Genomic DNA, 72,089 nt, shown 5'->3' with positions numbered 1-72,089 from the left:
TCACTCACTCACAAAACATCACATGGCGTCACCCTTCGTGCTTTATCACTCTCCCTCACCAAGACAATAAACAATAATCACAATGAGATAGAAATATCAAGAATCAGTCTTACTTCAATATTTAATTCCACAATACTAGCCTCAACTCTGAGTTAATACTCAATCAGTACCAAAATTTGTAAAACATGATAAGAGTTGTTCAACACATGGAATGACAAGTTTAAACATGAAATATATGATCACAAAGTACAACAGTTACAAGAATAAGACTAACTCGCATGCTATTACTCGACGACAATGCATAGGTACTCATAACATTACCTATACGTTGTATTCAATATCAAACACATAGCAAATTGACTCAACAATACCTAATCCCTCAAGCTAAGGTTAGCCATAACATTTACCTCGATTCCACGGTCGAACTCAAGCCTCAAACACCGCCTTTTCCTTCTCACAATCCCCAGGACAAATAGAATCTAACAAATTACCAACAAACAATCCAATTTAAGCCTTAGGAACTACCCACGATTGCAAGAAATTCAATTTAAGCCATTTTGGAAAAAGTCAACACCCGGGCGCGCTTGGTCCAAACCCGAAACTCGGACCAAAACCCGATTATCCATTCACCCCCGAGCCCGGATATACAATTGGTTTTGGAATCCGACCTCAATTTGAGGTCTAAATTCCTAAATTTCGAAATCCTTAATTTCTACACAAAAATCCCCAATTCCACCATGAAATTCCTAGAATCTAGGTTGAAATCTTGTGAAATGAAGTGAAAGATTGAAAGCAATGAGTTAAGAATCATTTACCTATGATTTGGGGAATAAAAAGCCTTTGAAAAATAACCTCTTGAGGTTTAGGCTTTGTAACGACCCGACCGGTCATTTTGAGTTTTTGCCCTTTTGATCGCTAGTTCTCGGGAATGAATTGCCCCGTGAGATGTATTACGACTTATGTTAATTATTTTTCTGATTTTCAGGGTAATCGGAATGAGATTGGAAGAACAGTTCCCAGTTTAAAGCTTAAAATTTGAAAGGTTTGATCAAGATTTGACTTGTTTGTATATGATCTTGGATCGGGATTTTTATAATTTGGTTAGCTCCATTAGGTGATTTGGGACTTAGGAGAGTGATCGGAATGCATTTTGGAAGTCCGTGGAAGGTTTAGGCTTGAATTGGCGAAATTGAGATTTCGGCGTTTTCCGGTTGATAGGTGAGATTTTGATATAGAGGTCGGAATGAAATTTTGAGAGTTATAGCAGCTTCGTGGTGTCATTTGAGATGTGTGTGTAAAATTTCAGGTCATTCGGACGTGGTTTGGTTGGGTTTTTTATCGAAAGCGTATTTCGGATAATTTTAGAAACTTGGGCTTGAATTCGATGTGATTTGGTAGATTTGATGTTGTTTGAAGTATTTTGATGATTAGAAAAAGTTTGAATAAAATATTGGGTCATGTTGGTGCTTTTGGTTGAGGTCCCGAGGGCCTCGGGGTGATTTCGGATGGTTAGCGGGGAAATTGGAATTTGTGTGCAGCTTCAAATTTGTTGCTTTTGGTATTTCCGCATCTGCAGTTTGTGGACCGCAGATGCGGGTGTTTCTTCGTAGAAGCAAAAAGGGGTCAGGTGAGCTGGACCGCAGAAGCGGCTAAAAGGATCGCATCTGCGGAAGTGCAGATGTAAAAGAGGTTCGCAGATGCTGCTTAGGCCGATTTAATGAGCTCCGCAGAAGCGGATGTGTTGACCGCATATGCGGTACTGTAAAAGCAGATTTTGGATAGCAGATGCGGTTATGTCTGGGTAGAATGTATATATATCTTCCTTCGCGATTTTTGGAGGGTTTAACCATTTTTGCACTCGGAATTGGGAGCTTTGGGCGATTTTGAAGAGAGGAATCAAAGAGACTTCGTGGAGGTAAGGATTTTGGACTTAAAACACATTCCTATGGTAGAATTTCATGAATTAAAGTTGTAATTAATGGGTTTAAAGGGCTAAAAATTGAGGATTAGGCCTTGAGTTTAAGAGGCATTTAATGGAGGATTTGAGGGGCCATTTGAACTCCGATTTTGATGTTGTTGAAATGTATGAACTTGTGGGGAGACGAGGAATCTAATGGTGTAAAAATTTCAGAGTTTCGAGAAGTGGGACCGGGGCTCGGGTTTTGCTAATTTCGGAATTTTTGATATTTTTCGATTGTTTTCGCTTGGGTTTTGTTACCTTAGCATATTATGATGTATTCATTCTGTTTTTGGATAGATTCGACACGTGTGGAGGCCGATTCGAGGGGCAAAGGCATCGCGAGCTAGAGTTGTAGCCGGTTCGAGGTGAGTAATGATTGTAAATGATACTCTAAGGGTTTGAAACCCCGGATTGCACATCGTAGTGCTATATTGAGGTGAGACACGCGCTGATAATGAGCGTGGGGTTGTTTGCTATTGGGGATTGTGACTTGGTCCGTCCCGATTGACGATTTTACTGCGTATTTGACTGAAACCTATTTGTTAGCATCATGATTTGGGTTGATTGCCATATTTGGGCTTTGTGCTAACTATTTGAACCCTCCGGGGATTTTTATCACTATTTTCTCATCGCTTTGACTTATTACTTGAACTCAGTCCGGTTGATATTTACTGTTTTACAAACTCAGCCATTGTTACCCATATTTGAAACTTAAATGATATTTCTAAATGATGTTTTGGGCTGATAACTATTGTTTTACTAATGCCCACGAGGTGGCTTGAGTGATGTAAGGCCGAGTGCCGAGTGATGTAAGGCCGAGTGCCGAGAGATGATACCACGAGGTGGCTTGATATAGCACTTGGGCCGTAAGGGGCCTCTCCGGAGTCTGCACACCCACAGTGAGCGCGGGTACCCATCATGATCTGAGAGTGAGCCCGAGGGGCTGATATTGTTCTGAGAGTAAGCCCGAGGGGCTGATATTATTCTGAGAGTGAGCCCGAGGGGCTGGTACTGTTCTGAGAGATTGCCCGAGGGGCAAACCTTTATGTGTTCATCTTTCATATTTACTTGTCATTTTACCTGTTATATTGTGGTATTTGTGCTAGAGGGGCGGATTTTCTGTGCTTATCGGCACTAACTGTTTTGCATTCATTTGCGTAACTGTTGAAAAAGTCATTTTTCAAAAAAGGTTTAAACTGAGCTAAGATGTTTCTAAAGATTTCACAGCTTCATTGCTTTTTCTCAGAAGGTTTTACACTGCTTCTATATAGCATGTTGATTTGCTTTACGTAATTTCTTATTGCTCAGTTGTTATTTACTTTTATTACTCACTGAGTTGGAGTACTCACTTTACTCCCTGCACCTTGTATGCAGATGCAGGTATTTATACACCCGGTAGTGGGTTTTGACTGATCGAAGGCAGGGTTATCGAAGTTTAGCGAGGTGGTTGTCAGCGTTCGCAGCACCGCTTTTCTCCCTTTTCGTTCATCAGTCATGTTTTATATATTTCAAACCTTGTAGTTGTACTTATACTCTAATAGATGCTCGTGACTTGTGACACCCCGGTATCGGGCTGTGTTTTGGGCTGTTTTCCGCACATTATAAAAAAATCTTTTACTTAGTTTGTGGTTATCTATTCATACTTAAACTGTTTATTAATAATTAACTATTTGAAAAGGCAAAATGGGTTAGTTGGCTGGCCTTGTCTTCACGAGAGGCGCCATCAAGACCGGATCGGGGTTTGGGTCGTGACAAGTTGGTATCAGAGCCTAGTTTATATAGGTCTCACGAGTCATGAGCAGGTTTAGTAGAGTCTCGCAGATCGGTACAAAGACGTCTGTATTTATCCTCGAAAGGCTGCATTACCTTTAGGAAAAACTTCACATTCTTGAATTCTTATCGTGCGTCCTTGATTCAGCTTGAAATGTAACTCTTTGAATTCCTTTTACGCGTTCGTGTGCACGCATGAGCGCTCAGTATCTGATGTGCATTGATGGATTTGATTCCCTAATCGAGGGGCGAGATGTGATCTCTGTGAGTTGATATTGGGCCAGTCTGGAGGGCTTGAGGCCGAATTTTTGCCTATAGCTTGTGCACCGAGGTGTTGATTATGTGAGCAAGTGTTTTTGAACTTATATGTTTGGTATTGTCCCTATTAGTGGAAGTGATGGCTGGATGGCTATGTGATGAGTATGTAGTACTGCGAGAAGTATCCATATGATTAGAAGCGACGAGAAGGGTCCGCTGGTGGATAGAAGAACTATTGGATGTTTGAGTTCCATCTTGGTTCGAGGTATAGCCCGAGTTGTGGGCGTGTGAAGAATCTTTTCATGTTTCCTAGTTGGGAGTGAAGTAAATTTCATGTTGCGGTATGAGTTCAGACTCAGGAAGACTAAGTGACTGCGTAAAGTTTACGACGGTGGAAGGTATGCGGGAATGTTAGTTTGAGGCAAATCAGGTGGGTTTTCTCCTGTGAAGTGTTCGGAAGTTTTGCGATCTTTATGTTGTCCGTTAGAAGATCTCATTTGCAAGTGAAAGATATGTGTTGTAATTTAAATGGGTCGCTTAAGAGAGGGGGCCTAACTATTGTGAGAGTGAATGCAAGATTTGCAGAAGAGTTAAAGTACTAGATGATCTATGTTTTCGCAAGCTTACAAAGGATTTGAGTTTAATCTCACTATGGTATTATGGCATCAATAGAGTATATGTGTTACGAGATATTGAGTATGTTTTGATCTATGGCTTCGAGCCAAGTGGGGGAGTCTGCTATTGATTTGTTGATTGCACAGTTATGTGCTATGTTGGTTCCAGTTTGAGGCGCACTGGTGAAACAGTTATGGCTTATGGAGACTAAGACCGATAATGGCTCGAGTAGAGGAAAATTCTTAACAAAGGTTATAGTATGCTTCATAGGTGTGCGAGAATCTTGGCATGTCTTGAGTCGTTGTTGGTAAAGGATGCTCGGTGCATAGAGCAGGAAGTTATCTGGTTGTAATAGAATGATGTCACATTCTGTGGTGTCAGAGTGCCAATAAGGCACGGGTTGTTCGGTTCGTTCGATCATGCTAATTGCAGTTTGAGTAGAGTGAATAAATCGTGGGAATGGTTCTAATGTGTTCAAGATTTTACGTGTAACAATGAGGTATTTTAGAGTTGTATATGTGGTTGGAAACTGAGATTTCATTGGAAGAGGTCAAGACTTGTGGTATTTCTATGTTACTTATGGGATTCTATGTATCAGTATCAGGAAAATAAAGGTAACGGAGTTAGATTCGCAGGAAGCTCTTCAGAGTAAAGTATTCTGGGATGTGGTGTTTCTGGGAGTATTTAAGAGAGTATTCAGTGGCTTATGGGTCTTAGACAGTGTGGTTTTATGCTTGGGTCTCGTGTGGTAAGCCTGGGTTGAGGCATTGTGGTGCTACAGCAAGAGGGAATATCCAGTTGAAGATGAATCAGAAGGAAATTTCGATAGATGGAGTAGCTTGATAGTAGACCGGACCGGTAGGGTAAGGATATGATTAATTCCTTGTGTGTGTTCGAGGTAATGGGTTCTTGCGGGTATTTTGCAGCAATGCTCTTAAGTTTTGATGGCTTGCTTAGCTTGGTTGAGTTAGAATGATTCAGTCCTGGTAGATCTGATTTGTGCAAAGGGGACTCGGAGAGTTCTTGATGGTTTTTACCGCGATTTGAGGATGTATATTTTCTATGGGCATGCGGAGCAGGGGATATATAGTGATTTTTCTTCTAGATGGGATCGATGGAAAGTTCTTGACTAGTTGAGTGCGTAGATGTCTGTAGCTCGGAAGGGAGATGAAGTTCTCATGTTATCCTAGGATGGTATGGGTTATGTGGTATGTTGTGGAGGATTGAGATTTGCGTGTATAAGGTTACGGTTCAGTTTTGAATGGAAAGTCGTAAAATTCTTAGGCAGCACGGGCAGTTTCAGATGATAAGAGAAATGAGCCCCAGATGAATAGGAGGATGATCTGCAGGTGACTAAGGAAATGGTATGGCTAATTGGAGTAATTTGACGAGGGTGTATGTTTCAGGAAAGGCAATGTGATTAAGTTGATGGTACTTCGGTAGTATTGTGGCGCTTTCTTGATAGATCGACTGCTGATATTCGAGTTCGCTTGGTGGCACAGAAGAATTTTAGGGTATCTCTTGTGGAAGGATTGGATATTAGAGGTGTGGTATGCATTCAGATGCGGAATTGGGATCAGGTATGTTAATTCGTGTGCCATATGGATTTGGAGACAGGGAAGTTCTCACATTCAGGCTATGTTGTAGTTGTGAATTGGTCTATCGGCACTGTTTAGTGACTATCAAGGTTTGGAGACCCGAGCGGATCTTTCGTGCTTGGTATGTTAGATTTTGGATGTGATATTGGGTTCAAACTAGTTGTCTCCGTGTTTTGTCATTCTGGACTATTGCACTAAGGCGGCGCTGTTGACTATGCCAGAAATGCCACGGATTAAGTGCGAGGTTCGACGTATTATGTCCTAGTGGGGTAGTGTTATATTTCGAAGACCCAGCGAATGACTTGGAAGGATTGTCTTTCTTATTTGGGCTTTCGTGATGGATGTCAGTGTAGAGACTCCTACCAATGATTCAGTTCCAGTGGTGAGGGACTTTTCAGATGTGTTTCTTGTGGTCGGGCATGTCGCCGAGCAAGGTTGTTGATTTCGGTATTAATTTGATGCCAGGCACTGTATTGTATGGCACCGACAGAGTTAAAGGAGTTGGAAGAGCAGTTTCAGGATTTCCTGGATAAGGAGTTCATTGGCAGGCCAATGTGGATGCATGTTCTAACTTGAGTCGGCTTGGTTGGCTCCGAAATGTATTGTTGAGGGATGTGTTGATTCGATTGTTATTGAGCTTATTAGTAATCTGGGAAGATCTATGAGTTACCTTTCTGTGTTGCGAGGTGTTATGATTTGTTGGTTATAAGCACATATGGTGCGGTTCTATTGGGGTTTCATAGTGGAAGTCGAGCGGGAAGAGTATTTGGGTATTGCTCGATGAATGGCGTATCGGTTATGCCCTTTCGGGTTTGTGTGGTGTATGTTATTTGCTTCGCCATAGGTATGATGGTTTGCTTTGGTTTCAGACATCAAATTGTGCATGGTTGTCGATTTCGAGCATAGTGACCTGAGGTGTTTCCTGTGGAGCAGTGTTTGGATGGGATCGCGCATCGCAACGAAGTTATGTGAGGGTATGACCTTGCGGGTTAGATTCGTGTGTTCTGTCCTTATGATGTAAGACGGGTTCTCAGCCTTGTGTAGTGATGGTACTGGTGAGCTTGAGGTACAGCTCTTTCATTTGAGTCAGTTTCATGATATGAGTATGTTCGGATTGTTGCTTATTGGTGCGCGGACTGCGCAAGTTGTGGCTTTAGTCTGTGTTGATGGGTCATGTCACCAGAGTCACTGTGTTGGATTATATGCGATCGTTGAGGTTTTTAATGAATACAATTCAATTTCAGCATGTTTGAAGGATAATATCAAGGTTCGGCTCAGAAATTTGCTATGGCCCTTGCCAATGGGGAAGTGGCCCTATGAATGGTTGATCTGAGAAATGGTTATGGTTTATTGCGTGTTTCATTTATCATTGGCAGTATATGGAAGTGTTAGAATGAGACTTTAGTTGATAAGAGGTTTTCTATCGGTATTCGGTTGTTATGTACAGCTGCTGTGATTAGAAGTTATCGCTGCTAGTGTTTGAGTTATATGGTATATCATGTAATTGCACCTGAGATAGCAGATATGGTTTGTTACGGCTTGTTTGGACTTATTCACAGTATAAATGTGAGATTTTGATAGTATTGATTGTTTTAGAAGTGGAAATGTGGTTCTATGGTTTATGGGCTAGGATGGATTGTGAAATTTCAGTTATATTGTGTTATCGAACCTATGTGAGATAGGGTGACGTGGGATCACTCTCGGGTATATGTTTGGTAAGGTTATTCAGCGATTGGTTGGCTTTTAGAACAACTCTAGGCACGTTCGAGGACGAACGTATGTTTAAGTGGGGGAGGATGTAACGACCTGACCGGTCGTTTTGAGATTTTGCCCTTTTGATCGCTAGTTCTCGAGCATGACTTGCCCCGTGTGATGTATTACGACTTATGTTAATTGTTGGTTTTGGTTTTCAGGGTAATCGGAATGAGATTGGAATAACAGTTCCCAGTTTAAAGCTTAAAATTTGAAAGGTTTGATCAAGATTTAACTTGTTTGTATATGATCTCGGATCGGCATTTTTATGATTTGGTTATCTCCGTTAGGTGATTTGGGACTTAGGAGCGTGATCAGAATGCATTTTGGAAGTCCGTGGAAGGTTTAGGCTTGAATTGGCGAAATTGAGATTTCGACGTTTTCCGGTTGATAGGTGAGATTTTGATATAGAGGTCGGAATGAAATTTTGAGAGTTGCAGCAGCTTCGTGGTGTCATTTGGGATGTGTGTGTAAAATTTCAGGTCATTCGGACGTAGTTTGGTTGGGTTTTTGATCGAAAGCGTATTACGGAAGATTTTAGAAACTTGGGTTTGAATTCGATGTGATTTGGTAGATTTGATGTTGTTTGAGGTGTTTTGAATTGGAACAAGTTTGAATAAGATATTGGGTCATGTTGGTGCTTTTGGTTGAGGTCCCGAGGGCCTCGGGGTGATTTCGGATGGTTAGCGGGGAAATTGGAATTTGTGTGCAGCTTCAAATTTGTTGCTTTTGGTATTTCCGCATCTGCAGTTTGTGGACCGCAGATGCGGGTGTTTCTTCGCAGAAGCGAAAATGGGTCAGGTGAGCTGGACCGCAGAAGCGGCTAAAGGGATCGCATCTGCGGAAGCGCAGATGTAAAAGAGGTTCGCAGATGCGGCTTTGGCCGATTTAATGAGCTCCGCAGAAGCGGATGTGTTGACCGCATATGCGGTACCGTAAAAGCAGATTTTGGATAGCAGATGCGGTTATGTCTGGGTAGAATGTATATATATCTTCCTTCGCAATTTTTGGAGGGTTTAACCATTTTTGCACTCGGAATTGGGAGCTTTGGGCGATTTTGAAGAGAGGAATCAAAGAGACTTCGTGGAGGTAAGGATTTTGGACTTAAAACACATTCCTATGGTAGAATTTCATGAATTAAAGTTGTAATTAATGGGTTTAAAGGGCTAAAAATGGAGGATTAGGCCTTGAGTTTAAGAGGCATTTAATGGAGGATTTGAGGGGTCATTTGAACTCCGATTTTGATGTTGTTGATATGTATGAACTTGTGGGGAGAAGAGGAATCTAATGATGTAAAAATTTCAGAGTTTCAAGAAGTGGGCCCGGGGCTCGGGTTTTGCTAATTTCAGGATTTTTGATATTTTTCGATTGTTTTCGCTTAGGTTTTGTTACCTTAGCATATTGTGATGTATTCATTCTGTTTTTGGATAGATTCGACGTGTGTGGAGGCCGATTCGAGGGGCAAAGGCGTCGTGAGCTAGAGTTGTAGCTGGTTCGAGGTGACTAATGATTGTAAATAATACTCTGAGGGTTTGAAACCCCGGATTGCACATCATAGTGCTATATTGAGGTGAGACACGCGCTGATAATGAGCATGAGGTTGTTTACTATTGGGGATTGTGACTTGGTCCGTCCTGATTGATGATTTTACTGTGTATTTGACCGAAACCTGTTTGTTAGCATCATGATTTGGGCTGATTGCCATATTTGGGCTTCGTGCCAACTATTTGAACCCTCCGGGGATTTTTATCACTATTTCCTCACTGCTTTGACTTATTACTTGAACTTAATCCTGTTGATATTTACTGTTTTAAAAACTCAGCCACTGTTAACCATATTTGAAACTTAAATGATATTTCTAAATGATGTTTTGGGCTGAGAACTATTGTTTTACTAATGCCAAGGGGTTTGTGATGATTTTCGGACTGAGTGAGGCCGAGGGCCATATGTGAGGATATGCTGAGTGATATAAGGCTGAGGGCCTAAGATACTTTTATACGCCACGAGATGGCTTGAGTGATGTAAGGCCGAGTGCCGAGTGATGTGAGGCCGAGTGCCGAGAGATGATGCCACGAGGTGACTTGATATAGCGCTTGGGCCGTAAGGGGGCCCTCCGGAGTCTGCACACCCACAGTGAGCGCGGGTACCTATCATGATCTGAGAGTGAGCCCGAGGGGAAAATATTATTCTAAGAGTGAGCCCGAGGGGCTGGTACTGTTCTGAGAGATTGCCCGAGTGGCAAACCTTTATGTGTTCATCTTTCATATTTACTTGTCATTTTACCTATTATATTGTGGTATTTGTGCCCTAGGGGCGGATTTTCTGTGCTTATCGGCACTAACTGTTTTGCATTCATTTGCGTAACTGTTGAAAAAGTCATTTTTTAGAAAAGGTTTAAACTAAGCTAAGATATTTCTAAAGATTTCACAGCTTCATTGCTTTTTCTCAAAAGGTTTTACACTGCTTCTATATAGCATGTTGATTTGCTTTACGTGATTTCTTACTGCTCAGTTGTTATTTACTTTTATTACTCACTGAGTTGGAGCACTCACTTTACTCCCTGCACCTTGTGTGCAGATGCAGGTATTTATACACCCGGTAGCGGGTTTTGGCTGATCGAAGGCAGGGTTATCGAAGTTTAGCGAGGTGGTTGTCAGCGTTCGCAGCACCGCTTTTCTCCCTTTTCGTTCATCAGTCCTGTTTTAAATATTTCAAACCTTGTAGTTGTACTTATACTCTAATAGATGCTCGTGACTTATGACACCCCGGTATCGGGCTACGTTTTGGGCTATTTTCCGCACGTTATAAAAAAATCTTTTACTTAGTTTGTGGTTATCTATTCATACTTAAACTGTTTATTAATATTTAACTATTTTGAAAAGGAGAAATGGGTTAGTTGGCTGGCCTTGTCTTCACGAGAGGCGCCATCACGACCGGATCGGGGTTTGGGTCATGACAGGTTTAGAAAATTTGGGAAATGAATCAAAAATTCCGTCTAAGTCCCTTTTACACAGTTGTAGATGTCGCATTTGCGACCTGAGCTTCGCAAATGCGAAGTTCTCCACACCTCTGCTACCTTCACAATTGCGAAGGTATGTTCGCAATTGCGAACAAGAACCTCCGCAAATGCGACAAAATGATCGCATTTGCGATCACAGTCCTACCTAGTTTTACTTCGCAAATGCGAAGAAGTCTTCGCAATTGCGAAGACTGTATGGCCCAGCTTATGATCGCAATTGCGATGAAAGCCTCGCAAATGCGCAACCTGTAGGGTTCGCAATTGTGATGCCTGATCTCGCAATTGCGAGATCAGAGGCCTGCAACATGTTCAGTCATACCAGCAATTTTTCCTAAGTTCCAAAACACTCTGTAGCCTATCCAAAACTCACCCGAGCCCCCGGGATTACAAACCAATCATGCACACAAGTCTTAAAACATCATACGAACTTGCTCGTGTGATCAAATCGCAAAAATAACATCTAAAACTACGGATTTAACACCAATACACATGAAATTCTTAAGAACATTTAAAATTCCTATTTTCTCAACCGGATGCCCGAATCACGCCAAATAAACTCCGTTTTTCATCAAATTTCACTAACATGACTTAAATATTATATTAAACATGTACCAGGCTCAGAACTAAAATACGAGCCCGATACCAATGAGATCAACATTAATCAATTTCTCTACATCCTTAGATTTTCAGTTTAACAATTTTTAGCAAAAATTCATTACTCGGGATAGGGACCCCCGAATTCTATTCCGAGCATACGGGCAGGTCGTATATTTTACTATGGACCCACCGGAATCGTCAAAATACGGTTCCGGGTTCGTTTATCTAAAACATTGACCAAAGTCAACTAAAATCAACTTTTTAGGCTAAAAATTATTATTTTTCTCAAAGTTCCACATAAAGGTTTTCCGGAATCATGTTCGGACTGTGCACGCAATCGAAGAGGAATAAAGTGAGGTTTTTAAGGCTTCAAAATACGGAATCGAGTTCTAAAACAGAAGATGACCTTATGGGTCATCACACATGTAGTTTTGGACATATAGTTCGAACAGTCGAAAGTATAAAGCCAATGGTGTGTGCAATTACTTTCATGTATCTTATAAGTCTGGCATTGCATAAAAACTTGATGTAAATCTAAAGTCTATTTATATGGCTTATTTGACTATACTTATATGGCAATCCATGAATGATTTAAAATGCTTTTAGCATATACAATTATTGGAGAATTTTGTTGTCCTGAACTACCATATCCTAAGTGCAATTTGTGCACATATGTATCTTGCTATAACAATAAGCATGATAATGCGATAGCGAGAATTTTTACCTCCATGGAGATATTGAAAATGTCATTCCACGGCATTTTATGAAGACATTACATATCTATCAAGAATGATGATTTCAACGTGCAACAAAATTATTCAAGTTAATATTGTTGATTTGTTTATCAAATCTCTACCAATAATTTTTTGAAGATGATGCACAAGATTGGAACACGAAGGCTCAAAGATGTGAATTGATTGTCTCATTAGGGGGGTTAATACACATTGTACTTTTTTTCCTTACAAGATTTTGTCCTACTGGATTTTTCTTGCAAGGTTTTTAATGAGGCAACCAAAATACATACTGTTAGATATGTGTACTCTTCACTAAAAAAAAATTCCGCTGAATTTTATTTTAGTTAAGGTTTTAACGAGGCACATTACCTATTGAATAGATATTCAAGGGGAGTGTTATAAATAGTATTTTATTTATGATGAATGTCTATATTTCAGATATATTTTAGGATTTATTGCTTGGTGTATAAGTCACTTTTTCCCTACAAATAGAGGGGTTCTATTCAAATGTACTTATATAGTCAGTGAATAACTTTTTTGTTCTATATTTTTCTTTATTATATTAGCCAATGTTTAGTATTATTACATTGTTAATAAAAAAAATTATTAGTATATTACTTTGTTCACTATTTTTGTCTGCTCGCTTTCTTTTTGTAATATATGAGAAAATATATAATTTATTACTGTTGAAATATTTTTTTATTACTGTTGAAATATTTTTTTTTATTTTAAATTTTATTCTTTCTTAATAATATTATCTAAATTTTAATGAATAAAATCTCTACTAAGCTAAAGGGCCTTATACAAGCAGCGCATCGAATAACTTTTTTATTATGTATTTTTCTTTAATATATCATCCAATATTTAGTATTATTATATTGTTAATAGAAATTTGTATTAGCATATTACTTTATTTAATATTTTTTTATGCTACTTTGTATTTGTAATATAATAGAAGATATATATTTTATTACTCTTAAAATAATTTTTATTTTAAATTTTATTCTATTATTCTCAAAAATATTGTCTGAATTTTAATGAACAATTTTTTGATTAAATTAAAGGGATTTATGTAGTCATCGAATAACTTTTTGTTATGTATTTATCTTTATTATATCACCAATGTTTGAATAGTTAATTTTAAGTAGTTAATTTCGTTGTGTCTTTTTTTATCATTTTTTTTTGTAAATTTTTTTGAATCTCCAAATTTTTTGGAGCTTTGTCCTAAAATTTGTCACTTTGTTAATTTTTTGGTGTTACATTTGAAACTATCACAATGATTTGCTTCTCCTATTCTATATAAATAGAATAGATATTGTCAGAATTTTAATGAATAAAATTTCCATTAAATTAATTAAATGGACTTATATAGTCATTAAATAACTTTTTTGTTAGGTATTTTTGTTTATTATATTATCCAATGTTTAGTATAATTATATTGTTAGTAAAAACTATTAGCATATTACTTGTTTAATATTTTTGTCTGTTAATTTTTTTTGTAATATGATAGAAGATATATATTTTATTACTCTTGAAAATATTTTTTTATTTTAAATTTTATTATATTTTTCTCAATAATATTGTTTGAATTTTAATGTATAAATACACTTTTTATTTCAAAAAAAGAAAAACGAAAATGATTTTAAAAACGAAATAAAGAAATTAACTAACCTAAATCAACCTTCACCCATGTTTGAGTAGTTAATTTAGGTAGTTAATTTCTTTGTTAATTTTTAATAAATAATTTCTTTGTTATTACCTATTTATGCCTTGTGTTTTTTTTCTAGGCTACCACTTGGATTAATGTGGTGCCTTTTTCTTTGGCTTTTAATAATATATAGATAGATTATTAACATATTACTTGTTTAATATTTTTGTCTGCTTATTTTTTTTGTAATATAATAGAAGATATATATTTTATTAATCTTAAAAATATTTTTTTATTTTAAATTTTATTATATTTTTCTTAATAATATTGTTTGAATTTTAATGAATAAATACACTTTTTATTTTAAAAAAATGAAAATGATTTTAAAAATAATATAAAGAAATTAACTAACCTAAACAAACCCTCACCCATGTTTGAGTAGTTAATTTAGGTAGTTCATTTAATTTTTAGTTTTCAATAGGTAATTTCCTTGTTATTAACCAATTATGCATGTGGCTTTTTTCTAGGCTATCACTTGGATTAAAGTTGTGCTTTTTTCTTTAGCGTATAATAATATATAGATATAAATATGGATCTGAATTAGTAATTTTTTATTTTTTTTTATTTTGATTTTTATTATAAAATAATTTTAAAGTTCCAACTTTGTTGGAGCTTTGTCCTTAGAAGTTAGAATCTACACTTGTTGTCGTATGGTTATACCACTTGGCATCATATAATTATTTACTTATCTTTATATATATATATAGACACACACACACAATAATATTAGAAAGAAACAAATCCACAATTTGAATCAAAAGTTTTTTTATTTCTTTATTTTCATTTTTTATTTTAAAATAATTTTAAAACTTCAACATGAAACTACTCCCAATTTGAATTGGTAATTTTTTATTTCTTTTATTTCTTTTTTATTTTAAAATTATTTTAAAACTCTAACTTGAAACTACTCTCCGATTTGAATGGGTAGTTTTTCTTCTATTTTTTTCGTTTTTCTATTATAGCTAATATTATTTTTATTTTTTGCTTTTTTAAAAATAAAAATTTAAAACTCCAACTTGAAACTACTCCCATCCAATTTGAAAAAGTAGTTATTTTTTTATATATTTATATTTTCATTTTTTAATTATAGTTAATTATAAGATATCTATATTTATTAATTCAAATAAAGTAACCAATTAACCATATATATATGGTAGTTTTTATTTTTTTAATATTTTTATTTAACTAAATAACTAATTAGTAACTAATTATGCCATGTGGCTTTTTTTTAGGCTACCACTTGGCTTAAGGACAGGGCTTTGTCCTCTCCTTTTAATAATATATAGATTTTTTTATTTTAAAATAATTTTAAAACTCCAACTTGAAACTACTCCCAATTTGAATTGGTAATTTTTTTATTTTTTTTTTATTTTAAAACTCCAACTTGAAACTACTCCCCAATTTGAATGGGTAGTTTTCCTTCTCTTTATTTCGTTTTTTTATTATAGCTAATTTTATTTTTATTTTTTTATTTGCTTTTTAAAAAAAAAATTAAAACTCCAACTTGAAACTACTCCCACCCAATTTGAAAGGGTAGTTATTTTTTTATATATTTATATTTTTATATTTTTAATTATAGTTAATTATAAGATATATATATATATTTATTAATTCAAATAAAGTAACCAATTAACCATATATATATATGCTAGTTTTTTATTTTTTTATTATTTTTATTTAACTAAATAACTAATTAGTAACTAATTATGCCATGTGACTTTTTTTTAGTCTGTCATTTGGCTTAAGGAGAGGGCTTTGTCCTCTCCTCTTTTAATAATATATAGATGATCTTAAAAGAATTATATGCACTAGAGATTTTGTTTTTCAAGTTAGGTTCCCAAAAATTTATAGATTTTAACCACAAATTTTCTTAATAATTTTTTTACTTCATCAATTAGCAAAGTTTAATTTCTAACTCTTGATCTTATTTATAAGACTCAGAAAACCAAGAATGACTTATAGAATGTTCTTTGGGTGTTTTTTTTTTGTCATTTTGCGTCTTTACTAGTGACATGTCTCTGAAAAATAAATCAAGTATCATACTTGTAACACAAAAAGCATAAGTTGCACATGAGTTTTGTTTCTCAAACTCATAGGAACAAGAACAAATCAAATTTGGTATATGCTTTCGCAATTATCTGAGCATCCGAATTCTTTTTTCTCTCTCAATTCCCTCAGTTTTTTTCCTAACATGGACCCTTCCATGATTAGGACTGTAATGACCCAACCGGTCGTTTTGCCTTTTAGAACCCTGTTCCCTTAAATAAAACTTCTCGCGCTTGCTTTAACTAATTTATGATTTGTGGGGATAATTGGTTCGGGATTTGGAAGAGTTTGAAGTGAAATATGCTCATTTGATTCCTAAGGATTTTCTTAAAAGGCTAAGTTTGACTTTGATCAACATTTTGAGCAAACAGACCCGGATTCGTGATTTGACGGTCCCGGAGAGTCCGTAGGAAAATATGGGACCTGGGTGTATGCCCGGAATCAAATTCCGAGGTCCCTAACCCGAGTAATGAATTTTTATTAGAAATTGTTAAACTGAAATTCTAAGGATTTAAAGAAACTAACTAATGATTGATCACATGGATATCGGGCCCGTATGTTGGTTCTGGAGCCTGGTACAAGTCTGAAATAACATTTAAGACTTGCCTGCAAAATTTGGTGCCAATCCAAGTAGTTTAAGGGCATTTCGGCTCGTTAGAGGAAAGTTAAGAACTTGAAGTTCATAAGTTTGATTCAATTGGTTATAGGGGGTGATTCTTAGATATAGCATTGTTTCAGGCATTCCGAAGATTTGAGTAGGTTCGTTTCATGATTTCAGACTTGTCGGTATGTCGGGCGGGGCGCGGGAGCCCCGAGCGCCAATCAGACGAGGCTCGAGTGAAGTTGGAATTTTTGAGAATGCTGAAGCATCTGCTTCTGTCATAACCGCACCTGCGGTTGGTCGACCGCAGGTGCGAGACCGCAGAAGCGGTCCATCTATTGCAGATACGGCCCAGGGTAGGCCAGGCCAAAACCACAGAAGTGGCTCCCCAGCCGCAGAAGCGGTCGCAGCCTGCTTGGCCGGTTCCGCAGGTGTGTCCGATTTCTCGCAGATGCGGTCCCCCGGCCGCAGATGCGGAAATCGCTGAAGTAGTGAGCTTCATTTAATACTGGTTCTAAGTCATTTTTGCCACTTTTTACTCTTCCATTGGCGATTTTGGGAGCTTTTGAGAGAAGACTTACACTTAGAATCTTGAGGTAAGTTTATCCCACCTATTCTTAGTTTAATACTTGTGTATTAGATAGATTAAACACTAGAATTTAGGTAAAATCAAGGGGTTAGAGCAAAACCTAGGATTTTGACAAAAGATAGATTTAACCACAAAATTTATTATGAAATGAATTAGAAATCATATATTATTGATCCTTAGGTTATAGAGAACAACTTCCTTCGAAAAATTTCGGAATCCGGATACGTGGGCACGGGGTCGGATTTTAGGAAACTTGTGTTGAGGGTTGGAAAATTGCGTAACTAGCTAGAATACGATCTTGTGAGCTTATATTGACTAGTTCCTACCTCATTTAACTAGTTTCGGATCGTTCGGCTCCAAATTGAGAGTTTGGGCTCGTTCTTAGCATTTGGAAGTATACTTGGAGCGAGGTAAGTCTCCTTTCTAACCTTGTAAGAGGGAATTGTCCTCATAGGTGTAATAATTGAATAAATTGCTACTATATGTGGGGGTACGTACGCACTAGGTGACGAGAGTCCATGTGTGGCTACTATTATGCTAAGTCCGGGTATTCTAGGACCCATAAGCATGCTCTATGTGATATTGTTGTAACTTGATGTTTAATTCGGATTCGTATAAATCATGTTGATTAAGGTAAATGAGACTAGTAAGAGGAATCTTATTTTCCTTGACCTTTTAAAGAGAAATTGAATATTTCTGTGAATAACTGCTCCTCAGATATACACTATTGTCTACTTGTTGTTGAGTTTATTTATATTTGACTGTGCCGCATGTGTGATTTGCGAGTGGGATAATAGATACATCTATAGTTCGTGTCGTTCGACCCTCGGCAGTGCACAATTTACTTTATGTTGGATCGGGCCGTACGACCCTCAGTGTTACCTGCACATGCTTTACTTAGTATTTTCCTATGGATTGAACTTCGTATATGCCTTGAAATGTAAAGGGATACCCATGATATTACCTGGAAAAAGAACTGTTATTCCTTGCCATAAAATGCTAATTAATTGTGCTATCCATGCTTAGAATAAATTCTTTCTCATATTATTTGACCCTAGTAAGTATCAAGTCGACCTCTCATCTCTACTTCTTCGAGATTAGGCGGGATACTTACTGGGTACATACTATTTATGTACTCATACTACACTTCTGTACTTAATTGTACAGGATATGAGGCAGGTGTCTCTGACTATCAGTCTGGTGCGCATCCCTGAGCAGATTTTGAGACTTCTACGGTGAGCTGCTTCCCTTCCCATATCGTTCAGCAGCTTGAAGGAGTCTCTCTTATTTATTTTTGTTGTCTATTCTATTTCGGACAGTAGGATAGATTGATTCTTTTGTATATTCTACTAGTTGCCCACAACTTGTGACAACAGGTCTTGGTACACACATTAGTAGACTAGTATTTTGGGGTTATATGATTATTATTGGCACATTACTTTAACTTAAGGAATTATTGCAACTATTTTGGTAAAAGTAAGTGAGAACTTATTTAGTAATTTCTGCGTTGGCTTATCCGGCAATGGTATTGGGCGTCATCATGACCTATTATGGAAATGGGTCGTGACAACGATACATATCCCCCAGAACCACCGGACAACCCCAACCAAATGGACATTGAAATGATTCAACCAACTCACTCTTATAAGAAAATGGTATTGGACAAACTGGCAAGCCAGCAAAACGAATATTACAAGGACGATATTCCCACAAACTCATAGAATGATAAAAGAAAAAATGTTGAAGGTTCAATCACCCTCTCCTATGATGATAAACACCGCCTCTACCTCCCATGGCACTACTCTGTAATCATAAATGTCTTTAGACGTAGAATGCCCCAACACTATCTTCGCTCTAAACTGATTGAACTATGAAAACTATCTGAATAGTTAATTTTGATTGACCTAGGATGGAACTTCTTCATAGCCAAATTCAGCTTAGAGGAAAATATGGTAAAGGCACTACACCTAGGACCATGGTTCATCTTAGGGAACTTCCTATTAGTACGGAAATGGGAACCTAAGTTTGTCCCACAAGAGGCCACCCTCTCATCCACTACCATTTGGATTCACCTCCAATAACTGCCAATAGAGTTCTACGATAAAGAAATTCTAGAAAAAGTGGAAAGAAAGCTAGGCAAATTATTGAAAATTGACCAATGCACCTCCTCAGCCCTCAGAGGAAGATACTTTTACATATGCATTCAAGTTAGGAGATCACAAACAAGCAGTGATCTATGAAGGGGAAGGGACGTTTTACACGTATTGCGGCAAAATTGGCCACACCTCAAAAGGAAGCAACTACCGAAAACCTCCAACCCACAACCCCACCAGAAGCATCAGAAACATCTGGAAAAAGTGTGGAACAAATGGAAGAAAATGAGTGGAAATCACCTTCCCACGAAGGAAAAAGAAAGGACATGCAAAATCGAACGACAAAAATGGAACTGTGTCAAATAGCCAACGTCAAAATGCACAGGCTGAACATATCCAGGTAAATATGTTCGATGCAAATTCAGGTAAGTTCCTTCAAACTCAAACCATTCGGTACAATTCAAAAAAAGCCAATCCCAACCCAAAACCCCAAAACAGGCCCAATGGCCCAAATAGTAAACTAAGTCCCACCCCTCATTACCGGGCTACCACCCCAATGCGGCCCTATCCCAATACAAGTACAAAACGAAAAGCTGGATCGGGGCTTGATGAGCCTAACGCAACCCACTCCCTTGACCCCAATCACGCCCCCTAGATCAGGTTGCCACTTCTGGCCCATATATCGAGGCCACAGACCCCAAATCTGCAGTAAGACATCATGGGGCCAGTCACGCCTTTCCAATAGGTCCCCCTACCCAATTGGAGGATGTCAGCCCAACAGATTACCCAAACCCTCTCACCTACGTTTCCCCTACCACTTCCTCTAAGATAACCTCTAATGGGGAAATCTCAACAGTCACCACGAATAATCAAGTGCTCTATTTGAAACCTCTCTCATTTTCAAGTGAAAAGACACCCTCAGTCAACTCCAAAAGAACCATAATTAATGCTCAATCTACCCTCCCAGACACAATTAACAGCAACCCCTCCACTGACCGAGATTTGACAAAAAGGCGTGATAATGGATCATCAATCCCTTAAGTTAATCCCCCCATTACCCAAAGTAGTAAAACCAAAAAGCACAAAAATTTAAAAAGAGCAAACGACAACCTTCGTCACCTCACTGCCACTACCACCGGACCATCTACCGGCTTTTTGGCTGGAAGCGACATTACAGGGGTAGGTCCTAACCTACAGTTTCACCCTAGGAAACCAGAAAGTGATGCTAATTGTTCAAAACCCAGCTCACCTAGCGTGGGTTACTATGGAGGCATTGAACAAAGCCCTAGCTGCCTTTGGTCCATGCCTATGGCAGACAATGGTGAACAAAGATAGTTGTGACGACTCGGCTAGTCGTCTCATGAGTTACCACTCCATTTCCCCTATTTCTACTTCTTATTACTTTGTATAATGGTTTTATATATGATCGGGTTGATTGGTTAGGGTTCGGAAAGGAGTTGGTAAGGTTTGAGACACTTAGTCTCTTTTGAGGAAGGTTAAGTTAGAAAAGTCAAGCGGATGTTGACTTATGTGTTAGAGGGCTCGGATGTGAGTTCTGATGGTTCTGTTAGCTTTGGGAGGTGATTTTGTACTTAGGAGCGTGATTGGAATGAGGTTTAAAGGTCCGAAGTAGATTTAGGCTTGAATTGGCGAAAGTGGATTTTTGGCGATTTCTGGTTGGTAGGTGAGATTTTGATATAGGGGTCGGAATGGAATTCCGAGAGTTGCAGTAGTTCCATTGTGTCATTTTGTATGTGTGTGCAAAATTTCAGGTCATTCAGACATGGTTTGGTTGGGTTTTTGATCAAAAGTGGAATTCAGAAGATTTTGGAAACTTAGACTTGAATCCGATGTGTTTTGGTTGATTTGATATTGTTTGACGTATTTTGAAGATTGGTACAAGTTTGAATAAGGTTTTGGGATATGTTAGTGCCTTTGTTTGAGGTTCGGGTGAGTTTTGGGTGGTCAATCGGGCCATTTCATGAAGTTTAGAGCTGCAGAAAATTGCAGGTCAGTGCTGCATGAAAATGACCTTCGCGTTCGCGAGAGGGTCCTCGTGTTCGCGAAGGGTTAGTTGAGGAAGCTGGAAATTTAGACTTCGCGTTCGCGAGGAAGGTTCCGCGTTCGTGAAGGGCTGGGCATCTATGCATCGCGTTCGTGGGGTGTTGTCGCGTTCGCGTAGAAGAAATGGGCAGTGAGCTTCAGAGGAATTTAATTCATCGCGTTCGCGATAGGGTGAACGCGATCGCGAAGGTCTGTCTGAGTAAAGCATCGCGTTCGCGATGGGGTGGTCACGATCGCGAAAGAGGAATTTTGGTCAAGGTATTTTTGTGCTTCGCAAACGCGAGGCTTTGACCGCGTTCGCGAAGAAAGATTTCAGGCCTGGGCAGAAGGTTTAAATAGTCGTCTTATCCGCGAATTTGGGGTTTATTTCTTCCATTATTTGTCGTTTTTGGAGCTTTTTGAAGGGGATTGAAGATGGATTCAAGGGGAATCACTTGGAGGTAAGAATTTTGGACTTAAAACTCGATTCCATTGTGAAATCTACCTAATAAATCATGGAATCTAAGCCAAAATTGAGGAAATAGGGCTTGAGATTAAGAGACTTTAAAATGAGAATTTGAGGGGCCATTTGGACTCCGATTTCAGTGTTCTTGGTATGTATGAACTCATGGGAGGATAAGGATTCCGTTGATGTAATTTATATCGAGTTTTGAGACATGGGCCCGGGGGTCAGGTTTTGGTAATTTCGGGATTTGTATTGTAAATTGATTATTTTTGCTTGGGCTTCGTTCCCTTAGCATATTTTGACGCCATGATTCTGATTTTAGATAGATTCGACACGAGTGGAGGCCTATTCGAGGGGCAAAGGCGTCGCAAGCTAGATATTTGACCGGTTTGAGGTGAGTAATGATTGTAAATGATGTTCTGAGGGTATGAAACCCCAGATTGCACATCGTTGTGCTATATTGAGGTGACGCACATGCTTGATGACGAGCGTGGGGTCGTGCACTGTTGGGGATTGTGATTTAGTCCGTCCCGAATGACTGTTTTACCACGTATTTGACTGAAATCTATTTGCTATCGTCATTATTTGGGCTGAATGTCATATTTGGGCCTCGTGCCAACTATTTGAACCCTTAGGGGATTTTTATTGATATTTCCTCACTGTTTTGACTTTATAATTGAACTCAGTCATGCTATACTTCACTATTTTCGTACTCAGCCAGGTCTACTCTATTTTAACACTTAAATGATTCTTCTAAATGATATTTTGGGTTGAGAATGATGTTTTACTATTGCTCGAGTAGCTTGTGAGGATTTTTACTGAGTAAGGCTGAGGGCCTATATTGTGAGGAAAATATTTGGTATTGATTATGAGGCCGATGGCCTGAGATATGTACGCTACGAGGTGTCTTGTTGATATGAGGTTGAGGGCCTAGTGATGATGCCACGAGATGGCTTGATATTGTGTTTGGGCCGTAAGGGGCCCCTCCAAGAGTCTGCACACCCCCAGTGAGCGTCGGTACCCATTGTGATGTGAGATATAGCCCGAGGGGCTGGTATTGTTCTGAGATATTGCCCGAGGGACGGATTTGTTGATACTGTGCCCGATGAGCGAACCTTTATGTGTTTAACTTCCTTAATTGCATGTCATTTACCTGCTTAATTGTTGAAAAAGGCTTTTCATGAAGCGTAATTCGAACTAAAATGACTTTCACATATCTTCTACTGATTTACTATTTTTACTAGTTTTACTACCTCGTTATAGCCTGTAATGTGCCTTACGTGATTTCCTGCTTTCAATATTTATTTATGATTATTACTCACTAAGTTGGAGTACTCACTTTATTCCCTGCACCTTATGTGCAGATTCAGGCGCATCTGATCCCGCTCCCTAGTGCTGATCTTCCCAGCTCAGGCGGATCCGAGGAGTCTCTAGGTAGTTGTCGGTGTTCGCAACCTGGAGCTTCTCCCTATCTAATTTCTCCATGTTTTTAGTTATTGTATTAAACTCTGTAGTTTTCTCTGAGTATTCTATATTGTTTAGATGCTCATGACTAGTGATACCCCGATATCGGGCTGTGTTGGGTTGTATTTCGTACATTATGTTGTTAACTACTTAAACTTTGGATTATTTATCATGCTTTAGACTGTTTCTTACTATTTAACTATTAAATATTAAAATAGTAAGTGTCGGCTGGCCTTGTCTTCACGAGAGGCGCCATCACGACCGGGTCCAGGTTTAGGGTCGTGACAAGTTGGTATCAGAGTCTAGGTTACATAGGTCTCACGAGTCATGAGCTGGTTTAGTAGAGTCTCGCGGATCGGTACGGAGACGTCTGTATTTATCCTCGAGAGGCTGTAGAACCTTTAGAAAAAACTTCATATTCTTGAAATTCTTGTCATGCGAATTTGTTGATCTGAGTACTAAACTTTTGTTATTCCATTCTCTCACAGATGGTGAGGACACGCACTACTGGTCAGGATGGACGACCATCAGTACCACCAGTTGTGGCTACTAAAGCCGAGGATGCAGTCATGGTCGCAGTAGGGGTAGAGGTATGGCCCGCACAGCATCTAAGGCAGCACCTGCAGATCTACCAACCGCCCCAGTTCAGGATCAGGTCCCAGTTATGGACGTTCCAGCAGTACTAGCTCAGGCATCAGCTGTGCCCATTGTGATTTCGGGTCTTCAGGAGGCCTTGGCTAAGATTCTATCAGTTTGCACTGGCCTCGCTTAGGCGGTCTCAGCCACTACAGCTGCAGCTACTTCTCAGGCCGGGGGAGGCAATCAGACTCCTGCCGCTCGTACACCTGAGTAGGTCGTGTAGGGACTTCAGACGCCGGGGGCACATCCATCCCAGCTGGTTGTAGCTGCTCAGGACTATGTAGTTCCTGCCATGCTAGAGGACGAGTAGCATATGTTGGAGAAGTTTGGTAGACTTCAGCCTACGACCTTCAGTGGTACAGAGGGCGAGGATGCCCAGGGTTTCTTGGATAAGTGTTAGAGGATGCTTCGTATAGCGGGAATTTTGGAGACCAGCGGGGTCGCTTTCATTACTTATCAGTTTTCTGGAGTTGCCTTCACTTGGTGGGAAGATTTTGAGAGGTGTAGGCTTGTTGTTGCAACACCCCTTACCTGGCAGCAGTTCTCTATTCTCATTCTGGAGAAGTATGTGCCGCAGTCTCGCAGAGAGGAGCTGCGCAAGCAGTTTGAGTGGTTACATCAGGGAGAGATGACTGTGTCGCAGTATGAGTTGAGGTTCTCCGAGTTAGCTTGTCATGCTATTTAGTTGGTTCTGATAGATAGAGAGAGGATTAGGAGGATTGTTGATGGCCTCACTTATCAGCTTCATATTCTTATGACCAAGGAGAGGGTGACTGTGCTACTTTAAAGGAGTTGTGGATATTGCCCGTGAAATTGAGTCTTTTCATCACTAGGAGCAAGAGGAGAGGGAGGCCAAGAGGCCTCGAGGATCTGGTAGTTACAGTGGTACTCCTTCGAGAGGTTAGTTTCAGCACGGTAGAGGCCGTCCATTCAGGTATGCTCAGCCAGCTTGCCCAGGTTATCGTGGGGCATTATCGGATCATGGTTCTCACAGTTCTCATCGGGGCCAGTCATCACTTAGTGCCCTTCCAGCTCAAAGTTCGTCCCGTGCTCCATCAGTTCAGGGCTCTTCTATGCCAGGTGCATCTGCTAGTCACTCTGGTGCAAGGGGTTCCCTTCAGTCCCCTTCTCCAGCACCTGGGAGTTGCTATGAGTGTGGAGAGATTGGTCATATATGGAGGCAGTGCCCTCGTCGTCTTACAAGTTCATCTCAGCAAAGGGGTTAGTCAGTGGCTTCAGCGCGAGTTACTTTATCACCACCCGCCCAGCCAGCTAGGGGTAAAGGTCAGTCAGCTAGGGGTTGCTCCAGAGGGGAAGGTCGATCAGGTGGTGGTCATGCTTGTTTTTATGCACTTCTAGCTAGACCCGATGCTATTGCTTCTGATGCTGTCATTACAAGTATTGTTTCAGTCTGCCACAGAGATGCCTCTATATTATTTGAACCTAGCTCCACCTTTTCTTATGTGTCATCATACTTTGCTCGTTATTTGGGTACGCCTTGTGAGTCTCTTGTTTCACTTGTTCATGTATCTATCCTAGTGGGCGATACTGTTATTGTAAACTGTGTGTATCGGTCGTGTGTTGTGACTATTGGGGGATCTGGAGACCCGAGTAGATGTTTTATTATTGTGTATGGTGGATTTCGATGTCATTTTGGGCATGGATTGGTTATCTCTGAGTCGTGCTATTCTGAACTATCATGCTAAGAAAGTGACATTGGCTATACCGGGTGTGCCACATATTGAGTGGCGAGGTTTGACTGATTATGTTCCCAGTAGAGTGATCTCATTCTTGAAAGTCCAGTGTATGGTTGGGAAGGGTTGTCTTTCGTATCTAGCCTTTGTGAGGGATGTCGGTGCTGAGACTCCCAGTATTGATTCTGTTATAGTTGCAAGGGATTTTCCCGATGTGTTTCCTGTAAACCTGTTGGGCATGCCACCGTACAGAGATATTGATTTTGGTATTGACCTGGTGCTGGGCACTCAGCCCATTTCTATTTCGTCGTACTGTATGGCACCAGCGGAGTTGAAGGAATTAAAGGAGCAGCTTCAGGAACTCCTTGATAAGGGGTTCATTCGGCCTAGTGTGTTACCTTGGGGTGCATTGGTTCTATTTGTGAAGAAGAAGGATGGCACTATGAGGATGTGCATTGATTATAGGCAATTGAACAAGGTAACAATTAAAACAAGTATCATTTGCCTCACATTGATGATTTATTCGACCAGCTTCAGGGAGCGAGAGTATTCTCCAAGATTGATCTTCTTTCAAGTTATTACCAGTTGAAGATCAGGGACTCAGATATTCTTAAGACAGCTTTCAGGACCCAATATGGTCATTATGAGTTCTTGGTGATGTCTTTTGGGCTGATCAATGCCCCAACAACGTTCATGCATTTGATGAACAGCGTGTTCCGGCCTTATCTTGACTCGTTTGTCATAGTCTTCATTGATGATATTCAGGTATATTCGCGTAATTAGGAGGAGCACGCGGAGCATTTGAGAGTTGTGTTGCAGAGGTTGAGGGAGGGGAAGCTTTATGCAAAATTCTCCAAGTGTGAGTTTTGGCTCAGTTCAATGGCTTTCTTGGGGCACGTGGTGTCCAGTGAGGGTATTCAAGTTGATCCGAAGAAGATAGAGGCGGTTCAGAGTTGGCCCAGACCATCCTCAGCCACAGAGATTTGTAGCTTTCTCGGTTTGGCGGGTTATTATCGCCGGTTTGTTCAGGGATTTTCATCCATCGCATCGCCCTTGACCAAGTTGACTCAGAAGGATGCTTCATTTGTATTGTCGGATGAGTGTGAGGAGGGCTTTTAGAAGCTCAAGACATCCTTGACCACAACTCTAGTATTAGTTTTGCCATCAGCTTCAGGTTCATATACTGTGTATTGTGATGCTTTGAGAGTTGGTATTGGGTGTGTTTTGATGCAGGAGGGTAGAGTTATTACTTATGTTTCTCGTCAGTTGAAGCCCCATGAGAAGAACTACCCTGTTTATGATTTGGAATTGGCTGTCATAGTTTACGCATTGAAGATTTGGAGGCATTACTTGTATGGTGTGTCTTGTGAGGTGTTTACTGATCATCGCAGCCTCCAGCACTTGTTCAAGCAAAAGGATCTTAATTTGAGGCAGCAGAGATGGTTGGAGTTGCTAAAGGATTACGATATCACTATATTGTACCATTCGGGGAAAGCTAATGTGGTGGCCGATGCTTTGAGCCGAAAGTCGGTGAGTATGGGGAGTTTGGCATATATTCTAGTTGGGGAGAGACCTCTTGCAATTGATGTTCAGGCCTTGGCAAATCGGTTCGTGAGGTTAGATATTTCGAAGCCCAGTCGGGTATTGGCTTGTGTGGTTTCTCGGTCTTTCTTATATGATCGCATCAGAGAGCGCCAGTATGATGATCCGCATTTGCTTGTCCTTAAGGACAGAGTTCAGCATGATGATGCCAGAGAAGTGACCATCGGTGATGATGGGGTGTTGAGGATGCAGGGCCAGATATGTGTGCCCAATGTGGATAGGCTTCGGAGTTGATTCTGGAGGAGGCTCATAGCTCGCGGTATTCCATTCATCCAAGTGCCGCGAAGATGTATCAAGATTTAAGGTAGTATTATTGGTGGATAAGAATGAAGAAAGACATTGTGGGATTTGTAGCTCGATGTCTCAATTGTCAACAGGTGAAATATGAGCATCAGAGACCGAGTGGTTTGCTTCAGCAGATGGATATTCCAGAGTGGAAGTGGGAGAGGATCACTATGGACTTTGTAGTTGGACTTCCACGGACTTTCACTATGGACTTTGTTTACTTATGTGTTAGAGGGCTCGAATGTGAGTTCCGATGGTTCGGTTAGCTTCAGGAGGTGATTTGGGACTTAGGAGCGTGATCAGAATGAGTTTTGGAGGTCCGGAGTATATTTAGGCTTGAATTGGTGAAAGTGGATTTTTGGCGATTTTTGGTTGGTAGGTGAGATTTTGATATAGGGGTCGGAATGGAATTCCTAGAGTTGTAGTAGTTCCGTTGTGTCCTTTGGGATGTGTGTGCAAAATTTCAGGTCATTCGGACGTGGTTTGGTTGGTTTTTTTATCTAAAGCGGAATTTCGGAAAATTTTGGAAACTTAGGCTTGAATCCGATGTGTTATTGGTTGATTTGATGTTGTTTTAGGTGTTTTGAAGATTGGTACAAGTTTGAATAAGGTTTTGGTATATGTTAGTACCTTTGGTTGAGGTCTCGGGGGCCTCGGGTGAGTTTCGGGTGGTCAATCGGGCCATTCCATGAAGTTTGGAGCTGCAGAAAATTGCAGGTCAGTGCTGCATAAAAATGACCTTTGCGTTTGCGAGAGGGTCCTTGCATTCGCGAAGGGTCAGTTGAGGAAGCTGGAAATTTAGACTTCACGTTCGCGAGGAAGGCTCTGCGTTCGCGAAGGGCTGGGCATCTGTGCATCGCGTTCGCGGGGTGTTGTTGCGTTTGCGTAGAAGAAATGGGCAACTGAGCTTCAGAGGAATTTAATTCATCACGTTCGCGATAGGGCGAACGCAATCGCGAAGGTCTGTCTGAGTAAAGCATTGCATTCGCGATGAGGTGGTCGCGATCGCGAAAGAGGAATTTTGGCCAAGGTATTTTTGTGTTTTGCGAATGCGAGGCTTTGACCGCATTCACGAAGAAGGATTTCAGGCCTGGGCAGAAGATTTAAATAGTCGTCTTGTCCGCGAATTTGGGGTTTATTTCTTCCATTGTTGGTCATTTTTGGAGTTTTTAAGGGGATTGAAGAGGGATTCAAGGGGAATCACTTGGAGGTAAGAATTTTGGACTTAAAACTCGATTCTATTGTGAAATCTACCTAACAAATCATGGAATCTAAGCCAAAAATTGAGGAATTAGGGCCTGAGATTAAGAGACTTTAAAATGAGAATTTGAGGGGTCATTTGGACTCCGATTTCAGTGTTCTTGGTATGTATGGACTCGTGGGAAGATAAGAATTCCGTTGATTTTATTTTTATCGAGTTTCGAGATGTGGGCCCGAGGGTCGAGTTTTGGTAATTTCGGGATTTGTATTATAAATTGATTATTTTCGCTTGGGCTTCATTCCTTTAGCATATTTTGATGCTGTGATTCTGATTTTGGATAAATTCGACGCGAGTGGAGGCCGATTCAAGGGGCAAAGGCATTGCGAGCTAGAGATTTGACCAGTTTGAGGTGAGTAATGATTGTAAATGATGTTTTGAGGGTATGAAACCTCGGATTGCACATCGTTGTGCTATATTGAGGTGACGCACACGCTTGATGACGAGCGTGGGGTCGTGCACTATTGGGGATTGTGACTTAGTCCATCCCGAATGACTATTTTACCGCGTATTTGACTGAAATCTATTTGCTATCGTCATTATTTGGGTTGAATGCCATATTTGGGTCTCGTGCCAACTATTTGAACCCTTAGGGGATTTTCATTGATATTTCCTCACTGTTTTGACTTTATACTTGAACTCGGTCATGTTATACTTCAATGTTTTCGTGCTCAGCCAGGTTTACTCTGTTTTAACACTTAAATGATTCTTCTAAATGATATTTTGGGTTGAGAATGATGTTTTACTATTGCCCGAGCGGCTTGTGAGGATTTTTACTGAGTAAGGTTGAGGGCCTATATTGTGAGGAAAATATTTGATATTGATTATGAGGTCGAGGGCCTGAGATATGTACGCCACGAGGTGGCTTGTTGATGTGAGGTTGAGGGCCTAATGATGATGTCACGAGATGACTTGATATTGCGCTTGGGCCGTAAGGGGCCCCTCCAGGAATCTGCACACCCCCAGTGAGCGCAGGTACCCATTGTGATGTGAGATATAGCCCGTGGGGCTAGTATTATTCTGAGATATTGCCCGAGGGGCGGATTTATTGATATTGTGCCCAAGGGGCGAACCTTTATGTGTTTAACTTCCTTAATTGCCTTTCATTTACCTGCTTAATTGTTGAAAAAGGCTTTTCATGAAGCGTAATTCGAACTAAAATGACTTTCACATATCTTCTACTGATTTACTATTTTTACTAGTTTTACTGCCTCGTTATAGCCTGTAATATGCCTTATGTGATTTTCTGCTTTCAGTCTTTATTTATGATTATTACTCACTGAGTTGGAGTACTCACTTTACTCCCTGCACCCTGTGTGCAGATTAAGGCGCATCTGGTCCCGCTCTCAAGTGCTGATCTTCCCAGCTCAAGCGGATCCGAGGAGTCTCTAGGTAGCTGTCGGTGTTCGCAGTCTGGAGCTTCTCCCTATCTTATTTCTCTATGTTTTTAGTTACTGTATTAAACTCTGTAGTTTTCTCTGAGTATTCCGGGTTGTTAGATGCTCATGACTAGTGACACCCCGGTATCGGGCTATGTTGGGTTGTATTCCGCACATTATGTTGTTAACTGCTTAAACTTTGAATTATTTTATCATGCTTTAGACTATTTTTTACTGTTTAACTGTTAAATATTGAAATGGGAAGTGTCGGCTGGCCTTGTCTTCACGAGAGGCGACATCACGACCGGGTTCGGGTTTAGGGTAGTGACAATAGTGCTTCACCAAATATCGACCCTCAGATACTCAACAACCAAATGTTCCAAACATTCCAGTCCCTACACTTCTTCCCTGATCTGGCAACGGCGGACCCGATCTTCATAACAATCAACCCTCAAACTCATCAAATTCTATCATCTTCTGCACCATGAGAGAAGAGCACTTCCCCGCCTCTCAGCAACGTCAAAAAGGGAATCAGTAAGGCCCTAGAAATTCTCAAAAAGAAAAGCACGTTAGAGGAGGAGGGAACAATCTACGGCCCCCTACGAACAGACTCGCTCCTACTGGACTCGGTCAGGGCAATCGAGTTTAGTCATGACATCAGCGAGGTGCTAGTGATTCTGTGCTCCAGATCAATGATCAAGTGCGGTCCAATCCTAATGTCCCTTCAGACATATTGGCCCATCAAGCCATTACTGAATCTGACTCCAGTCCTCAGTCTCAAGAGAAAAAACCCACCATCTCTGACGAGGGCTCAGCAAGGTATGGGGAACCCTCAGGAAGGCCTCCACCAACCATCCCCACCACCCCTAATGAATTACATCATATGGAATGTTAGGGGTGGAAACAATGCTGAGTTCAAACGGCATTGTATGGAGATGGTAAAAATGCACAAGCCAATCATGCTTGTTCTTCTTGAAACAAAAATGGCAGACCATAAGAAGTTGGCAGAAGAACTTCAGTTCGACATGATTATTCAATCACCGACAATCGGCCTTTCTGGGGGGGATTGTGATTATGTGGAAGGAGGACAATGTGAGTGTCGGTGAGGTGGCCATCACGCCTCAAGGTATCCATGCAATGGTGAAGGTATTACCTAATCATACTCCCTGGCTCTTCTCTGCAATTTATGCAAGTAATCTTTTAGCTGATAGGAAAATACTGTGGGATAACCTTATTTCAATTTCCAAAACTCTCACAAATAACTGGTTTGTGGGAGGAGACTTCAATGAAGTCTTAAAGGCAAGGGATAAATTTGGGGGCAATCCCATAAGCCCTAGTCATAGTAACCTATTTTGGAACTGTATAAATGAATGGAATCTGCTAGATCTAGGTTACAAATGGAGTAAATACACTTGGTCAAATAAGAGATACAATAATAGGGCTTCTCTGATCTTTGAAAGAATCGATAGGTCCTTTGCCAATGAAAATTGGATCAAACAGTACCTTGAGGCCACTGTGTTGCACCTTCCTAGGACCCACTCTGATCACTGCCCCATCCAAGTAAGCCTGGTAGGGACACCATCCAATAATCTGACTAGACCCTTTAGATTTGAATCAATGTGGGCTAGCCACCCATCTTTTCCTAACATCATCAATGAGGTTTCACTAAATATTCCACTCTCCTCCAATCCACTGACTCTTTCAAAAGAATTGTTACTAAGTGTAACAGAGATACCTTTGGTAACATTTTCCACCAGAAAAGAAGAATTCTAGCTAGAATTGCTAGAATCCAAAAATCTCCTGATTACCAATTCAGTAGCTATTTGTTAAATCCAGAAACTAATCTGGTCAATGAGCTTAACTCAATCCTCAAAAATGAAGAGGGTTTCAGAAAGCTCAAATCTAGGATTAACTGGCTCAATGAGGGTGATTCTAGCACTAGATTCTTCTACACTTCCACCCTCAATAGAAGAAGAAGAAGAAGAAGGAACAAAATCCTCTCTCTAAAAGAAGAGAATGGAAACTGGCTCCATGACCAACATGATATCCAAACATCCATAATGGGCTTCTTCACATACCTCTATACCTCTTCCCACTCTCAAGCCCCAATGGTCACCACCAGTCATCTTTCTATGTCCCACACTCTTTCTGACTCCCAAAGGGATATACTAGACATGCCTCTTGAGTTAGGAGAAATAAAAAGGGCAATCTTCTCCCATAAGACCTTCAAATCTCCTAGCCTTGATGGTCTCTACCCATTCTTCTATTAGAAATATTGGAGCATAGTGGGTAGCTCAGTCACAAACTTCTGCAAGAAATGCTTCTCTTCCAACTCCATGGATGAAACCATGAACCAAACCCTGCTATGCCTAATCTCAAAATGCCCCCAAGTATCAATGCGAAAAAACTTCAGGCCAATTGGACTGTGTAACATAATATACAAGTCCATCACCAAGATCATTGTCAACAGAATAAAAACACCGTTGCCACATATCATTGGGCATAGCCAAGCTAGTTTCCTCTCCAACAGAAGAGCATGTGATAATGCCATCATCGTGCAAGAATACATCACCCACTTTAGGAAAATATAAGGGAAAAATGGCAACATAATCCTCAAAATCGATCTTAAAAAAGCTTTTGATAGGCTGGAGTGGTCTTTTATCAAGGACACTCTCCATGCCTTCAATTTCCCTCCTGGCTTATCCAAACTCATTATGTCAAGCATTAGCTCTTCCACCATCTCTATTCTTGTTAATGGTGGGAAAAATGAATCCTTCAAGCTTTCAAGAGGCATAAGGCAAGGAGATCCAATATCTCCCTACCTTTTCATAATGTGTATGGAAAGATTATCCAGGTCTATTAATAAGGTTATCCTGGACAATCTTTGGCAACCTATAAGTATTAGTAGAGCTGGCCCAAGAATATCTCACCTATTCTTTGCAGATGACCTCACCTTATTTGCCTAAGCAAACACTAGAAACTACAATATCATCCTCTCTATTCTGCAGACCTTCAATGAGCAGTCAAGCCAAAAAATCAACCTTGTCAAGTCTAGAGTGCTCTTCTCCTCCAATACATCCCAGGATTCTCTAGAGAGCCTCACTAATCCACTATCTATTCAAGCCACCACATATTTTGGCAAATACCTTGGTTTCCCCATCTTCCACAAATAATCTACCAGTGCAGACTTTCAATTCATAATTGATAGCATGCAATCCAAACTGGCTGGAAAACTAATTACCTAAGCATGACTGGCAGAACTGTCCTGACCAAGTCCTCCTTAAACAACATTCCAAGCCATGTCATGCAATATATCAATCTGCCCACCAAAGTTACCAAACAAATTGATAAAATCCAAAAGAACTTTATATGGGTCACTACTCCATATAAGAAAAAACTGCACCTAATCAACTGGGATAAAGTCACAAAAAAGAAGGTTGATGGAGGATTAGGGCTTCAAAAAGCTGACCTTAAAAATAAAGCAGCCCCCACAAATCTTGCCTGGAGGACTTACCAAAATACCAATAGCTTATGGGCAAAAATCCTCATTCATAAGCACTGCAACCTAAGCCAACCACATAGAACAACTAGAACCATAAGATATCCTATATACCCCAAATCCCCTACATGGCAGTGCATTTTAAATGGATGGAACACTTGCAACAAAGCAAGCAGATGGGTAGTTCACAAAGGAAATAGGGTCAGCTTTATGAATGATGCTTGGATACCCAATCAATCGGCAATTAGGAAATTGATTGAGGGCCTACTGTCCCATAATGACCTAAATGCCAAGGTGGACTCAGTCTACAATTCAGGGGCTTGGGACCTATCCACCTTATCCATGGACCTCCCCCTAGCATCCTCAACTTGTTAGACTCTGTTTTTGTTCCTCCAAATCCAACAAAAGAGGACACCCTCATCTGGGGATTAACTATCAGTGGCTACTACTCAAACAGTTCTGCTTACTCTCTTCTAAGCAAGGTAAATAACAGCTTTGAAATAGATGATGAAGGATCCTTCAAACGGGTATGGAAACTCCAAGCACCCAACAAAATTAAGAACTTCATCTGGCTGCTTACCCACAAAAGGCTACCCACAAAGAGCTATTCCCACAGAATAGGGGTCAATTGTGATCCCGAGTGCTCCTATTGCAATAATGGTCAAGAAACAATCGACCATATCTTCTTTGAGTGCACCAATGTAGTACGCTTTTGGAATGACATGCTCTCCAAAGCATCTAGTGAAAATAGACAACAAAACCCCAATATTTTCAGCCCAACAATGGCCATCAACCGGGAGTTCAATTAGGAAAAAGCCTTTCAATAGCCTCATTCTCTAGGAAAACATCATCCCCTTCTGTTTCTGGCATATCTGGTTAACCAGAAACAACAACCTCTTTAATGACAAAAAGGAGCTTATCAACTCTTCCAACACCATCTCCAAAGCCACAGAATACCTCATGTTGACTAAAAATGGTTCCACCAAAATAAAACACCAAATCACAATCAAATGGGAGCCACCAAAAAGAGGATCCTACAAACTAAATACAGATGGAGCAGCTAAAGAGAACCCAGTAATAGGAGGAATATGTGGGGTTTTCAGAAATCACAATGGAGATTGGATAATGGGGTTTATGGAGAATATCCCTCATACAACCAACACTATGGCAGAACTGAAGGCCCTCCTAAAAGGACTTCAACTTGCGGAACAAAATAATTTGGTTCCTCTTGAAAGTAATACTGACTCAACTGAAATCATACAAATGCTATTAACAGGTAACCTCACTTACGATCCTATAATTTGTGAATGCAGGTCCTTAATATGCAGGATGGACAGGGTTGTGGTGAAGCACACTTACCGGGAGCAGAATAGAGTGGCAGATGCTTTGGCCAATGAAGCAACAAAGACAGTCTTTTTGAATAGATCTAGCATACCAGCAGTTCCTCTGATGTTTGTCAATGATGTATTTTGGGCAGACATCCTAGGAACCGATTTGATTATGTTTTTTGTGGGTTGTAATATGGAAACAATTATCCAAAACATTGCTGCAGAAGGGGTACTACAGTACCCCAAACAATGACTTAACTGTATAACGTCTTTTGCTAGCTATATAAATATCCATTCAACCAACAAAAAAAAAGCATAAGCTGCGGATGAATCTAGAGCACCAATATTTAAATGGGATATCTACACAAATACCCGGTTATATTCATTATTTACTTTTTCTAATCATATACATAGATTATACATTGATTTTATACAACCATACACATATAATATATAAATTATGTATATATTATATATCCACGTACTATTTTTATTTTTAATTTAAGCGTTTGGATGAGCGACTACTTTAGCTATTTGAACAAGCATGCCAAGGGCTTCCATTCATTAGAAGCACAAATTTACATCCTCAAATGGTTTAAAAAATTAGTCTCAATATTAGTGATTGTTTATTCGGACTCAAATGAATGAGCGTGTCAGTATAAGTGATTGATTAAACAAATACAGGAACTTCAAATATTATGGAGGTTTATAACGTTTATGATTTGATTAATACAGGCAAAGGTTGTGGTGCCTTGTTATAAGGAAAATCGAATTTATAAAAGACGTCCCACTTTATTTTTGTGAATAAGTTGATCGTTTTATTTTCTGATCTTTAGGGAGTAATTAAAGACAATATGCGAATCACACCCAAAGGAGGCATTCAGAAAATATAATGATGCTAGGCTAGGTGGCCTTTATCATTTAGCAAGCCAGCTAAAGACTAGTTGAAGAAAAGAATAATCATCTTTTCTACAATCCTACTGCTATACTCCTTTTTTACTTGCCTTTTTAAACTTAATTTGGCACCTTCCACTACAAATATTGCGACGAGATCCAACTACCACATGATGCCACTACTTTTATTGGAGGCACAGGCACCCATCTTAAACTTTTGAAGGTTCTTCATACTGATAGATATCCAACTAACAACTTATTATTCTCAACTTGAATTAAAGATTTTAATGGAATATATATTTAATCTAATATATTTTCACGGATTTTTTTTCAAAGTGTGTGTATATATATATATATATATAAACAATATGTATATTTAATAGGTCGATACCACTTAAAAATAAAATAAAAAAACGGAGTATCAATTTAGAATGAAGATTATCATCCTAGATTCAAATTCATCTAAAAGTGGAATTATGAGCGCATCACTTTTTACAAAATCTTATGTATGCTACTTGCAGCAGCATTTTTTGAAATTAAAATATGAAATGTCTTTTAGGAGATAACAGAATTACAGCATGTGTCCATCAAGTGATAGTGGTGCAGTGGATGATGCTGCTCTTTTCTTAACCAGAAGTATCGAGTTCGAGCCCTAGGTATGGAAAAATCCTTGGTAGGGAGCGCTGGGCCTTACCCGGCGCGAATTTGGATATAGTTGGGCTCCAATGCGGGCACCGAACACTGGGTGGGAAACTAAAAAGAGAATTACAGCCTGTGTGGATCAATACATCCAAGTGTATTTCGGGTCAAAGAGAAGATCCGAACCCACCCAACAAAATTCAAAAACTTGGGTCCACCGTTACATTGACATGACCAACAGTGCGCAATTAATTCTCATAAATGGAAAGATAAAGAAGGGAGAACAAAATCATTTTGTTTTTTCCAAATAAATTAAAATCAGAAATTCAAATGAAACAAACGGAAACAGAAACGGAAACGGAAACGGAAACGGAAAGGGAAATGGAAATGGAAATGATGCTTCTCTGTATCGTCAAATTAAACTAAACTAAAAGTCGTCTTCCTCCGCTGCCCTGACGGCTTTTCCAAATTTCTCAGTCCACCTTCTACCCCCCACCCCACCTCCACTCCCCACCATATATCCACATATATTGTATGTAAAGGAGAAGCAAGAAATTTATACGCGTATTTAGGTGAATTGTGAGGCTCGATCTTATAGGAGAAGATCTCTCTTTGCTAGGGATCTAGAAAGATAGTCAAAGCCTCTCTCTCTTGGGTTTGGATCTGATGGCGTTATCGGGGATGAGAGGTTTGTCAGTGTTCATAAGCGACATTCGAAATTGCCAGAACAAAGAGGCAGAGCGTCTTCGTGTTGATAAAGAGCTTGGCAATATTCGTACTCGCTTCAAAAACGAAAAGGTCACTACTTTCTTTATATATGTGAATCCTTGATAATTTTCATTGATGTGTAAATGTATGCGAAGGGTTTTGCTTTCTGTTTATCGCGTAATTGCAATATTGGGGTTTGTTTTGATTTATATCTTCAGCTGAAATGTTATTGCATTTTTTATTACTATGAGCTATGCTGTGTATATGGTTTAACTAGTAGGTCCTTTTGTTTGATTTTGGGCTTAGGTTAAACTGCTTGGGAACGGGGTATTAAAGAGGTATCTGCTAGTTAAGTTGAAGCCGTATGCACTTATTGAATTCATTCTTGTGTTTTAACAGGATAAGTATTCCGCGAAAGATTTGAATGCATTGTAAGAAATCATTAAGATTGATCCAGTTTTGAATTTACTAGATACTTAGTTACTATTTGCTTGTTAGGTAAAGAATGCCCGATTTAGGCTAGTTAAGATAGCAGTGTGAAGGTCTAGGTCAGAAAAAGATATACGTATCTTTTATATTTTCTAGTGGATGATATTGAATTGAGATGATTTCATTAGCCTGAATAACAATTAGAGTTGTGAGGAATCACTTTGTGTTATCATGCAACTTGAACAATTTTGTGGTAAATGCAGGTGTCAACTGATCCTGTCTAAATGTGGATCCATATATCCACGTGACAGTTGTTAACTTTTGAATTGTTCTTGGTGATGTATCTGTTCAAGCCCTTAAGAACTATGCCCCTAACATTATTAGATTGGCTAAGGCGGGAAAGGAAGAAACAAAAGACTGCTTGTTTATATAAACTACAGTGATAGCTGAATTCCTTATGTGTTATCATGTAAAGCATAGAAGTTCGAAACAAACTCTAGGTATAAGCTGTAGAACTATCCGAGTTGGTAGAGATGATGTTCGATTAAGATGCTACATAGTTAAGGACTTTGAATTAGCATCTATAACAGTTATTGTCTACTGAGGGTGCAGTGATCCTGCAATTGTTAAGCCTTTACAAGAATATTCTATATGGTAAAAGGGATATGAGCAGGGTTGGCTTTACAACCAGAATAGTATCGAGTTCTTTCCACCATATTGTTGATACAAGGTAATGCTCTAACTAGGGTCCCATAGTTTTGTTAAGATGCATGATAATATGCATTCATCTACTGAGTACTGAGGATGCTGTACTAACAAAAAAAATCTATTGAGGTTTCTGCAGGTTTTTTGCATATGTAAGGTATTGAACTTAGATCCTATGTGTTCCAAGTTGGACATTGAACTAGCGGTAAAACAAAGAAAGATGTAGAATTAGATTTTCAATGAAGATATCTCAAATGCTTTTTTTATTGAGGTGCTATTCAAAGGAGGGGAAGGAGCTAACTATATGACATTTTTGTGAACATTGGATTGTCTCCAAATGCTCTCTCTCTCTCAAAATGATGAAACATCTCATCTAGCCTCTTTTTTGCTTGTTCAATCAAAGGGGATGTTATAGATGAAGGGAGGAGGAAAATAGAGATATTTTCAACCTATTTTTAGTGACACTACTTATTGCGATTAATCAACCAGAAGGGGCAAAAATTGGATAAGAAGGAGTTTAGATGCCTAATTTGTTCATATTTGTTTGATACTCTCCTAAATAAATAGTGGAATTGGAGGACATAGTCAGATATATACAAGGCAAATGCATTAGTGAAATTGTAATACTCAAATATTTTTTAGTGAATAACTGGGACCAGATGGCAGATGCTCCATCATAGTGTTTCCTTACTTTGTTGCTTGTTTAATTTCTATGTTTCTTGATCTGTCTATATAGCTTGGTTAGAGCTGCCTTGGCTGTAAAATTTAATCTGCTTCAACCATGGGGATGGAGTTTATACTTATTTTTTTTGCAACAGGGGTTGACACCTTATGAAAAGAAAAAATATGTCTGGAAAATGCTTTACATTTATATGCTTGGTTATGATGTGGATTTTGGTCACATGGAAGCTGTATCTCTGATATCTGCTCCAAAGTATCCCGAGAAGCAGGTGCGTCCTCGTTCTTCTTTTCATTCAATCACATGGATAAGTAATCACCTAGGAATTATGGTAACTTAAGGTAATCCTATTTCTCGGTTATCAAAAAAAATAAGGTACTCCTATTTCGTTCTAGAAGTTGATATCTATACTTTCAGCTGTACTTTCTCTTAAAACTATTGAAACCACGGCTTTATAGAAATAGTTGGAGAATGTTATTGTGTGATACATCTTTTTTGTACTTGGTAATCTTCATACATACATACATACTAGTTCAAGATGGAGGTGGTGCACATTCTAGTCTTCCCTGTGCTGCAGCTTCTATTTTGTGTAAATATTTGAAGCAAGGACTTTGAGGTTTGACTGATTGCGTTTTTGTGTTTTGCAGGTTGGGTACATAGTCACATCATGTTTGCTCAATGAGAACCACGATTTTTTGAGATTAGCAATTAATACAGTACGCAATGACATAATAGGCCGCAACGAGACTTTCCAGTGTCTAGCATTGACTTTGGTACGGGTCACAGATGTTTTGTTGCTCTTTACTTTCATATATGAAAATCTTGTGTTGTTATTTGCTTTTCCTGGAAAGGAATTTTTTGCCTGCAATGTATTGAAGCTTTGTTTTTTTTTTCCATATATTTCAAATTGTAAGTCTCCCTACCCTGGAAAGGGTAGGGGTACATCCTACCCTCCCCAGACCCCACTTGGTGGGATTATACTGGGTAGTTGTTGTGTTGTATTTCAAATTGTAAATGTTCATGTATATACCCAGACCCCACTTGGTGGGATTATACTGGGTAGTTGTTGTGTTGTATTTCAAATTGTAAATGTTCATGTATATACGCAGGTTGGAAATACTGGGGGAAGGGAATTTGCTGAATCTCTGGCACCTGATGTTCAGAAGTTACTCGTAAGTGATACTTACAGCATTGAGCGTGTGAGTTTAAAATTGAGGTTGACTCTTTTTTGACCTTCTTTTTGTGCTGCAAGATATCAAGCAGTTGCAGGCCACTTGTGAGGAAGAAGGCTGCCCTATGTCTCCTGCGTCTTTTTAGGAAAAATCCTGACGTCGTGAATGTTGATGGCTGGTATGTGTAATTATGTATTTGAATGGTTTATGGAATGACTTCATTCGTGTTTCAGCGGTTGGAGTTTCCTCATATTCCAGGTCAGATAGGATGGCACAACTACTGGATGAACGGGATTTTGGTGTTTTGACATCTTCCATGAGCCTTCTAGTTGCATTAGTGGCTAGTAACCATGAAGCATATTGGAGTTGTCTTCCAAAATGTGTTAAAGTGTTGGAAAGGCTTGCCAGGAACCAAGATATTCCACAAGAATATACGTACTATGGGATCCCATCTCCCTGGCTTCAGGTTTGTTTACTCCTTACTGTTGAATTTTACCGAACCCAGTATTGTCTGTGGAAAAAACTGCATATTTTGCCGATGAACCTTGAAACACACATATGCTTTCCAATTGGATTATAGTCAATATATGCACATCAGTGCATGGCGTTAAAAATTGGGTGAGTGGGTAGGCTGATCCTTAAAATGATAAATTTGATGTACCGACGCCAGCAACTTAAGAACAAAATGGTGATCTCTGCTCACATATCATCTTTAATTTTTTTGATTTGATCTTAGGTGAAGACTATGCGGGCTCTTCAATATTTTCCGACAATTGAAGATCCGAGCACTAGAAGATCATTGTTTGAGGTATTCTCACCTGTAAAAGATGCTCGTTTACTGCAAACATATCATTTATTTGTACATGCCAGAAAAAAAGAATCTGGAGTAAAATCCCAAAACTCATTTCATTTCATTCAATTAGGTTTTGCAACGGATATTGATGGGAACTGATGTGGTGAAAAATGTGAACAAAAACAATGCGTCACATGCAGTCCTATTTGAAGCCCTTGCTCTTGTAAGTTTCTAATTGTAACAGGTCGTTCTTCTTGCGTGTTCTTGAGATACAGTCTCATGCTTTCTATGAAGTTCAGTGCTAATGGCTATGGAATCTGACATTTAGTAACTTAGTTCTTTATGGAGAACAGTTTTCATCAAATCAAGTGCCTGGTGATTATAAATTCTAGAGTCATGTTTTCTTGGAAAGCATTCTGATTTCTGACAAATTGCTAAATCAATATTTGGCAGCTCAGTGACCTGAAACGTTCTCCATGAAATTATGTGCATTCTTTTTATTCTTGCCACTCTGATAGCTACTCCTTTATCAAAAAGCCGCTGCTTGTTCCTCAAGAAAATTCGCAACTCTTAACCCTTTGGGAACATTATGTGCTAAGACATGCTATTTTGCATTATTAAGATTTTCAAAACTTGATCTGCTGTTTTAAGTTCTTCTCTGTCCCCTGCTTTCTCGTAAGACTTGACAGCTAAATTCTAATTGCTTTACTGCAGGTCATGCATCTTGATGCCGAAAAGGAAATGATGTCTCAGTGTGTTGCGTTGCTTGGGAAATTCATTGCTGTCCGTGAGCCAAATATTCGTTATCTTGGCTTGGTAAGTCGTAGCAGCATACAAGCTATGCACAAGGTCTTTTAGTCCATCAGTGGCACTGTGTAACGTGTATATGCCAAATTTTTGACAAACTAATTTGTGAATAACTCCAGTTAACAGCATGCCGCCTAGACAATTCTGATTTCCTAATGTTATTATTGCCGAAATGCAGGAGAATATGACTCGGATGTTGATGGTCACAGATGTACAGGACATTATCAAAAGACATCAAGCTCAGATTATTACCTCACTGAAGGATCCTGATATCAGGTAGATTTTGAGTCTTGTTTTTCCCCTATCTTCTGCCCCAAATCTTTGGTGGTTTTCAAAATATGAATTAATCAGTTCTCAGTTCCAAATAAGGAAGGCGGACCCTTGTAACTGATAAAGTTGTTGTCATGTGACCAGGAGGTCACGGGTTCGAGCCGTGGAAATAACCTCTTGCAGAAATGCAGGGTAAGACTGCGTATAATAGACCCTTGTGGTCCGGCCCTTCCCCAGACTCCGCGCATAGCGGGAGCTTAGTGCACCGGGCTGCCTTTTTTTTTCCAGTTCCAAATAAGTTGGAGTTGGCTTTATGAATCTCTTTATTTTGTTTGGTTTTCTGAAAAATATAATTTAGTAAAATATACTTCGCACGGCAACAAAAACCCTTTTGGAAATTGATCACTTAAAGAAATTTAGTTGCTTATCAATTGTCTGATAATACATCTGGAGTCTTATTTGATTGTCTGCAGTGTTCTTTCTTCAAATTGCTGTTTCCCTTTTTCTTTTGGTACTTTGAAACTCTGTCTAGCACCACTCAGTCTATCACATGTTCGTACTAATCAGAGGATTCAATTGCTTCCTCTACTGATTTTAATTACTCCTTACAGTATTAGGAGACGTGCCCTTGATTTACTATATGGCATGTGTGATGTTTCTAATGCAAAAGACATCGTAGAAGAATTATTACAGGTATATTACCACCTGACTGTGGATGGATCAATTTTTTTCTGAATTTTGCTTTTCAATGCTATTTTATGTTGGAGAAGGTAAAGAAGAATATGCAACTAACTTTATGTGTTTTCAGTATCTCAGTACAGCAGAGTTTGTGATGCGTGAAGAATTGTCACTTAAAATAGCAATTCTCGCGGAGAAGTTTGCTCCTGATCTCTCATGGTATGAAATTAATATGCAATGTGAAATGCACATTGGTGTCATGTATTATGTATCACGAAAACTGTTGGTGCGTCACAAAATGATGTATACCTGTGTCAATGTAGGGTATGTTGTTTAATGGCTTCAGCTAGTCAATATGATATATAACCTTACAGATGGACAAGGTGCAAAATAAACTGGGTCTAGGCCTTCCCCGTTGACAGGCCTAGGGTAGTTCTACTACTTGAAACACGTAAACTGATGTTCATGAGTTGCCAATCTACTTCTTTGATTCTCAATGTAACAATCACATGTATTGCATCTCTGCTCCCATGTTGATTGATTGAATTCCTGCATGTGAAAATGGTGCTCGCAGTAAGCAATCTATTAAATCAGAAGTGCCTTATGTTGGGAGAGGTTATGAGAGAAGACGTGATTTATATTTTGGAAATGAGACGTTGGATTCACCTTTTCAAAAAGAAAATGAGACATCAGATTTCTTATCGACTAAATGAAAATGTACTTTTCTTGAACTATATATTAATATATAATTGCCTAATTTCACCTTACCTTCTTTTTTTAAGGCTGTCAAAATTTAAAAATCTTGTCTTCTTAGTCCTTCAGTTTAATCATTAACGGGAACCTTCCCAGGGAATTTTTCTAGTCAATCAAAATATATCAAATTGGAATAGAAGTTTGAAATCACTCTTCAAAAATTGTTTCATGCAAAATCTCGTGTTTTTATCTTTGCATATTCATAACTCTGATTCTAGCACCTTTAGTGTTTTTAAGCACTCAAGATCTAGATGTCCACGAGAACTGTTTCCTTGTTGCTCTACGTGTGTGATGACATCTAAGAGTGTACTCATGGTTCACATGCAGGTATGTCGATGTCATCCTTCAATTAATTGATAAAGCTGGCGATTTTGTCAGTGATGACATTTGGTTCCGCGTAGTGCAGTTTGTTACTAACAATGAAGATCTTCAGGTAACTATAGATGTCCTTCCATTGCTGCAATGTGGTCTCAGCTTCTTTATTGGTGGAATTCAGTCTACTCTATGTCTTATTTCCGAACCTCTTTCCTCAGCCTTATGCAGCTTTGAAAGCCAGAGAATATCTTGATAAGCCTGCCATTCATGAAACAATGGTCAAGGTGCGTTCTTTTGCTATAATACTACACCCTGTTAGTGTTGCAAAAAATTATAAACCCTCTGTATGTTCTTGCTGCATATTGTGGCTAGCCCAGTCATTTGATATAGTGAATATGCATGAGCTGTAAATAGGATGTGAAGACTGCAGAAAAAAATGGAACTGCTGTTATATCTTTCTTTGCTTGTACATAGCTGTTGTGCACATCCATCCTCAAATAAGCCTTTGTATGTCTGCAGTGCTATCGTCAACTATGACATGGATAATTATGGAAATCTAACAACTGGAAAAGAATTGTACTGAGGGATTAATCTAGCTTTGGAATTTGTGCTTGCATATGCTTGATTGTATTTTGCTTTTACCTATTAGAGAAACACTCATGAGCTTCCAGTTCTGAATTTCTCAACATCTTATTTTATTTAACATTGGTATTGGCATATAACATACTCAAGGACAAATGATTAGAAGTTGTCTCCTATCACCTGAAGACACATGGAACAAGTAGTGAAAACCAAGTCTTGGATATCTGACTCCCAGGTGGAAGAATGGCTGAAGATGTTCCTTCCAAAAAATGTAGAGAGAGATTGACTTGAGACGTCTGTAACATTCCATTATACCACTGAAAACAACTTCACCTTGATCTAGAGAATTGTGTTGCACCTTGATCTAGTGCATACCTCATACCAGGAATAGGCTTGGTTCTTGAGGGTTCAAAAGTTAAGCGAGCCATGTCCTTATCAATTCTAGATCCTGGTTTTGCACGCCTCTGTTTTACATGGACCTTCTATTGGTCCAAGATTGCAATCTCAAGCATATAGCACTTAAAGATAACACTTGCATTGCCTTCTCACACTGACATGGGTTGTCTTGTACTTCGTTCTTGGCTACTTTACCTAACCCTGTCATAGAGTTTTAACTGATTAAAAAAAAGTCTCTTAGAGTTTTGCTGAGTGTTCAGTTTCTTTTCAAGTTTTACTGGTTAATTGCAATAGTGCAAGCATAAGCTCCCAAAGAGCAAAAATTCTTCTGCACAAGCTCCTATTTTACATTTTGATCTGTGGGCTGTCCTATCTCATGTCAATGATGGAAACAAAACACTATTTGGAATCTAATGGAATATTTAATTTTGCTGTCGTATGATGGAGCAGGTAAGTGCATATATCCTTGGAGAATACAGCCATCTTCTTGCTAGAAGGCCAGGATGTAGTCCGAAGGAAATATTCAGCCTCATTCATGAGAAGCTTCCTACTGTTTCGTAAGGGCATTTTGACATTTGATCTCGTCTTTTCATCATTTCTTTTCTCATCTTATACCAGTTATATCATTCAGGACTTCAACAATTCCAATTCTTCTTTCGACATACGCAAAAATTTTGATGCATACACAACCACCGGATCCGGAGCTACAGAATCAAATATGGACAATATTCAGAAAGTAAGTTTTTACAATGTAGTAATCTATGCATTCTGTATGTAGTTAATTGTGCCAAGATATCCAGATTAATTCAGCTAATCGATAGAACTGCACATATATCCTAGATATGAGAGCTGCATCGATGCTGAAATACAGCAACGGGCTGTGGAATACTTAGAGTTGAGCAAGAAAGGTGCAGCTTTAATGGATGTCTTAGCTGAAATGCCTAAGTTCCCTGAGCGACAGGTATTTAAGCAACTTTGCATTTGATTAATTATTATCTGCACTATATTTGCATAATTAACCTTTTGGTTTGAGGGCTGGCCTTCTTCTGCATCATTTGCCGTCTCAAGTGCACAATATATCGTTTTGTTCTTTTCCTTTTTGATTTGAGTCACAAGTACTCTTTGGATGTAGTCCTCATTGATCAAAAAAGCAGAAGATACTGAGGCTGATACTGCTGAACAAAGTGCAATCAAGTTGCGCACACACCAGCAGACCTCTAATGCTCTAGTAGTAACAGACCAGCGCCCTGCTAATGGTAGTCCACCAGTCAATCACCTTGGTTTAGTAAAGGTTCCAAGCATGACCAACGTGGTAAGATGTTTCCAGCGCCATTATGCTGAACTTAAAATTGAGGATTAATTGCTTATTCTGTGAATATAAGACCGTAATTAACATTTACTGCATGGTCAGGATCGTAACTCAGCAGATCAAGGGGAGATTGAGCCGAATGGAACTTTGACCGTTGTGGATCCTCAACCTCCTTCAGCACCTTCACCTGATGTCCTGGGAGATCTTTTAGGTCCACTAGCTATTGAAGGCCATCAACCTGCTGCTACCCAACCTGTCCATAATTTGGGCTCTGGTGTTGGCGTTGCTCCAAATGCAGAGGATGCGCTAGCACTTGCACCTGTTGAAGAACAGACTGCAACAGTCCAGGTATTGCTTAGTCCAACTTGGTGAATATGATTTACCTTCTGGCTTTCATGTAATGACTTCTAATGTTCTGAAAGAAAGATGGTTCCCCTCTCCTTCTGTTTGGGGTTCCCATGGTCATTTTACTAAATTTAAAATAAGCTCTAAATAGGGGCATTTATGCCATGACCACAAACATATGTTACTGGCCAGTGTAAGTTCTTTTAACTGATTCCAGCTAAAGTCTGATGTGATCACATTTCCAAAATCAGAGAGCTTGTTTTCCATTTATAATTTATTATGATTCCTCTGATCTTCTCTAGTTTCATGCTTCTGACCATCTTGTTTTACAATTCATGGTTGTAGCCAATAGGAAATATTGCAGAAAGGTTTCTTGCCTTGTGCCTCAAAGACAGCGGTATACTGTATGAGGATCCTTATATTCAGGTACTTACTTTTTTCTTGTTTGCTATTACTGTCACTGGTGGACCTTTTGGCGCTTAGTTTAGTTTGTTGGCACAATTTCAGATTGGCATAAAAGCAGATTGGCGGGCACATCATGGACGACTTGTCCTCTTCTTGGGAAATAAGAATACGTCTCCACTTGTTTCGGTTCAGGCTCTGATATTGCCCCCATCTCATCTGAGATCGGAACTGTCACTAGTACCCGAGACAATTCCTCCTCGTGCACAGGTTAGGTTATTATTGTGCTTTTGTTAGGAGTGGACTTCTTTCACTCTCTTCTTGTCAGTCTTCTTTCAACTTGTGATTACCTAGTGATATGAACTTCTGCAGGTTCAATGCCCTCTTGAAGTAGTCAACCTCCATCCAAGTAGGGACGTGGCCGTCCTGGACTTCTCCTATAAGTTTGGGATGCATTTGGTATGAAACATTTATTTTCTATTCGTCTATCCACAATTCGTATAAATATGTGTATTGACCTTGTTGAGCATTTACAGGTCAATGTTAAACTTCGACTTCCTGCCATCTTGAATAAGTTTTTTCAGCCTATATCAATATCTGCGGAAGAGTTTTTTCCACAGTGGAGATCACTATCTGGGCCTCCACTGAAGCTCCAAGAAGTGGTATTTCATTTTATGTTCTTGCTCGACTTTGGGACTAGCATACCTATCTAACTGTGTGTAAGAATTAAGAACGTTAATAGTAAAATCCTGGACTTCTTTCCATCTTGTATATGTATACGTATCCTACATTGTGATCTCAACCTAAGTTGCGCGGACTCTTCGATTTTGGTGCCGTCCCCGTCCCGACAGGGACGGGAGCGGGATACGTCCCGGATTCGATCAACAGACTTCGGACACTTTGACCGAAGTCCATCGACAAATTTGGTAGAAAATTTGAGATTTTGATTTCTCAAAATAAAAAATAAAATAAATTTAGGAGAATGAAAGAATAATGTCCATCTTGGAGAATGAAAGATTGAATTTTACAATATTCATGTATTTTTTTATTTTTTTTTGATAAGGACAATATTCATGTAAGTTTTTCACAGAATATCTCTCAAAATTTACAATATTTTATAGCTCTATTTTTTATTAGCCGAATCCCCGCACCCGTATCCATATCCCGATCCACAACCCTGAATTTTAAAATTTAGATTTTGCCGAATCCGATACTCGGATCCGTCCGCGTATTGGATACCCGCACCCGAGTCCGAGCAACTTAGATCCCAACTACTATCTCAAACTTATTTGGCTACCATGCTCAGGTTAGAGGTGTAAGACCAATGTCGCTTCCAGAAATGGCGAACTTGTTGAACAGTTTACGGTTAATGGTTTGTCCAGGGCTTGTAAGTTTTTATCTTTTAGCTTTCTTCTAGTATGGCTCCGTCCATGTTGGATTTTGGGCTTCATAACTATTAAGTTTCACTTTCTGATTTCTTGTTCAGGATCCAAATGCAAATAATTTGGTTGCTAGCACAACTTTCTACTCCGAGAGTACACGAGCCATGTTGTGTTTGGTAAGCTAGTAGTCTTATGGTTTAGTGCCTTATTGATTTAATAGAATGTCCTGAATGGAAAATTGATTTAATTAAATATCGTTACGTGTATGGTTTCAACATAACCATTCATTGCTAATTTGGTATATTTTTGTGTCATTAAGTGAGAGAAATAATACAACTGTGGTATGCTGAGAATATAGCAGAAGAGGAATTGTACCTCACTCTATTTCATTTTTCATTATCTTTGTTCAAATGTTTTCTTTAGTTCTTTTTTAGGTGGGAGGTTGAATCTGAATTTGTAACTTTGACTGATTTAAAGCTGTTGTCTTACAAATATTTACACTAGCCTGTTCTCATTTCCTTCTGATAGAGGTGGAAATTATTGTACCTTCCAAGGATTTCAGCATTAGTAATGTATCATTTAGTTGAAACTACTAAACTGTGCAACTATTATCTAACATCTGTGGTTGAATTATACAGGTAAGAATAGAAACAGATCCAGCTGATAGAACTCAACTGCGTATGACTGTTGCTTCTGGAGATCCTACTCTGACATTCGAGTACGACTGAAATCTGATATGTAATGTGACTTTTGGTGTTCATTACCAACTTATAGTTAACTTTTGAACTTCCTTCACACTATGCAGGTTGAAGGAGTTCATTAAGGAACAATTGGTTATTGTCCCTACAAAGCCCACTGCTGCTGGACCACCATTGCCTCCCCAAACTCAGCCAACCCCTATACCTCCCGCAGAGTCAGATCCTGGGGCACTGCTTGCTGGTTTGCTTTAAGTCGTTTTAATTTGAGGATGAATTTGTCCAGGAACGACAGCTGTAAAATTTGTCTATATTGCACACCGACACGTCCAAAAGTCAAGATGGACATTGAAAAGCAGGATGCCAGGATGCCAGAGCTGGCGGAAGAGAGGGTGAGACTTCTGATTGGCATAGCACATCATTCGTTTTCTGGGACGTTGAGTCAGTTTTGAGATTCTTTTGCACAAATATCTTGTGCTTTCATGAGGTCTACAGTTTTTAGGGTCTTATTAGTTCTTTTCCTTCTTTCCCTCAAATTTTATATTTGCTTTTAGTCAGGCTTTACACAATTGGTTCTGTAGTATCAGTAGCACAGGGTGATTGTAAGTGTTGCATTGGTTTGTTCCTCCCTATGTATTTTAGTGTATTACGATTTTAATGAGAAAAAAAGAAGAAATTGATCGTTGATTGAACTTCTTGCCATGATGTGTTGAAGATGTATTAAAAGTTTTTTACATGATAACTCAACTATCTAAATGAGCAGCCGAAACACTCTTCATTTATAGCAGCATACAATATATTCATACAGGGTTCTTTTTTTCATTTCAAGATATTGCCTGTCTTGAGCTGTGAAAGAAATTAATTAATTTTAGGTTTGCGCTATCAGTTTTTTAACATCGTCGCTTGGGTTAAACCACGCAGTATTTTCATTTTGTTTGGTCCAGATTATGAATGAAAGTGCATGGTAAAATATCCAATATATGGAAGTGGATAGTGACACCTGAATTTCATTTTCAAACGTATGCATGAGTGCCTTTTCGAATTTCAACAATGTCTTTAGCTTGGTGAAAGAAATACTAAAATCCTCACAAGTTGAACTTTCCTGTATGCGATGAGTGTCGAAATAGGTACATCATCTTAGAAGTCCTCTAACGAAGTTGCGAAGATTGTCGAAAGATAGTATGGTTGTCATCTTGAATTATGTGACGCAAATTAGCCATAACCGGATAAATGATCTTCTTGTTAGCCACAGAAGTTTCTTACTTAGTTCTAGAGGTAGCACTAGGGGTGGCAAACAGGCGGGTCGGGTTGAATATGACAGATTTATAACGGATAATGCAACAACGAATAAATTATCCGATCGGACCCATATCTAATATGGATAGAAAATGAGTTAACCGGCAGATAATATGAATATCCATGGCTTCTTGAATATGATCACTTTTGGGAGAACTTCTCGTCTTCCAAACTCGAGGAACTTCCAATTTGAGTCTTTGCAAATATAAAAGTTAAATCCATTGGTTATCCATTTTTAAGTGGATAATACGGATCTTATCCATATTTAACCTACTTTTTAAAAAGTTTATTATTCAACCCATTTTTTAGTGGATAATATGAATGGATAATTATTTTTAAAATCCATTTTGCCATCTACAGGTAGCACTGAGCCATGGTATGAATGACATTTCAGTAGTTTCTCTCAGGAAAAATAAATTGATAAGGTCTCCAGCTATGCAGCAAGCAAAAGATGCCACAACGTAATACTAGCTGATGTTCTCGTTATATCCAGGAGCAGTTTCAAGATTTTAGCAATGCAATTGTATTTACTATTCAAGGCAAAGTTAATATAATCACACAGGAATGCTCGCAACAGGTGGGAGGAGAGATCATCACCTGGTCATTTGACTGGTAAACTTTAGTTCTTCCAGTGACATTTCACTAAGCGGATAGTTGTTGAAGGCTAAAAAATTAGGGAAAAGAATTGGTAATTTTGGTATTTTTTTAAGTAAAAAATGAGATAAGCATCAACAAAAAAGGTTGCTTATCGGTCAAGGTTGGAGCAAATGTCACAACCTCTCCTAGTAATCTTTTCTAAAGGTAATTGTGCATAATTAGTTTTCCTGAATCAGCTCAACTACTCCTTTATCACGAGAAAATCATTTCCTTTTGATGGCAAAAGCGGTGATACCAAATGATGGAAACTTGATCAGAATTGTAGGAGACTAAGTTACTTGGGCAGACATCACGAGTGGCTTGCTCATTTTGATTCATTCTCCAATTGTGACAGCATCAACGGCAAGCCCCTTCAATCAGCCATTATGCATGCGAAAGATGCACCTTACACAGATGATTAAGCATCAACTATCTCCATTCCCTACAGTTGCCACACTTCCAACCATCTTCTCCAGACTCCTCTTCATTCCAAGGTGAACAATGTCTGTGGATCCACATTTCACATGTATCACAACAAAGATCAGGGCATGGTTTTGCATGTGAACACATCTTACAAGGAACTGCAATAGCAGCAGATATTGTGCTAATTGCAGGCTCATGCTTGACATAAGACGTATCAGCATTCTTATCAGGTAGAAACCTTGATGATGTTTTGACATTCTTGGTCAAAGTAGCTGATGAGTCATCTCTGACTGGCTGTTTTCTTGGCCCCGGCAGAGACAAAGTTGCAGCACTTTTTTCACAACCACCCCCTGGAGAGTGCTCAGTGAATTCTTCAACAGAAACAAGAGGATTATTATCCTCTAAAGATGTGGTTCCCTGCAAGGGCACCACAGGACTGGTCATCTCTTCATCTTTCTGTAGCTCTGAGATGAAACAAAAATTAGGCTCCATTCCTTGGCTATCCTTCTTTGAAGCCCTTGAGCGAATCCTCTTCTCCTCTAACTGCCTTTTGCTTTTCGGATCTAAGTAAGGACATATTGGTATTCTAGCCCTACGGCACCTGCAACATTTAAACCCCACAACTTCAAAAATCTTGGACTCCTCAATATCTACAGCTTCAGCATGGTACCAATCTGCAACTCAAAAAATTAATTCTCAAAACCCAAAGAAAGGTAACCAACAAATTCAAGACAAAATACAACAAGAGGTCCTGCATAGAAACAAAACTTACGTGTGCACGTTTCACAACGGATGTACATTAGAAAAGGATCATATGGCTTATGGCAAAGGTAGCAACTAGGTCTTAACAAATCCATGTCTGGATTGCCCTTCAGAAGAATGTGTTTAAATCTAAAATCACTTCCAGTATTGTCGTTCTTCTTTCTCCAAATAACACCCCAATGGGGTTTCGTTTTTGTTGCCAAATTTGAAGAACTAGAATTTTTCATCTTAGAAGTCGCACAGGATGCTGATGGATTACTACAACTACCAACCTTTCCTCCTTTTCTGGCTGACATGTGAATCCCGAAATCTTGTCCACGCATGAGTAAAGGACTTGAAGGAGATTCTTTGCTACTTTCATCTTGGGTTAAAGTTCTATTCTTGTAACACTGTTTGCAGTTGGTCATAAACTCAACGTCCTCATTAGCAACATTTGTTGAACTAATTGTACATTGCTTGTGACATAGACCTGTAAGAAAAATTCCCGAAAGTTCAATAGATCAATCGCTGATGCGCAGACTGATCAGCAAGCTCAAATAACAATCTTTTATATATATATATATCGTGGTACCTTGGCATGTATTGCACTTGACTGCGTTCCTGGTAGAGGGAGATCACGTCAACAAAGGATTGTGTAAAGAGATGAAAAAGAATTTCAAAATATACATTAAATGGTACCTAAATAACACATCCACTTGACATGAAGCACAACAATGTTTCTCGTTACCATCTCTCTTCTGCACAAGATATGAGAATATATTTTTATGAGAAGCCACCAAGGACCTTTTCTGCAACTTGGGAAGTCCATTAGTGAACTTGTTGGCTGAAAGGAGATCTTTTCCCAAGTTTTCTTCATAATCTTTTATTAGATACAAAGGAATTCGTGACTCAGAAAACCAATATTTTTCCTTTCCCTCCTGGCTTTGCTCTACTTCTAACATACTCTTCATGACACGAGATGGGAGATGCTTCTGATTCCCAAAAGCTACATTATATCTAACCTCATTTCCAACAATTCTTTTATGACGTATGGAAGCATTTCTAAAAGCAGATATTTCTGTCTCAGGTCCTTTTCCATCCCGGAGGCTCGTTTCAGGACGAGCAAGATCATCCCACCTCACATGCATATCTAGGTACCTAACCTGTTGCAAGATCGAACTTTAGAAAAAATACAAATCCTCATCCCCACTGAAAAGTTTGCTGTAGAAAGAAAGGAATTAAATCATCCATCACAATATGTCATAAATCACCTGAAGTGCAAGCTGTGACATTGTCTTACACACATCAACTGCAGCTCGCCAGATCAGCTGCCTACTTCTTTTGGCAGTCTCGGACCCTTCAGCATAATGAATACCAGGTATCTTTCTCAGACCACCTGCTACATTGAAAGTTGTTAGTGGACTCTCTCTGCGTCCTTTATTCCAATGAATTTATTTCAACGCAAAAAGAATCAAAATGTTCTAAGGAGAAAAGTAGCTCATTGGATACGCAAGTACCATGACGTGCTGCTTTCTTCAACATTGATTGGGGTAAAGTCGCTTTCTGGAAGATAAGCTTTGAGAGCATGCCTCCTCTCCACCAAGTGAAGTCCATCAGTTTATCCGGGCAATCAGCAGCAGTTACTTTAACCATTGACAATGGTTTCCTACCCCGCCTCCCTGGTTTAAGCTTGTGAGTTGATTCTGCAGCACCAGCAGCTGAATGACTGATGGAAGATTCAGATGCCCCACCATCAACAAGCTTAAGCCAGTCCCCCCAAAAAGCAACAAACCGGATATTCTCCTCAAACTGCAATGCATAGAATCTGTTCTTGAGCATGAAGAACATATTATCTATAGGTAAGATCATACGTATACATACTAGCTATAATTTACAATTGGATCCAATAGAGGTTTGCCAAATGGAAGGGTTTGTAGTATGCTATCTGACTTTCAATCCAATATCACACATGCAACACTGGAGAATCAGTAATGCACTCTGACAGTTTAAAAGTTGGAGGACTTATTAAAATATTCAGAAGTAGGAGAAGGCTTTTTATTTGAATGCAAATTTACCGCAAGCAGCAAATTTGCTGCCGATCACTTGGAAATTCCACTAGTTTATAAATAACAAGCATTCAGTTTTTTGGGGATCAAGCAAAATAGTAATAACAAGCATTCAGTTCTTATCACCATAAATTTGTAAACTATCAAATCAAGAGTGCAACTTAAGCAAATTGGATTTTGCAACCTTGTATTTATGCCAGATTCAAAATTCAAGTTCAGTTTGATGAGCCCCTAGTGTGATCAATGCACAAGGCTCAAATCATTACCGCACTTGCAGCAGAAAGAGTATCTCCCAATAAATAACTGTAAAGTTGAGACAACAACTACATGTGCAAATAATGTGGATGTACCTCTGAATTCACTGCTGCTGTCAAATGGTAACTTTTCTTCCCATTTATTTCACATGCAATTCTCATTATTTAACTGCTATTACGTTGTCTTAAAAACAAATCGTAGAATAAACATCGCTTTCTTGAGCAATAACAATAGTTTACTAGATTTGCCTGTACTATTAAATGGCAATTGTTTATTATCCATGCTAATGTTGTATGATCTTCAAAACCACTAGAATGTCTAATACTAGTAGTTTACACTCCATTAAAGTAATAAAGTTTAACTGAGGTGAAAAGAAGAGGAAAGAGGAGAGAAGTAAGAGAAGAGGGGATAACAGCTGTTCCCCTTGTTTTTATGGAAGCAGAAGGAAGTAGAACTAGATGGTCATACAGCTCTCCTCGTAAGAACTTACAGACATCTCTGGTATACCAAAAACAAGTGAAATATAAATACTGACCTCTAAGAGAACTAAACCATTTGTTCCTTCTTTTAGCCTTCACATCCCCTACCTTGAAACAAACGTAGTTTTAATCCAAACATCTTATAACCCAGGACTCGAATATTCTCAAAAAATATTACTAATGCAAACTTTAATGCTTAAAAATAATAAGCAAGGTATAACTATTACCACAGATCTAATCAACCGAGACATCGAAATTGATGGAGAAAGCATGTGGCAAACACTTGCACAAGGTGCTAACAAAATCAGCATAAATAAATTTCCATAATAACTTACTTCAAGCAGAAGAGACTTTATCACATTGAAGTTAGAAGCTTTTTCTGCCTGTTTGCGCCATTGTTTTCTAAAAGCTGTACTTAGAAAAGGACCAACTGTCAGACCAGTTAAGCTCTCCTCCATCAATACAATATATGTGGCAATACCACGTAGATTTCCCTCCGCACCACTTGCAGGATGAAGACCAGCAAGTATCTTCACTTGCCCCTTAATGGCATTTGATGCTGCAGCATTTAACAAGCATCCTTTCTTACTAGTAGCAGCAGCTTTACAACTAAGACACCAACTACATCTTTCCCTTGGTACTTCCACAACCTTCTTCTCAGTATTCGGCCAGAAAAAGCGTGTCGCTGCTGATGAGAAAGCTTTTGCTTGAAGCAAAACATTAGCAGAAAGTTTCCGCCTATTGTCTGAAGCATGACTCTGAGCACCTTGGTTTTTTTCGGATGAAAGTTCAGCTAGATTAGCAGCAGCCGATGCAGCAAAATCTCCATGCAGATAATTATTGATGTATTGTTGAGGTCTAAAGGATGACCCCATGAATAAGCAGCCACCAGTGGGTTTTCTGTAACCTATTTTGCTGGGTCTGCCACAAGCCTTTTCACATGCAAGAGACACTGAAATTCCAGCACAATTACTATTAGCTTTTTCCACAGAGTTGCTGCTGCTTCTTGAGGTACAAGGAGCAATTTCTACCAACTTTATGTCGCCTTGTTGAGTCCACTCAGATGGAATCACCTGCTGACCAACTGAACCAGCAGAAGTTATGTATTCCACTCCAACTTTTTCAGATGGTAGCAAGTCTATATGTGTGTTACTCTGGCTTGCCATAGAATCACTATTCACCTGGTTACAAATACCATCAGGTTGGATAACTGCACCAAAAGTCTCATTGAGCTTATGTTCCTTTGAGAAATTACTCATAGTAGCATCTTCTGAACCAAATTCAGTGACACAGCTTCCAGTAGTCTCTCTCTCGGGACTTCCCTTAACCAACAAATTAGGAGAGAGTGTAGAGGAACTACCACATTTTGTTCCATTTGGTCTTTCTGAACCCATTTCAGATAGTTCACCATTAGGGAATGGGATGTTGACAGGAATTTTCCAGTATCGCATAATTCCTTTGCATATTTCTAGATATAAAGTACTGTGCTGCAGATTTTCATTAAGTGCTCGCAGGACTCTGGGAATGTCCTTCTCGTTGTAGTATTTGAAAATAGAATCTGCCCCAGCCAAGGCCTTCAACCTACAATACAAAAAAAAAAGTGTTTTATAAAGAGACGGTCTAAAGCTGATTCAGCCTAAACTACATAGGATTAAGTGCATTTCGTATCTCCAAATAGAAAATCAGCCCACAGCCAAGTAAGGCAACTGAGCAGAGTAGGTTGGAAAGGAAGTTAAGGGACATACACAAGCAAATGACTGCAAGTACCCATGAAGACTTGTCCATAGGAATCAACACCAAAAAGCTCTGCTCCTTTCAGAGTTTTGCCCCTCATAATTTTTGGTTCGATTTCATTGATGCTACACTCAGGGCAATACCATGTTCCTTCTGGTATATACATCCTGCTAACTCCAATGCACCTAGCATGGTAAGATGATGGACACCCATCACAGCAAAGCAAAGTCCCCTCCATGCCGCAGAGACTGCATTCATCACTGTTACTGTGTTGATCTACATCAGACACAGAATCTTGTCCACTAATTTTGGATCCTAAAATATCAGTACCACAACACTTGTTTCTTTCATGATTTTCTTCACAAAGCTCGATTGCTTCTTGATCCTTACAGCCAGAAGTTTTAGCATATCTGGGATGAACTATTCTTGGTGCACTGACAAGAGCAACACCGGTACTTATATCTGCCTCAGTACCTTCCTCTGATTCTTCACGCATGTCAACTTCTGCTCTTAGTTCTTCAGAATCTAGAACATCATCACACAAGATCTGCAAAATCATGAGTTTCCTGCCAGCAGATAACAAGTAATATTCCCTCTGCAAAGCATGAGGATAAAAACCTTTCCAAGCAGGTTCATCTGCGTATCCCATTACTCTTAAATAGTGAACTAGATAAACTGGCCAAGTTATTGTATCAAGCAAGCTCCAATCGATGTTCCTAACAGCAAGCAGCATAAGTTAAATTCAGACCTTTCATCAGTGAGTGTCCAAAAATGCACCTAATATGAAATAATCGAAGAAGTATAAGCCTAAATATGCAATGCAAAGTGAAGTGCCCGATGGCCTGACTATTGCTCATTCAAAAAAAAAGGAAAAAAAACATATCAGCAATGTATTTCAATAAGGATGACATAGGGCAGTCAAAATAAAATAACATTACAAAAAGGTAACATTGGCTACTGCTTATAAAGATGCATGGTTATTGTGGAAATTATTCATCCATATTCTAAAGAAGAGCAATGCCATGTTAGGATCTAATCTTTTAGCATGGGCCACAAGAAAATCAAGCATTCCAATGTCTTTAGGTGGGCAGCAGCACCAGAATCGGATGAACCTGTCCAAGTGCGTGCAGACTAAGTAATAATGAAACTTTATTCTGTCATAAATGGCAATAGGTAAATTGGGATCACCAATTTGATAACTCTGCTATCTATCTAACTTTTAGCTTCTTTTCACAAACAGAGCTCGAGACATTATTCTAGCTTGATACATTTTTGTGGAAGGCTGGTAGCAGCACTTACATCTCGAGTGAAACAATATCAAAACATAATTTTTACAACAAACAGCAGTGACTTAATCAACTAGATGAAGACGGTTCCTTCTGAAATAATTGGATATGTGTACCTTAGGCACTTTGATGCAAGCACGGAACAATCGGATGACAGCTTTCTGAGGTGGCGCCTCAAAGCACGCATAAGGGCTACATGAACAGAGTCCAACAATGTGTTTGGAGCAGAACAGTTGAGTGCTTCGACAAAATCATCAAGTCCAAAGGGACATAAAAATAATCTGATACTAAACGAACGTAAAAAGCTATAGACAGACAAAAGGTACGATACATACTCCTCCGGAATACCAATACTTTCAGATGAAGGAGGCAGTTGAGGTGCAGGAAATAGAGGCACTTCCACATCTGGACACAAATCCTGCTCCCTATAATCTTCAGACATATCACTCGCTGAATTAGAATCACAACCTAGTTGGTTGACCTCAACTTTATCCAAATCTTTTAAAACTGGCGCCTCAAACTTATCAATTACATCGTTAACTGGCTCAGCTGGATGCTCAGCTCGAGAATTAATACCCTTTACCTCCCTATTAGCTACTAAATCGTCTAGCTTTTTCTTCCTGTCCAACCATTGACCATTCAAGTCATCGTCTTCCAACAAAACTGCTTTCACTTCAGTGCTATCGAAATCTTCGCAATCTCCATCCTCATAAAAAACCTTATACAAACCAGTATCATAAAATATAATCTTGCCCAAGTATATCCCATTGTCCTTGAACTCCTTCCTAACATATCTACCCAACAATGCCTTAGACGTCAATGCCACCACCCATTTCTTCCCATCCCGATCCACCTGAACATTGTGAACATCGTTTCTACGCCTTTTTCTACCACGCCTCTTTGATCTGTCCACAGCAGCCTCCATTCCACCAAACCAACTCACAATCCGATCCAAATCACACCATAGACCAATTTATTTCGTTTTAAATACACATAAAACAACCAGTTATCACCACAATAATGATAGCCTTGTAGCTTTACCGATTTGAATCTCACCTAATTCACATATTCAATGCATATGTTAGGGCATTGTTATCAGATCGCAGTAACTTAAAAAAAAAGGAATCAGCAGAATATGAAGCATTCAATCTGTACACTGTCGATATTAAGTTTTTAACTCAGCTTAAGTTACAGGGAGGAATATGTTCATACGCGAGTATCCGTACACACCTATATTGATTTATAAATTGAGTATTCGCACACATATTACACACACACACACACACACACACACACATATATATATATACACATAATGTTTAGATTCAGTATACGTGTGTGTGAATTTGAATGTTTACCTTGTTAATGCAGCGCCATTGAAGGAATGATGAATGAATTAGGGATAGATTAGGGATAGAACGCTGAGAGGAGCTGTGGTGTGAAGAGGCTTAATTATGCCCTAAATCAAAATCTGCTACCCAAGTTTATAGTAATAGGGCTTTCTCCATAATATTTTGTGGGCTTTGGTAAAATGGAAACTCAGTTATGTCCGAGTTTCAAACTTGTTGACTCGGACGATTTGGCGGTGTGATAGTGTATTTGAATTTGAATTTTGCTGGAAAAATAAAGAGCAGTTGAAGTTTGAGAAATAAAGGGGGGAAGTTATAATTTCAAATTAGGCAAAATGTAAACTCGATTTCCATTTTCACTTCCATAGGTGAACATAAACAAATTCATAGTAGAAAATTACACTGCTCATATATAATTCCCTAGGATTATAAGTGCATTGTGTTCATTTTTAGTTCAATAATTTAGAAATCACAGTGAACTGATGTACCCAAAAAAAAAAAAATATTTTTTTCCGACAATGCGTTTATTTATTTCTTTTTATATAATAAAAAAATTAAAATCATTTAATTAAGTTGGTCATCGAAAATAATCATTTGAGTTGCTTACAATTTAAACTATAATAAAAGTATTAAATCACTATTATACTCATTTACGTTAATTATGATGTATTATGCCACCATTTTGCTACTTATTTCCTTTCCAAAAATATTAAACTTCCATCATTTTCATCAATAACCACTTTTAGACGATTACAATTGTAGAATTATGAATAAATAATCTAAAAATTTAAGCATGATTGTGTATGGGATGAACTACTAAAATATGTAAACCTACAACATCGTTAAAGAGTGCTTCATCTACATTACAATGAAAATATAATTGTATATGATGTTAAATAAGAAATGGTATTTCTTTTAGAATAGATGTCAATGAAATAGTTTTCTTTTTGTCCTAAAAATTCAAGATTCATAGTACAAATGTCAACAAATTATTTTTATTGTATAAATTCGAACATCAATTCCTCGACGTTTTAGATAAAATTAGTAGTCATAAGCACTACAAAATCATAATTTACGGTAAGAATACTTATAAGAAATATTTAAAGATTTTCAAATAAAATATAAAAATATTTTGCTCTGCAAATAATAATGTATCATATAAAATGATAGTATTGCAATCGAAGTACTAGGAAAAAAAATATGTCATTTGTTTTGAGCAGATAAGTTCTACCCAGACATAAATAATTTATTTAGAAAAGAAAAATGATCCTACCAATATAATATATATATATATATATATATATATAAAATAAAGGACAATATTTTTTCCTAAGGACAATGTTGATAACACCGAACTAGGTAGCAGCAAGAAAGAAAAAACATAGAGAGAGCATTGTAGAGTGCTGAGTTGACTCGGGAACTCAACTCACTAAATTTCTCTTTTTTAGATAATCTTTTACTTTTTGGACGCATGTTTTCCTAATGACACGGACAAATGACGGAATATGAAGAAGAATTGGCGGCAGCGGAAAAAAAAGAGGAAAAGAAAAAGTATTGACGGGAAAGATTCAGTGATTTTGCGTTAGCCGCCAAAACTAACTTCGCATTCAAATAAGAGCCCATTTGGACATACAAATTTTTTTTTTTTTCTAAAAAATATTTTTTTTTTTTTTCGAATTCAGCGTTTGTTCATACAATTTAAAATCTTCGCTTGAAAATGCATTTTAAAATTTTCAAAAATTTGAAAAACTCCAAAAAACTGTTTTTCAAAATTTTCACTCAAATCACTCACAAAACTTCAAAAAATAATCCAAACTGAAATTTATGTCCAAACACAACTCTAAATTTCAAATACAATTTTCACTTTCAAATACCATTTTCACTTTTTTCACCATTTCTTAAAATTTTACAACTCTTATGTCCAAACGCCTACTAAGTGTTGCGGAGAGCCAGAAACCAACTTTTGCTTTTAACGGCCTAGTGCTCCAAGGAAGAGAAAGAAGAACACATAAACAAAGAACTGAAGAAGAAGAAAAAAGGGTCAAATGCTCCCAATGTCTAATTGGATTTCGCAAGCTAATATATGTTTTAAAGGCAAATGTGAAACAGCTAACAATGATTAATGATAGCACTATCTTTTTATTTTAAATTTATGTGAGTTTATTTTCTTTTTAGTTTGTTTAAAAATAACTTTGTTTTAAATTCAAAATTATTTTAATTTAAACTTTCAAATTTATCTGTAGTGAGAAACATTTATAGTTATACAAATATTATGATATGCTTAAGACTGCAAATTTTAAAAAATTTATAATCACATAAATGTTATGATATGTAAACCCAAGGACCAAAAATCTTTTTTTTTTGAAATATGTGTCCATCAAATAGATTCACTTAAATTGAAAAGGATAGACTATAGAGTAACATTTTGTTGAGTTGCCTAATTCAGGGAATATTATGCTGATCATCCCTATAATATCCCTTCCTTTTCTATAAACTCCTTGTATTTCTAAAACAAACACTTAATGGGCGTTTAGACATAAGAATTGTGAAAACTCGAAAAAAATATTTTTTCTTCAAGTTAAAAATTAGAGTTGTGATTGGACATGAATATAAATTGGAGTTATTTTTGAATTTTTTTGAGTGATTTGAAGTGCAAATTTTAAAAACGTCTTTTAAGAATTTTTAAAATTTCGAAAAGTTCTGGAATTCATCTTCAAGTGAATTTTTGATTTTTGGGCAAACACTGATTCCAAAAAAAAATAAAAAAATAAAAAGAAAAAAAATGATAATTTTGTATGGCCAAACGGGTCCTTAAAATCCACCTTAGAATGGAGTAGTTAACATCAGTTGTTTACCCTCAAATTCGGATAACAATTAAACTTATATTGTGGGTTTAAGGATATGTGATTTCGTCCAATGTTGATTGATAAGCAAGAAAATAAATGAATAAATTAGAGAATAAAATAAATCAAACCAGTATGCTAGCCAGGTCTCGACCTCGATTCGAGATAGTCTCGAGGTGGAATAGTAAGAACAATAAATGATAAAGCAACTCTGATGAATAGTAAGTGAAATAACAGGAAAGTAATGAGTGTATATATTTTTCTTAGTGAACAATGATGATTACAAATAAATGAGATCCCTCTTTATATAGTAGAGGAGTCCTAAATAAGGCACACTTCTAATTATAGTAGGAAACCATATTAACATCTGATTAGCCGCCGTGGATTGATTCGTTCCGAGATTCACGCCACGATCCTCGACCAATCGCAGATATCTCGCCTTTTCCATTATCAAGTTATACCGATGCCACTCGGAGTCTGTCTCTTTCTGGCTGCGATTGACGTCGGCCTTGGTCCAAAAAGAGGCTTCGGTTCCGAACTCAACGTTCTAGCTCCTTGATGCGACATTCCCATTTCGAGCAAAAGATAAAACCGGGTAGCCTCAATTTCTACCGTATACAGATAATCTCTTCGTTTCTTAGAGTAAAATGATCAGAAAGGACTTGAACCTCGATTTTCTAGAGACCCCGATAATGATGTCATCCATGTTACGTAAGTGATTGAGGTGACCGAAATGTAGGGGTGCGCATTCGATTTATCGATTCGATTTTGACCCTTATCGAGAATTACTTATCTATTATCGATTTGTACATATGCTTATCGTTATCGTTTCAATAAGGTTTCGATTTTTTCGATTTTGATTTATCGATTTTTGGGGCTTATCGATTCGGTTATCGATTACACCAATAAGAAAATTTGCGGGATTCAAGGGAAAGTATATCGCTATGATGACTACAGAAGAATACACAAATAAAGAAAAATACCCGTTTCTACATCAAAGAAAAAAGGGTACCTGACTAAACTTGCATCATGAAATTATTCCTCACCTAAATATACATAGCAAACAAAACAAAAGTCAAGATTATCGATTTTCTTGTAACATAATCGATAGTACGGAAGGACCCAATTAGACAACCGCAATCACGAGACTGCTAAGATTTGAACTGGAATCTCATACTGCTATGTTAATTTTGGCTTCTTAATATCTCCATAAAGGCAGATTATATGTCTCAGATGACGATGAACTATCTTGTTCCTCCAGAGTATTTCTGAACTTTAAAGTGTGCATACATTTTAAAACTATAACCAAGTTCTCAGATAGTTAGCACTTAGCACATGCAAATTTGGAGCTTACCCAGCACAAAGTGTACCATCAGTAATACTAGCCATATTCATATGGGACAGAAGTATCCAACGTAAGACAAAATTAAAAGCTAGCTACCACCGTTGTTTTCCAACTTTTATAGTAGTAATACAAAAACATATAGGAGTATAACAACAACCCATTTTCCAGAAAAATAGAAACGTTATTGAGAACAAGTTCTCTACATTGATGGAGTCCATAAGATGGAGAAAACCGAGTCTGAAACCAATTCAAACTAAGGCAAAATTAGCCATGGAAGCAGCTGAAGAAGAGCCATTGAGTCCATCTGCAAATGGGCAGCAAATCAAGAATCAACCCTCAAGTTATTAAAGAGAAAAATATTAAAAACTTTGTAATACATCACATTCTTTTACAAGTATATTATTTAAAATGGAGAACTTACATAGAAGCTAACAAACTCTAGCAAACATCGCCGGTGGAAGCTTCTTTGCCAAGATTAGTAAAATCTAATAAGAATATATATTAACAAGTCAAGCAATTAATATATTATTTAACTATCTTAAATAATACAATAATATTAATTAAAATATACATACCTTCCTCGAGTGTCTCGAGAAAATCTAGATCTTCCTCAACATTTATAGGAAGCGATTCACTCCGAAGCCAATCTTGAAGGCACACTAGAGTTTCAACCAATTTAGGAGTTAATGAACTCCTAAATTGGTCAAGAATACGTCCTCCGGTACTAAATTCACTTTTAAATGCCACACTTTAAATAGGAATAGCAAGCACATCTCGAGCTATCTTAGCAAGAATAGGAAATCTAGGTGAGTTCACCTTCCACCAAGCCAAGATATCAAAGTCCGGTCTTTCATTTTCAGGATCTTCTGCAAGATACTTTTCCAATTCTGTTTTAGAATCTACACCTCCACTTGCAGCTTTATGTTTCCTTATTTCATCTAAATGTTCACCTAATCCAGGAATTGAAGTTTCCATTGTGCTGAATGAAGAGCTTGGCAAAGAGGTAGAAACTTTACCGCCAATATCTTTTGAAACAGACTTAGAGACATACTCATTAAACAATGAACTCATATAAGTATGAACCTCTTTTTCAATAATTGTCCCTTTATCTCCAAACATCTGCTTAAGTACAAAACTAACAGTAGTAAACTTGTAGCGAGGATCCAAAACACAAGCAATGAAAATTATTTTGTTCATTTTTGTTGGTTCACCCCAATACTTCTCAAATTTTTTGCACATACTTGATGCCATCTCACTCAAAAGTTCATCTTCAGTTGTTATTAATCAATTTAAGTAAACAACAACTTGACCAATTTCAAGAAAATGGGCATTTGATGTTACATAAAGTGATCCGGATACCTTCAAAGTGAGATTATAAAATATTTCAAGAAATTGTGCAATTCTCTTTACATCATCCCAATCAGTTCTTGTAAGCATACCTACAGGCTTTCCATCTGAAATAGCATCAAACATAAGATAACGTGACAAGCCGGTATCACGATCAGAATATTCTTTAATTGCACGCTCATATTCAATAGCCCTACTCAACATCAAGCAGGTGGAATTCCACCTTGTAGGAACATCTAAGCATAGAGACTTCTTGACAATATTTTTACTTTCACAATATTCCTGAAACTTCCTCAACTTAGCATGAGACTGTCTAATGTATCTAACTGCACATCTAACACGAGTAATAGAAATACTTGACTCTTTTAAATCATCTTTCACAATAAGATTTACAATATGAGCCATGCATCTCATGTGAAGGTGTTGACCATTCATGGAATTGGTTCCCCAATCATCTAATTTGTCAGACAACTTCTCCACTGTCACATCATTTGAACTAGCATTGCCAACTGTGATAGTGAAAATATTTTGCAAACCCCACTCACGCAAATAATCAATAATACACCTTGCCATATCTTCACCTTTATGACTAGTAATTGGAGAAAAGTTAATAATTCTTTTATGCATAATCCATTCACTATCAATCCAATGGGCTGTGATGCACATATAGTTAATTTTTTGAATAGAAGTCCATGTATCAGTGGTAAGACTTACTCTTTGACTTGTTCCTTTAAGAAACTTCATTAATTTATTTTTTTCCATATTAAAAGGAGCAAAACAATCCCGTGTAACAGTAGTACGGGAAGGAAAACGAAAACAAGGTTGTGCCACTTTCATAAAGTTTCTAAAGCCTTCCTTCTCAACAAAACTTAATGAAAGTTCATCAACAATCATCATACGACACAAAGCCATCCTACACTCTTCTTGATCAAATTTTCATGGAATAAGATCACCTTTATTACCCCCGGTACTGTTTGATATTGTAATAGTTTTTGACCTTTTTCAACTTTATAAGCATTCCTTGGACATTTACTGATATGATTATTCATTTGTGTCGTACTTTTGCCTTTTGTCTCAAAATATTCTTGTCCACAAAATCTATATGCATATTTATTATTTCCTTTAGCATCAATCTTTTCTTCAAAAAAATCCCATGCCCGAGATCGTTTTTTCTTTGGTTTGTAACTGTCGAGTGAGTAATTGCAGTAGTAGACTCAGAACCTCTACTTTCATCAACCACTTGATAAATTTTATCATTCCTTTGGGGCAATCAATATTGACGATTCGACTTTCAGCCCTATATTTTCTGAAGGGCAATTTCGGGAGGCACTGTCTATGGAGATCCCCGATGTGGGAATGACACATGAAGGGAAAGACATATTTCTTGGATGCCTCATGGGGATCGATGACGTTTCCAACCTAGATGCAACGATCATTTTTTATGAGGCTCAACGACTCATGAACCAGGTAAATTTCATCCCCCATTATTACGTTTGTTTTTATTTCCTTCTATCTGATTTTCTTCCTTTCTCCATAGGCTATGACGCTTTATCGGGAAGCGTTCACCAAAATCCCGAGCTGAGCTGAACCAGTGTGACTCCAATCTCAAGTGGCTCACGGAGGAGAGAGATGCCCTCAAACGCCTCTATGTGCAAAAGGAAGAGGAGATCAGGGACCTCCGAGCTGAATTGGTAAGAGCTCATAGAGAGCAGACCGATCTCATCGAGCAGGTAACGTAAATTTTTTGGGGGAGCTTGACATAGCAATTTGATATGGCAACTAATACTTATATCCTGCAGGTTCAGCAGAAGGCCAAAAAGACCGAGCAGCTTCGCGAGAAGGTTGAAGTGAAAGATGTAGAGACTTTCTGGTGAAAGCAGAGCATGGACCATCTTGCCTCGGAGAAAGATACCGCTCGGGCCCAACTATCTTTGGTTGAGTGTTAACTCCAAAGCACGAGGGAAGAGAGCTTGGCTTGAGCTAAGAAAATTGAAGAGCTCGAAACTTGACTAGTTGCTGAGCTTGCAAAGGCCGCATCTGTAGCGGAAAAAGCAAAGGCCGATGCGAAGGTGGTCGTGGCTGTCTACCGAGCCGACGCTGAAGCTGCTAATGCTCGAGCAAAGGAAATTTTCGATGTCGCTCAGGTTCGATTATCCCGCGTTGCCGAGCATGTTAAATGCCAATATCGGAGAGAGACTCTCGAGGAGGTTCATGCTCGTGGCTTTGACCTCACATCCGATATTGAGAACACAAAAGTGCTAGAGGCCGAGGCCGAAGCTTTTCTCTCTGATGATGATGACTCCAGGAGTGTGAGCGGATCCGAGAGCGAAGAAGATGAAAATGAATCTCCCGGGAAAGATTAGGCACTTAGAATTTTTTCCTTCTTTTTTGTATTTTTGTGTAAGGCCCTTGCCGGTCTCTTATACATATTTTTGTCCATATATATAAAGAAATTTCTCTTTCGGATGCCTTCTCAAATTTTGTCTTCAATCATGCTTCGTGCCTTGTAAATATTTAGCACATTTTTATGCTTTAAACAATATGTTTGAGACTTTGGTTTTAAATGACTTGATCGAAGCCATAATAATACTGCTTTTATAGTCGGGTTCGAGTGAAACCTAAATTTGGAGCAAAAGGACCCTTAGGTTTATTTTGATTGATAACAAACCCACGATCTGTAGTCGAGTAGGTTCTTACTCGAATTCGAGATAGCGGGACCCTTAGGTTCGAATTGAGTGAGAACGTGTTCTCGAACTCAAAGTGTGTTGGCCCTTAGGCTCTTTGAATTGGGCTGATATGGCCTCTAAAGGATGGATATTCTTTTCCTCTTTTAGCTCAAAGACTTAGTAAAGTTTTGTTATGTCTTAGCATGTATTTTTTGTACCCATTGGTTTTTTAGGCTTTAGTGTTGATTGAAACCCCTTTGTTTTTTGTGCCTTAGCACAAGTTTGTATTTGAATAATTCGATACCTCTTAAGGTTTTCGAGGGATGATTTTATCGAATCCCTTTGATTATTTTGCCGAGGGTAGCCATTTTTAACCTGTTTTTAAAGAATTCGAAGGCTTATTTTTATTGCGGGGTTCGGACGTCTCCGAGCCGCGTTAGTTTGGTCGTAGACTTTGGGTGTGACTCTTAGTCTTATTTTCCCAACAACACTTCGAACTTGTTTGAAGTGTTAGTCCCCGAGAATGATGGCTTTGGCCTATACATCGAGGGTTGCCTCTTTGAGATCTTTAGATAATTCGAACATGTTGATTTCAACGGTAGTCCCTGAGTAGGGGGTTGACCGTTCGTGGTGTATTTATACTTGGACCTTGAGCCATTTACCGTTCAAGGTGTAATTGTACTTGGCCCTTGAGACATTCTTTACAAAAATCATAAGCATGAAGCTTGTATAGAAGAAAATTTTCTTTGAGGCACAAGATATTTGATAAGGAAAAATGCTTCTTTGAATAATTTATACATGTGTACATGTTTTGATATTGGGACTCGATTAATCTACATGGACACAGTTCATTCGACCGTTTGGCCCATTACAAAGTTTCCCTATTGAGACCATGCTGACACGAAGCATTTTCTTTGAAAACATAACATCCGAGGGTGATGCCCCCCAGTATTCGAGGTTGAATGTAAAGAAGCCTCAGATACTATTGAATTGTCCCCAAGTAGCATATATAATTGTTGCCTCGTTAAAAACCTCGCCGAAAAAACCCATTTGGGATAAAAAATGATCTAGGGGAAAAAGAGTGCAACGTGTGCTTTAAAACCTAAGGTCTTCGTGTTGAAGAGCTACTCAACATCTTTGATCGAACACCTGCAATAAGTTAGTATCAAATACAAATTGAAAGGGAGAAAGTCATACCTTAGCAATAATATCGTTTGAGGAGTGATATGTTCCAATTGTTTGGCAATTGTTCGCCCTCCATTTGTGCCAAGTTTGTAAGATCCCTTTCCGATGACACTAAGGACCTGATATGTCCCTTCCCAATTTGGGCCAAGCTTCCCTTCATTCGGGTCTCGAGTATTAAAGGTGATTTTCCTTAGAACTAAGTCCCCTATTTTAAAGTGTCGAAGATTGGCTCTTCGATTATAATATCTTTTGATTTACTTTTTTTAGGCTGCCATTCGAACGAGGACGGCTTCCCATTTTTCGTCTAATAATTCGAGGCTTGTGCTCATAGCTTCATGATTGATTCTTCTATTGTGTATCAAAACCTGACGCTTGGTTCCTCGACTTCGGCCGGGATCAGAGCTTCGACACCATATACTAAGGAGAACGGCGTTGCCCCCGTACTGGATGATACGGCGTTGATAAGATCCTTTTTATTTTATGTTCTTCAAGAAACTTCATTACCTTGCTGCCGATGAACTGCTTTCCGTTGTCGCATACGATTTCGGCAGGTATCCCGAATCGGCATATAATGTGATCCCAGATGAAGTCTATAACTTCCTTTTCTCTAACTTTCTCTAAGCCTTGTGCTTCCACCCATTTAGAGAAGTAGTCAATCATAAACAAAATGAATTTAGCTTTACCTGGAGCCGATGGCAGAGGGCCGACGATATCCATCGCCCATTTCATTAATGGCCATGGGATAGGACCGAATGAAGTTGTTCTCCAGGCTGATGGATCATCGGTGCATACCTTTGGCATTTAGTACATTTTCGAACAAACTCCTTAGTGTCTTTTTCCATACTATACCAATAGTATCCTGCTTTGATGATTTTTTGAACTAGTGATTTGGCATTGGAGTGGTTCCCACAAGTACCTTCATGGACTTCCCGTAGAACATAATCGGTGTCTCCTGGTCCCAAACATAATGCTAATGGTCTGTTGAACATCCTTCTGTATAATGTTCCATCTTCAGCCAATGTGAATTGAGCTGCTTTTTTTCGTAAGGCCCTCGATTCTTTAGGGTCCGATGAGAGCTTTCCGTTTTTCAATGACTCGATATATTTATTCCTCCAATCCCAAGTTAAGCTTGTAAATCTTATCTCAGCATGACCTTTTTCGATCACGGATCTCGAGAGTTGAACGATAGTCCCCGAGCTGATTTCGTCCTCCTTGACTGATGACCCCAAATTTGCAAGAGCATCGGCTTCACTGTTCTACTTGCGAGGTACATGCTACAAGGTCCATTCTTTAAAATGGTGCAAAGTCACATATAGCTTGTCCAAATACCTTTGAATTATGTCCTCTCGAACCTCAAAGGTTTTGTTTACTTGGTTTACTACTAGCAAATAGTCGCACTTGGCTTTAATGACTTCCGTCCCCAAGCTTTTAGCTAGTTCTAGGCCTGCAATCATGGCCTCGTGCTCGACCTCATTGTTAGTCAACATAGAAGTTTTGATGGATTGTCTAATAGTGTTGCCCGTAGGCGGCTTCAAAACGATACCTAGCCTGGACCCCTTCACATTCGAGGCGCCGTCTATGAAAAGGGTCCACAACCCCGATGATGTACCTGATTTTGATAAGAGTTCCTTCTCGACTTCGGGTACGAGGGTTTGCGTGAAATCGGCTACGAAGTCTGCTAAAATTTGAGACTTGATGGCCATTCGGGGTTGATATTCGATATTGTACCCATTGAGTTTGGTGGCCTATTTGGCCAATTGGCCCGATAGTTTGGACTTATGCAAAACATTACGAAGTGGGTAAGTGTTAATACACATATGGGGTGACACTAAAAATACAATTTTAGCTTCCTAGAAGCGCTTATCAGTGCAAGTGCCAATTTCTCTAAGTGTGGATATTTAGTTTCTAATTCTCCTAGAGTTCAACTTACATAATAAATACGGAATTGCGTACCTTGCTCTTCTCGAACTAGGACACCACTTACCGCGATCTTTGTGAAAGTACAAGAGGGGTGAATTATATATTTTTAAACTTAATCTCTGTTAGTTGACTAATTTTTCAATTAGTCGACTGGATGCAATAAACTAACAGTTGTAATAACAGAATATAAGATGCTGAAAGTAAATGCAGGAATTAAAGACACCGAATTTTTATACTGGTTCGGATTCAATGTGAATCCTAGTCCAGTCCCCTTGGGTTGCAAGAGAGTTTTCTTCAGTGAATGCATTTCTTCGAGTACAATGGAATTGACTAGATAGCTCAGTTCCTATATCACTTGTCTCTTTTGATACAATGCCTCACCGGTGTTGTTCTCTCTTTCTTCTCTAACTTGTTACACATCGGATCTTAGAGAGCTACAATGTTTGTTTGCAGTAGAGCAAAGATAGGGTGTTTGGTTCGATCAATGTATGTGTGTCTAAGGTTTGATGTTGAGTATAAATACTTTGGTGAAGGTCATTTGCTAAAGAGATTTGACAACCTAAGAGATTTGATCCTTGGAAAGAGATTGATTCTTTCCAAGAATAAGGTTACTTGCCGTTGCTCTTCCTTAATGAGAATAGCTTTCCTTCTACAGATCTTGATGACGCGGGTTTACTCCTTGATTGTTGGTCCTTCCGAAAATAGCTGCTCGATTACAAGATCTTCAATGCTTCTAGTCCGCTTTAATCATCTTAATCATCTTCCGGATTGAATGTGCTAGACTTGATTGATGCCTTAAGTTTATGCTTGATTGATTCTTTCCATCATAGTTGTTTCGTGATCTTTGCTGATTGATTTCTTTCCTTAAGCTTCTTGATTGATTTCTTCTGTCTCGTAGTAACTCCTCGATTCCTTGATCTTCTCTAATTGATTACTTCAATCTTTGAATGGTCATCCATGATTTCCTACGCAACTATATTATTTTCATAATTAAAATCAGATCTAACAATCTCCCCTTTTTTGACGATGATAAAATAATATAAATGTATAAACAACAGTTGACTTCCCCGTGTTTTACTCCCCCTTAATGTATGCGGTACTCCCCTCAGTTCATGCAGTTGACTAGTCCATGGGTATAGATGTTTTAGTCGACTCCTACCGTAGAGGATGCTAGTGTACATTTATCCTTCAGTCGACTATACCTGTATACAAATACATATACTCTTCTCCCCTTTTTTTGGCATCAGCAAAAAGGGAATAGATAGAACAAACCACGAACTAAAACAGAACATATAGCATTATGCAACAGAGTTATAGTCCAAAAACAACCAAAACAAAACAAAAACAGAAATTGTCCAATGGCTGAGTTAACAACCTAAAATAGCACAGCAAAAAAAATTGTCTTAAGCAACCACATTAACGATGCAGAAAATAGGTAAGAGTGTTGCAGATGGCCTTCTTCAGTTGTTCAAAACTAGCATTGGCTGAGATGCTCACTCCATCCAACCTGTCATGAATCTCCCTGAAAGCCTTGACAACGTTCTTCCTTACTTTGAGAACGTCAACTC

General features: G+C 38.6%; 3 protein-coding genes across 3 annotated transcripts; 1 reads left to right on the top strand and 2 right to left on the bottom strand.

Moving 5' to 3' along the window:
- The first annotated feature begins 36,876 nt into the window (after positions 1-36,876).
- Positions 36,877-49,642, top strand: LOC104220490 (AP-2 complex subunit alpha-1-like). The gene is made up of 27 exons (XM_009771369.2): positions 36,877-37,328; positions 39,191-39,322; positions 39,699-39,824; positions 40,161-40,223; positions 40,304-40,401; positions 40,482-40,689; positions 40,960-41,031; positions 41,147-41,239; positions 41,731-41,832; positions 42,002-42,099; positions 42,705-42,786; positions 42,902-42,990; positions 43,852-43,957; positions 44,058-44,123; positions 45,268-45,374; positions 45,449-45,553; positions 45,658-45,778; positions 45,950-46,129; positions 46,229-46,474; positions 46,817-46,897; positions 46,979-47,143; positions 47,246-47,332; positions 47,410-47,535; positions 48,180-48,260; positions 48,360-48,431; positions 48,894-48,973; positions 49,061-49,642. Exons 1-27 carry the CDS (start codon positions 37,197-37,199, stop codon positions 49,203-49,205), a joined length of 3,063 nt encoding a protein of 1,020 aa, XP_009769671.1. The 5' UTR covers positions 36,877-37,196; the 3' UTR covers positions 49,206-49,642.
- A 1,280-nt stretch (positions 49,643-50,922) lies between these two features.
- LOC104220489 (DDT domain-containing protein PTM-like) lies at positions 50,923-59,505 on the bottom strand. The gene is made up of 10 exons (XM_009771367.2): positions 59,225-59,505; positions 57,983-58,922; positions 56,592-57,296; positions 55,182-56,427; positions 53,564-53,855; positions 53,318-53,442; positions 52,746-53,209; positions 52,639-52,667; positions 52,078-52,536; positions 50,923-51,979 (listed from the first exon to the last, which is right to left on the bottom strand). Exons 2-10 carry the CDS (start codon positions 58,789-58,791, stop codon positions 51,312-51,314), a joined length of 4,797 nt encoding a protein of 1,598 aa, XP_009769669.1. The 5' UTR covers positions 58,792-58,922; positions 59,225-59,505; the 3' UTR covers positions 50,923-51,311.
- Positions 59,506-64,153: 4,648 nt separating this feature from the next.
- On the bottom strand, positions 64,154-65,323 carry LOC138871223 (zinc finger BED domain-containing protein RICESLEEPER 1-like). The gene is made up of 2 exons (XM_070149092.1): positions 64,763-65,323; positions 64,154-64,522 (listed from the first exon to the last, which is right to left on the bottom strand). Exons 1-2 carry the CDS (start codon positions 65,321-65,323, stop codon positions 64,154-64,156), a joined length of 930 nt encoding a protein of 309 aa, XP_070005193.1.
- Positions 65,324-72,089: the final 6,766 nt, after the last annotated feature.

Source organism: Nicotiana sylvestris, chromosome 6 (assembly GCF_000393655.2).
Source record: "Nicotiana sylvestris chromosome 6, ASM39365v2, whole genome shotgun sequence".
Classification (NCBI taxonomy): domain Eukaryota; kingdom Viridiplantae; phylum Streptophyta; class Magnoliopsida; order Solanales; family Solanaceae; genus Nicotiana; species Nicotiana sylvestris.
The sequence above is the reverse complement of the archived record's forward strand: the minus strand, read 5'-3'. Positions and strand labels throughout refer to the sequence as shown.

Bases quoted from the DNA above. Each gene is read 5' to 3' on its own strand.
- LOC104220489 (XM_009771367.2), bottom strand. From the start codon at position 58,791: ATGGAGGCTGCTGTGGACAGATCAAAGAGGCGTGGTAGAAAAAGGCGT. The intron at 56,428-56,591 runs GTATGTCCCTTA...TTTGTATTGTAG, and splicing joins ACTTGCAGTCATTTGCTTGT to GTTGAAGGCCTTGGCTGGGG. The intron at 53,856-55,181 runs GTAAGTTATTAT...TATGCATTGCAG, and splicing joins TAAAGTCTCTTCTGCTTGAA to TTTGAGGAGAATATCCGGTT.
- LOC138871223 (XM_070149092.1), bottom strand. From the start codon at position 65,323: ATGGCAAGGTGTATTATTGATTATTTGCGTGAGTGGGGTTTGCAAAAT. The intron at 64,523-64,762 runs GTATCCGGATCA...GTACTTAAGCAG, and splicing joins TTTATAATCTCACTTTGAAG to ATGTTTGGAGATAAAGGGAC.
- LOC104220490 (XM_009771369.2), top strand. From the start codon at position 37,197: ATGGCGTTATCGGGGATGAGAGGTTTGTCAGTGTTCATAAGCGACATT. The intron at 41,032-41,146 runs GTATTCTCACCT...TCATTCAATTAG, and splicing joins CTAGAAGATCATTGTTTGAG to GTTTTGCAACGGATATTGAT. The intron at 41,833-42,001 runs GTAAGTCGTAGC...GCCGAAATGCAG, and splicing joins ATATTCGTTATCTTGGCTTG to GAGAATATGACTCGGATGTT.